Below are 72089 nucleotides of genomic sequence, written 5' to 3'. Positions count from 1 at the left end.
AGCTATTTATTTATGTGTGTAATCTTTATTACTTGTATGTTTGAATTAGGATAATGATATTTTTTTAACATTTTGGTATTTAATTATCTATGTTATGGAATTATATTAATTTGCGATATTATTTTTTAAATATTTTTAAGACAGGTATAAATTGTTTTTTTTATTACAAACTTGATCATGATGGTTGGACCACTGCCATGATCGGATTTTTCATCAGGCCGATTTTTAAAACTATCATGAACGCTATTAATTCAGTTAAACGTTATAAATTTTCTAATCCCCTTCATGAACATTATAAATATCAACAACAAGTTATTCATAAAATTAGTTTCTTACATTTTGTATACTATTTCTAGTGTCTTTTCCACCGTGTTAGGAGTGACTACTTCTAATAATGGTAAGAAAATAATGAATACTCTCAACAGTGATCGACATCAAGAAATAATGACTACTTCGAACAAAGTATTAGCTACTTCCAAAAATGCTATGAAAAAGTAAGTAAATTTTTCTATTGCTCACCAGAAAATATTATATAAGAATAACATTTCTTTTACCCTTTTAACAGGTATATTTTGCTCAACAACCTTTCTCCAACATTGGATGAAAAATTCATCAACCTCTTTATGTTAACTCTTGGATTTTATAGACTATTTTTTATTGTGTATTCTTTTTACATGCTTTTTTCTTTTTCTTTTTTTTTTAAATTGTGTTACATGTTTATTTTTTATGTATTTTTTTCTTCTATTTTCTATTTATTTTTTGTACCTGTTTTTTTTTTTTTTTTTTTGTGTGTGTGGCGTATCATTTCATTAATTTATGTAATCAACGTGCCTTACTTTAACCTATGGCTCATTAGCAGTAAGGTTCACTAGATTTATTTTTAATTATGGGAGTTCATAGTTGTGATTTCTCTTTGCCTGTGTTTTTGTTATCTCTTCCATCTTTCATCTATTCCCTCCCTTAATGTATACAAATTAGATATTCATTATTTTATTTTATATACCTTAGATATTCAACTTTATTTTATAAATATCAATAAATTAAGTGTCCTCTCTTTTATATAAAACAAAAAATAAATAGGTGTATTAAAAAATATGAAAATGTAGATTTTTAAATATTGGTTGTATAAACATGATCAACCAATTTAAAATGTTCTTGGTTTCTATAATTGAATGAACCAGAGGAGGTGTTAACTTAAAAATTTATTTCATAAAAATTAATGGCTCAATTAATTTAGCCTAAAATAAAATATAATGTTTTTTTATTTAATAACATAATCAAGTTGATGCTCCATTCTTTGTAATGGTTTTTAATTATTATTATGTTTAATGGTTATCATTTATTTATTTTATAACGTATTCAAATTAATACTCAATTATTTGTAACGGTTTTTAATTATTATTACATTAATGGTTATAAATTTTCTATTAAAAATTTAGCGGTTATAATTATCTATTAAATTATAAATGACATATACTTTAGAGAAAAAATTATAGCTTCTTTCTTTGTAATGTAAAACTTTTGTTAACTATCCTTTTTTTTAAAAAAAACGAATGGCTCCATTTGTGATTTTCTTTTACATATTCTTTCACTTAAGTTTACATTCAACTAGCTTGTGTATTGTTCTATTCTTTGCCTTTTCATTCTTATTATTTATTTTCTTGGTTTAGCATTTCCCCCTTATTTTGGTATTTTGGTTTGAGAGAATGAGAATGTCATTCAACATGTTTTATTTAACTTGCAACAAGGATACTTTTGTGGAAAAGAGATAAAAGGGTCTTATAGCTAGCAATACACCATCTAATGAATTTGGCCAAGAATGAGAATGAAGATTGAGAATCAAGCATCTATATTCTTTTATTATTTCTTTTGTTCTTTTTACATGGGTGTACTTACCAAAATTTGAAGCTAGGACACGTCATGGTGGACATGGCCGAAGTGGCCTCCTGGATTTTGCATGTCAACTTTGAGAGGGGCCTTTATCAATGGGACAGAAGGGGGGACCTGCAAAATAAAGGACTCTGACGCTAAAGTAAGTATATGAGTTAAGAGATAAAGTAAGTATATGCTTAAGTTTAAGCTCGAGTGAGAGAGAGAGAGAGAGGCACAAGCTTGTTGCTCGTGTGCTGAAGTGTGTGGGGATCATGTTGAGGGTTCGATGGAACATGATATTTATAGGAGTGGAGCGTAGCTGCGGGTTCTTATTTGTAAGGGTTGTTATAATCTTTGCAGATTTTCAGCTTATAGATAATTATCGGTAGCTTGTAGATAATGTTAGAGATAAAGTATAGCTTATAGATAAAAGCTAGAAGATAATTATACCTTGTAGATAATGTGTGGCTTTGTAGATAATTAATTATCTGCCAAATAGATAAAGATATTAAAATATATTTAAATATTAATAGGTTAGAGATAACCTGTCAGTCAGGGAGCCCGACTGTTAAGGGCCGAGTGTCCGCGCTCCTATTGCAGGGCTGACATGGAGGGTTGACACATGTCTCAGAGTGCCATGTAGGGTGCCACATGCATTTTATGGACCCTGACCCTGGACAGTACATAAGTCTCCCAAAGCTCTGAGCTGGCTTATGGATGAGAGAGATTGTCTAGTGTCGAAGAAGAGTATCTAATGTCTGGGGTAGTATTCTTAACAAGTAGAGGGCGATGAGTTTGTCGAGCCCCCAAGTATGGACGAATGTTGTCCAGTGTCGTGTGTGGTAACCTCAACAAGTGTGAAAGAATTCCATGTTGATGTGGCTTGTCAAGCCCCCGATCCTGGACAAGTGTTGTCCGAGCTACTTATGTTAAGTTGTCCAGAATGGACATGTCTTTGGCATGTCAGGTGAGGGAAGTCTATATAGATTTGACAACTCTGCCCCTTTTTTATCGTTGGAAGGTGCATTGAAGATAGATGTTACATTTTGTCTGTTGTTGTAGGTGTGTTCGGCGCATGCGCAGTACTCTTGCATATGTGTCACTCGTGGAGTGGGTATGTACTAGAGTCGTGGTTTATGCGTGAGTGAGGATGTGTCGTGGTACAAAATTTTAGGGCACCACTTCAGCTCCTGCTAGTTACCGAAGAGCCCACCTCCTTTTAAATGAAGTGTACATTTTGAGTTGTGATCACCATCACTTCAGCTCCTTGCCTTATGCTTGTGATCCCCTTTCTTCTTCCTTCACTTTCTTCAATTCTTCAAGGTATTATGTCTTCCACAATGTCTTCATTCTTGTCTGATTCTGCCATCGGCATAGGTGGCAGTGATTCTGGGGGCTCGATTGAGCAACCTATGATGGATCAGGATGTCATCTCTATTGGTGGTTCCTCACCCGAGAATACTTGTTGGGGTGCCTCTGACAACGAGTCCTCCTCTTCGGAGAGGGTGAGGGCTTCGTGTCATATTGGTGAGAGCACTTCTCGCCATCGCGGGAAGGAGCGGCCTTCCACTGCTTTCGGGGAGAGATGTGAGGGTGTCTCCCCATGTGCGACATAGCCATAGTGTTGGGTCACCGTCGTCCACACCTATCGTCGTTGGCTATGAGTGGGTAATGGACAACTTTTGAAATACAAGTCCTCTCTCACCTCGGCGGCGAGTGTCAATGCTTTTCAACGCCAGGTGAAACTGGTGAGCTCTCAGGAATCCTGCAAGTTAGGCATTCAGGCTTGTGGGAGTGATGACTTCCTTTTTTTTAGGGCGGCGTTAGGCAGTCTACACTTCTTTTTTTTATCTATATGTGTCTATTTGAGGTCTTGGGTCTTATTCTCCTCTTGACTGCTTTCCAATGTGCTCTACTTGAGCACTTGAATGTGGCTTCGTCTCAACTACACCCAAACAATTAGGCAATAATGAGAGCTTTTGAAATCTTGTGCATTTTCTTCAACATCTAACCTAATGCGTCGGTCTTCTTGTTTTTCTTTCAAATGAAGCTGATTGGCAAGATTGGTTGGGTCTCCTTGAATAGCATGTCCAAGAAGTTGTTTGAGTTTGACTCAAACATATTTCACCGTTTCTTTAAGATTTTGTCTACTGATGTTGTGGCTGATGATTTGCCACTAATGTTCAATAGGGATGGGGAGCCCTGCTTCCCATTCTGCTGGCAGTTTGACCCTACCAGGTTCAAGTCGTTTGACAAGGATCTGCTAACCCTTGTGGAGAGGGTTGACAAAGCTATTTTGGAGCAGCTGTCGGTCTCGCTAAACATTCAGGCCATTCTGTCTCTTCCTTCGATGACTGATCCCTTCACTACCTTGGATGGTAAAGTGCCTAACCTTTCCCTTTTTTGTGTTTGAGGTCAGTATCGACCAAAACTAACTTATTTTGCAGGTATTATAGGTGACTTTGCCTGCAGGCCACTCATGAAGCAGGTTAGACCTGCGGGTCAGACTATGCCGCCGTCTACTACTGTTGTTGCTGTTGGAGAAGGGGGTCAACCTGTTGGTGAGGTTGACCTTATTTCTATTGTTGTCGAAGTTGCCCTCAACGCTCCTTCCTCTGTTTTGACAAAGAGGAAGCAGGATGATGGTGTTGGGTCGTTTGGCCGTAAGATGTTGAAGGCCCATATGAGCCTACATGCCTTGAGGCAGGCTGTAGGGTTGACGCTTGGTGTCGGTCGCCCTTTGATCGTGCAGAATGTGCCTTCGACTCCACCGGTCGTCAAGGCTCTTACAGCTCATGCTACTAGTCCTGCTCCTTCACTCCTTCTGTTGTTGCTGTTCAGGAGGCCACTTCTGTTGCTGTTGAAGTTAGTGTGCCAGCTACTTTGGTTGGTTCTGTTGTGGCACCATTGTCCACCATTGCTGCACCTATTCTGAGTGCTGGTGTGGCAACCACTAATACTCCTGTGATGTTGTCTTCTTCCTCTTTTCCTGCAATGGTCTTTCTTTCTACTATTTTGGCGGTGGCATCGCCTTCTTTGTCTTCTCGCTCTCGCATCTCCTTGGATCATTTGTACACCTTTAGTGATTTTGATTCACTATGGGGTGCAACCTACAAGTTGAAGCAGAAGACCCCAATTGGCTTTGTGTCAGCCTTGGATAAGAAACTTATTAGGTTAGTTGGGGTATAAAACGCTATGGATTCTGCCAAAGTCTTTCTCTAGAGAAGTTTGGCGATTCTGGAGGAGAATGGACAACGACACCAAGAGGCTTTGCACAAGGTGGTGTCCTTAGAGGCGGAGGTCGCCAAATGGAGGGTTACTGCTTGCATTGTTTGGAGAGCGGAGCGCCCTAAGGTGGCTAACGCCACGATCGCCTTTGTTGAGGCCGTAAGGTTAAACCGCCAATTGTCTTCTAAAGTTGGTGGTGTGTTGGCCAAGTTGTTGTGCATTAGGTTAGATGGTTATGAAATGCTGCAAGGACTTACAGGTGAAGAAAAAGGACCTGGTTGGCAAGGTGGAGGGCACTGTGGCAGAGAAGGACGAGCTTGCAAAAGTGCTTGCTGATTTAGAGACCCAACTTAAGGAGTCGAAATCCAAACTGGAGGAGTCTGAGCTGCGGGTTGCCAAGGAGAGGGAGCCCAGCAAGGAGCTTGAGGAGGACCTACTCGTTTACAAGAAGGATGCCCTGGAACAACATGAGAAAGGATTCAACAAGGTCGTCAAGCAGGCTAGGTTCTTTGCCAAGGACCTTGACTTGGGTCTCTTTGACCCTTTCAAGGATGTGAAGGATGGTGTTTTACTTGACGAGGAGGAAAATGTTGTGGAGGAAGAGGTTGTTGATTAGGAGCAAGGTGCTACAGAGCAAGGCGATGATGCTTGTGTCTAGGTTGCCTTCTATTTATTTTCTTTCTTCATTGTTTGAATTTTGGTCGTATAGGCCTTGTAACTATGACAATTATTTTTATTCTTCTTCGATGCAATGCTTTCCTTTGATGATGAATTTCACACTGCTTATGTATGTCTTGTGTATGTTGCCTTTGTTTATGCAACACTTCGTACTTGTGGTAATATGAATAGCGGAAGCAAGACCTTGTTGATGTAGAGGTAAGACCGTGGTGGTCTTGTAAAAATGGATGACATAAAATCATCTCAGGTTTGATTTCAACCTGGTTAAAGCTCTTGTCACCTATCTGGTGGGGCTTCCTTCTTCTTTGCGGAGCTTCTCCCTTAATGGTTGTGAGGAGTATGTTTCACTTGCCCCTGGTTGCAGGTCTTGCCAACCAGTGCAGGGTTAGGTCACTTGACTCGCTGAGTTTCTCCTCTGATGGTTATGAGGAATAAGTACGAACTGCACCTGACTAAAGGTCTTGTCACTCAATCTAATGATGGGTCGTTTTGACTTGCGAAGCTTCTCATCTGATGGTTATGAGGAATAGGTATGACTTTCACCCAATTGAAGGTCTTGCCAAATAGTCTGGAGGAAGTTTGTGTCGTTGAACTTAGACCTTTGACGGTGGTTGTCCTAGTTGCTGCGAGTGAGCGGACCAAGGGGATGTCTTGGGCTTTGTAGGAGTACGTACCAGGGGTGGACCTTAGGTTTTGGAGGAGTGTGTACCAATGGCAGATCTTGGGTTTTTGATATACTTGTATTCCTGCACTGATAAAAATTAGGAATAAAAAAGATTGTCAAGGACAAACTTTGCATACCTTAAGTTCCTGTGGAGATAGAACTTAGTAATAGAAAGGGCTCACCAAGGATGAACCTTGGGTTTGTCGAGCCTTGGACCGGGGACATGTTTGCCCTAGGTTTTTTTCAAGCCTATAAAGCTGGGTCGAGGCTTACCAAGGACGGGCCTTGGATTTTGTGAATCTGTGAGGATTACCAAGCGCAGAACTTGGGTTTGTTGAGTCTTCAGTGCAAGTGCTATGCTCTTGCATACATGGCATTCGTCGTGGGTGACATGTGCTAGAGACATAATGACGTACTCTTGCATATGTGCATCTTACAAAGTGACACGTACTGGAGACATGGTGGTGTGAATCGATAGGACTCACCAAGGGCAAACCTTGGGTTTTGCAAGCCCTTTATAGGATCAACCAGGGAATTGTTTAACTTGGGTTTTGGGCGTCGTGTTCTTGCATACATGCCACTCGTCGTGGGTGACATGCGCTGAAGACATAGTGGTATGCTCTTGCATATGTGTCACTCACCGTGGGTGACATATACTAGAGTCATGGTGGTATGCTCTAGCATATATGTCACTCATCGTGGATGGCATATACTAGAGTCATGGTGGTGTGCTCTTGCATATATGTCACTCGTTGTGGGTGGCATATACTGAAGTCATCGTGGTGTGCTCGTGCGTACATGTCACTCGTTGTGGGTGGCATGTACTGGAGTCGTAGTAGTGTGCTCATGCATACATGTTACTCACCGTGGGTGGCATGTATTGGAGTCGTAATAGTGTGCTTGTGTGTACATGTCACTTGTCGTAGGTGGCATGTATTGGAGTCATAGTAGCGTGCTTTTGCATACATGTCACTCGTCGTGGGTGGCATGTATTGGATTCATAGTAGTGTTCTCGTGCGTACGTGTCACTCCCCATAGGTGGCATGTACTGGAGTCATAGTAGCTTGCTTGTGCGTACATGTCACTTGCCGTGGGTGGCATGTATTGGAGTCATAGTAGCGTGCTTTTGCATACATGTCACTCACCGTGGGTGGCATGTACTGGATTCATAGTAGTGTTCTCGTGCGTACGTGTCACTCCCCATATGTGGCATGTACTGGAGTCATAGTAGCATGCTCGTGCGTACATGTCACTCGCCGTGGGTAGGATGTATTGGAGTCATAGTAGTGTGCTTGTGCGTACATGTCACTCATTGTGGGTGGCATGTACTGGAGACTTAGTGCTAAGAGGAGGGCTCACCAAGGGCGGTCCTTGGGTTTTAAGAGCCTTGGAGCTACGACTATGGATGCTTTTGTCCTGATAAGAGAAATATGAAAAGGAAGGGATGCGGAATTTTTATTCAATGTATTTGATTGAGTACAAATTTCCTTCATTATCCCAGATGTGCCTCGTTAAAACATCTCAAGCCAAAACCCTAATTTTTTATTTTATTTTTGGGACATAAGACCTAAGTAGGAAAAAGAGTACAACATTGGGTTTGCATTTAGGTTAACTGAAGTAGAACTTTAGGTGGGTGGCGTTCCATATTCTTGGAACTGCTTTGCCATCCAGTTCCTGTAGTATGTATACTCTGTTGTCCAGACTGGCTGTGACCCTGAATGGGCCTTCCCAGTTGGGGCCAAGCTTTCCCACTCAAGGATCTTTTCTGGCTTCTCCTTGGACTCGTCATACGAGGTCACTAGGTTGAAAGGCTCATGGTTAAACCTTTGTATTGTATTTCCTTGCTGCTCAAAGTTTGGCAGCTTCTTCCATGATCCTCGCTATTTCTTGGACTTTGTCTGTGATTTCAAGTTCTACCCTCATATTTTCTTCATTTTGCTATTGTTGGAACAACGGTCTCCTTGTCGATGGCTCCTCGACTTCAACGGGGATCATGGCGTTTGTACCATGTGTGAGTCGATAAGGAGTTTCATTAGTTGTTGTCTGGGGTGAACAGTTGTACGTCCAGAGTATGTTGGGGAGCTTCTCTTTTCATAGACCCTTAGACTTGTCGAGTCTAGTACGTAGGGCCCTGAGGATGGCTCTATTAGCTATCTCTACTTGACCATTGGTCTAAGGATGTTCGATAGAGGTGACTAGGTGCTTGATGCCTAACCGTGTCAGGAAGTCTTCGTATGACAGTCATATAGATGTATTTAACTGTCTATTTGTGTGAATAATAACACTATCTTCTTATTCTTAGATTTGATCAGCTCAAAATTTAGTTGAGAAATAAAATGTCATTAACTATCTTAAAAATGCAAATAGAAATAATTTTTTATTATACATTTTGAAATTTGAAAGCAAATAAATATAAAAAAGATTAAATGATGCACTTAAATTTAGTCATTACAAAATTATCATTGTTTACTTAACATAATATTAAATATTCACAAAATTAAAAAGATTGTTCACAATACTATTTTTTATTTTATTTTGAATTATAATAAATAAATAATTTATAAATTAAAAAATTTCTTTATCTTTTTTATATTTTTATTTTAATTTTAAATGATATCATTTTTCTATTTGATAGCCTTTTTCCTAATTTTCTTAAAGGTATGAATACTAGAAAAGAAGAAAATTATTTTTCTAATTTTAAATAATATCATTTTTCTATTTATTTTTAAATGACATCCATATAGCCTAATTTATTTATTTTTTGCTAGAATTAGCCTAATCATTTACTCAACGTAAAAATTTAGAATATTGTCTAATCATATAATTTTCACTTTAAAGCAATACAATAATATAATTAAAATTTACCAAACATTTATGAAAATATTTGAATATGAATTAAATGATTAAATTATCTTAAATATTATTTAATCAAACTTTACTAAGTCTTTGTGAATATATGAATACAGAGTTTTGATGATGTCAATGTAGAATCAAACAACAAAGTTGTTTCAACAAACATTTAAAGGTTAAACATTGCTTTAAGTTTAATACAAGGTTGCTTCAATAAACATTCAAAGGTTAAGCATTGCTTCAAGAATAATTCAAGGTCAAAGCAAATAAGATCAAGAAAAAGATAAGGCCTCAAACAATCTCATTGGTTGTTCAAGCTTTTGCCTCAAAACACATTGTTTCCAACATCCAAGGCTTTGGTAATTGATTACCAGGCAGTGTAATCGATTACCAGAAGACAATTTTGAAGCAAAGGGTTTAAAAAGGATTTTAAATTTGAATCATGTAATCGATTACCAGCAACGACACTTCAGAAAACACTTTGAAAAGACATGATCCTTCAAAATATAACTGTGTAATCGATTACCAGAAATCTCTAATCTATTACCAGTGAAGAATTTCAGAAAAAGCTTTTTGAAAAGACTCATCTCTTCAAACTATTTTAAAAAGGCATGATGGGTCTATATGTATGTGTGTCCGACTTCAAAAAGCAAGAGAGATATTCTAAGAGAACTTAATTGTCAAATGCTCTCTCAACAACTGTTGGACAAACACTTGCAAATTTATTGAGAATTCATTCACGAACTTCAAATTGTATTATCATCTCTAAAAGAGAGAAATTTCTCGAGGAACTTCAATTTGTATCATTCACTCTAAAGGAGTGAAATCTTTCTGTTCATCTCAGAAAGTCAGTTGTAATTAAGAGACTGATTGTCTCTTAGATTGTGAGAATTGTAATCAAGAGATTGATTGTCTCTTTGAGAATCTTGAACACAAGGGTGATGAATTTCAAGGTGTGTTCAAAGTCTGTAAATGATTTACAGAGATAGTGGAAAATATCAAATGTTGCTTGAGGATTGGACGTAGGCACGGGAAGTTGCCGAACCAATATAAATCGAGTTTGCAATTTTTCCTTTCCTTATCTCATTTATTTTATTGCAATTAATTTTATCTTGCATATTTAAAAAAACATTATTAAATTGATTGTTTCTTCTTCTTATTCTTTTACATTTTGAGCCTATCATATATTAGTTAAAAAGGGATTAAAGTTTGTTAATGAAAAATTTTGTAAGACTTAATTCACCCCCTCTTAAGTTATTGAGGTTACTTGTCCAACAGTCTTAACTATACATTTAATACTACAATTCAAATTAATTGAAATTGACACAGATAAGAAGCAAGCATTTTGGAAAATTAAATCCTATTAAAAATATATTATTAATACAATTTATATATAATTAATATCTTCAAGTAAAATAAGTTTGAGAAGATCAACAAATTACTTAGATATCTCATATGTGTTTGAAAACAATGAAAATCAAACATCAACAAAAAAGATTACAAAAGTTGCAATTATTAAAAAGAAACATGTTGATTGAAATCTTTTGAATTTGGCAACAATGCTTATTTATTGTCTATGACTTTTTCATATTCGGCATCCTTTGTCTTTTGAAGATTCCAAAAAAAATATATTTGGATCTTGATTTAGTTATTTTGAGTGCGTGACTTATTTGAGCGAATAATATTTTTAGCTCTGCTTAACTTCATTATTTTTCTATAATTAAATTTTTTTTATACATAAAGATTTTAGCACCGATTTTTTTTAAGTTAATTAATATAAAGCACATACAACGTAACTATAAAATTATTCTGCACGTTATTTTTAAAGGGATAATAGCTTTAATATCGTATAAAATGATAATTCGGTTTCTGAATTTTTATAAGAATAATTTCGTTTTTTACATTATATATATATATATATATATATATATATATATATATATGTATATATGAACGGTCTTTTTTATATATTTTATTTTTTCGTATTTATTACATAAAAAATATTAATTAATGACAAAATTTATGTTATCCTGTAAAAATAGATTTTTCATTTTTTTATAAGAATAATTTATTTATTTATAATAACTTTAATTATGCAATTTTATGCTTCAAAATATAAAATATTCTAAAATTATTTATTTATTTAATAATGTTTTTAAAGCAAAAGTCATTTCTGAAAGCAATAGAGAAAAGATTTTCACCTCAAGATTAACCTGAATTCCATTTTATCCTATAATTTCATTTCAATGTTAAGTAATTAATTTTGAATAGTTGTTTCCTGTGCAATAACAATTAACAAAAGTCAACTAAAGTCTCTCAATCATTATTTGCTTTGCAATAACAATTAATGAAAGTCAACCAGAGTCTCTTAAACATGCTAAAATTTATCTTCAAAAACTAATTTTTTTCACATAAACAATTTATCTTATATGTAATGAAGATAAAAATAATTCAAATATTATATAGATAAATCTTTCAAAATCTAAATCAAGTATTATTATTACATATCATTTTTGACGATATATTTCTTATCTAATATAATATAATTTTTCAATATTTATTATCATTTTATTTTTTATTTTTTAATCTGTGTAATCTTAACCTTAAGTTAGGGTTTGAAACAGATTGAGAGATAGAATATAATATAAGATTGAAACTTAAACATCGTTGTTATCAGAAACATACCCTAAAATGTCGTAAAGCTTTTTTAAAAACGGGTTTATCAAAATCATCTTTAAAATTTTTCATTTATTTACAAAAATGTCATCATTTTACTTACAACATTGATTTTTATACGACTGTCAAATCATAGAAAAAAGCTTTTTTAGTGTTTGTTACGATTCAAATTTTAAAATATAATCCATCATATACAATATCTTATATTCACCATATATTACGTGTTGTTAATATTATTCATTACAAATTGCATATATAATTTTAATACAATACTGAATTATTTTTATTTTTATTTTATTTTTTTATAAAGTGTTTGGAATATATAAAGAATAAATGAATAATTGTATGTATTTTTTAACAATTTATATACACTCACAAAATTTTGTAACAATAATTATTTTGTTGACAGGAACAATTTATATACGCTCACAAAATTTTGTAACAATAATTACTTTGTTGACAGGAACACATGTTAACTTACTTGTATTAAATTAAATTATTTTTTAATATTTTACTTATTATATGTTAAAAAAATAATTAAATAAAAAAATCCAATAAATTTTTTTAGTTATACAATTATATTATTTAATAAAAAATGACCTTAAATTACACAAACAATCTGATTATCCCGTTTGATTTATACATTATTTTTTTTGCTAATTTTAGCCTCAATAATTGCTCGTATATTCAACAATGTCTGCATACGATTAAGAGAAAAATAATTACCCACAATATATGCATTTTAATTTTAACTGTTAGAAAGTTAATTGTACACTCCTTTCCATGCATTTTCTATTTAACCTCGACATTCTCTCTCTTATTTTACTTTTATTTTAAAAAAGATGTAGAACGGCGGAGAATGCATTCCCTCTTGTTTTCATAACATGAGTGAATAACTCCTCTCTCCTCCACATGAAAATCTCTAGCTAAGCAATTCTTAAAGATTTATCTCTTTAATTACATTTATTTAAATGAAAAATTGTTGGGCTGAAAATAAATTAATTTGGATATAAAAACTCTGTCTATTCCTCTTTTAAGTGTCTTTTAAGGATATTATACATTAACAAAAAATATAATAATTTTTAAAAATGTAATTGTTTTAGTTTCTAATAAAATACTAGTAATAAAAAAAATTTATATGTATATTTTGCTAACGTACATACATTTTTTAAGATAAGTATGTTAGCAAACTATGATTAAAGAGTATGTTAAAAATTAAGAATGTGTACATTAGTAAATACTGTCATTTAATTTGCTAACACACTCGTATTAAAAATAAGAATGTGTATATTAATAAATTAAAATTAACTAAAGATAAGGTGAAGAGTAAGGATGTATATTAAGAATGTTTTTCATGAAGATATAATAGCAAAATAGGAAAGAAAAAAAATTGCTGAATTAAAAGACAAAACTTTTTTTTTAGGGAAAATTAAAAGACAAAACTTTAATATAATATAATAATCCAATTGAAATTAAAAGTTCACTTTAATAATTGATGCACACTTACTGTCAATCTTTTATTATGTAGGTTACGAAGTAAAGCTTTGATTAAAAAGTAATATAAAAGTTCTTATAATATTGTACTTAAATTTTATCCATATAAAAATCTTACGATAAATGTTATTTTTCTCTTTTCTCTGTCCACGTGTCCATGTTTGAATTTTAGGTGTTTTATAACGAGACATACTTATACAATGGATTCCTTAACTATTTTAAGATTTAATTTGATTTCTCAATTATTAAAAAGTTTAATATTATCCTGTTTAAAATAAAATAATTGTATTTTTTTCACCATTAATTTAATTGACAAAAATTCGTACTTTTACATTAATAATTAATATAATTGATGTAAAATATTATAACTTTTTAAAATCATCAAACATTTAATTTAAAAAAAAAAACGAAATTGACAATTCTTAATAGGCTCCTTTTGCATTTACGTCCAGCTTCGCACTAAGCACGCCCCAAAATCTAGCTGCTTTTGCAAATACCTTAAATTTCTTAAACGGAAAATCATTGTTCTTGGATTAGTTTTATTCAAAATTCAACAATCTATAAAAGCCCTCAACCAACTTTGTAAATCATCAAACGTTTAAAAAAAAATCAAAATTGACAATTCTTAAAACCCTAGCACGTCGAATTAGGAAGAAATCAATTTCAGAAGGTGAGTGACCCACCGCATCGCCCTCCTTGCCTCTTGCTATTGTTGTCAAAGAGATTGTGACACAAAGCCAGGGATGGGTCTAAGGTTTCTGTCGCACTCTATGGCATGGTCTAGGCCAAGGTTGCAAATGAGCTTAATGGTGCCGACGAAGATGGTTCAGAGGCGGGTGTGAATGGAGAAGAGGGTGAGGAAGCCCAATGCTCTAGATCTATGAAGCATTGATAGGGACACGGACACGGATACGTGGACACTTATAATATCCAAAATGTAGGACATGGACACGGTTATATATATATATATATATATATATATATAAATAAAATAAAATTACATAAAATTAAATATGAGTGATATGCATAAAAGATCTAAATTGAAAATCAAGATTTATATATTCATCATTATCTAAAAAGAACTTTTCCTATGATAATGAGTCACAAAAAAATACTAAGAGACCTCATTATACAATTTGTACGCTTTGTTTCTTTACAATATATATATATATATATATATATATATATATATATATATATATATATATATATATATATATATATATATATATATATATATAAAGCAAGATAATGAATTAGTATCTTCAAGTCTTAAAGAATTCCACAAACTAGCAATCATCATTGAAAAAGACACCTTCTAACTATGGTTCATCTAAAGACAAACTAGCAATTTCAAGAATACCATAATCATCAAGTGATCCAAAATCATCTACGGCTATATCCCACATTTTAGTTTCCTCTTGATGATATTGTGGAGTATTCCTTGAGAGAAGTCGTAGGTTGCTATGAACAAATACTAAATCTTCAGCTCTATGTGGTGCCATCTTGTTTCTCTTTAAAGAATGGATAAATGAATATGTACTCCAATTCCTTTCACAACATGAAGATGAACAAGGTTGCGCAAGTAGCTTAAGGGCAACCTTTTGAAGTATTGGAGCATTAACGCCATGAACTAGCCACCAAGCTTTTGGATCCATTTGACCTCTATCATTTAAAGAATCAAGATCATCAAAACCTTCTCTTCCATCCGAGAAGTTGGCAAACTCAATATTCACTTTCCTCCTTACATCCACATCAAGAAAGAGCCTTTTGAAGTATTTTAATCTTTCACGAGTGAGTTCCAAGTCTTGATATGGAGGAACTCGATTAGAATCTTCACTTAGCCATTTATGACTATAATATCTATAATTAAAAAGAAATATATACATGATTAAAATTTATGTAATTCTAAAAAAAAGGTAAGTAAAAAAGTATAGAGTTAATTACCTTGGATTTAAGGAATGAGCTAAACAATGGAGAGGAGTGCTACTCTTAGTCCAACGGTCAATTAATATGAAGTGCACTACCTCATAAAAGGTTGATCCTTCACTCTCCTCCTTTCTCTCATATTGATATATGGCATTCTTCACCTTTTCAATCATTGAATCCCATATTTCATATACTAGATGGAGAGATGAAGCTTTTGTATCAGTTCTTCTAAGAACATCATAGATAGGGCTAGTGAAAGAAAAAATATAATCAACCTTATCCCACCATTTATCATCCAACAAAGTATCTTTCACAAATTTAGCCTTTGCAACATCATCTTCCTTATAAGAAGACCATTGGTCACTAATGACCATCTCTTGGAGTCCTTTCTTCAATTGCTTGAATCTCTTGAGCATTACAATAGTGGAGGCAAATCTTGTTGGAGCAATGGATAGTAATTTCAATGAATTGAAAATTGATAGTCTCATAGAATGACTCATGACAAAATTTTTCACAAACATTGCATCATCCGCAATTTGGGTGATCCAAGAACATTCTTCATAAACAACATTGTTTTTTTTCTGTATTCTTGGCTGCACATATGTTCTTCAAAGCAAGATTTAATGTGTGGACAACACATGGAGTCCAATAGATGGAAGGAAACTCAGCCTCAATTATTAAACCTGCTGCTTTACAAACGACTGCATTATCTGTCACTATTTGCACAACATTTGAGTGTCCAACCTCCATAATTACCTCCCTCATAAGTTTGGCAATGAAATCCTTGTCTTTGATCTCATTTGAACAATCGATGGCCTTTAAAAACATAGGTCCACTCTCTGTGACAGCCATGAAATTAATAAGAGATCTTCTTTGCGGGTCACTCCATCCATCACTAACAATGCTCACACCCTTCTGACTCCATGCATTTTTAATTGGTTGTAACAAGTTCTCCACATGTCTCCTCTCATTTTGAAGTAATGTTGTCCTTAATTTATTATAACCTGGAGGTTGATAACCACTGATCTGATTGTTGGCAGCATAGGCAAACGCCTTCCTATAGTGAGGATTTCTTGCTAAATGAAAAGGCAACCCCGAAGAGTAAAACATCCTAGCAATTTCATGATCAAGTGTCTCTCTAGCTTGCAAATTAAAGTCATTTTCTGCAGTTGATGTCTTTCTCTTTTTTGGATCAACACCAAGAGTGTTTGTATCCATTTGGTGTTGAGTAGAAACCGGAGGCAATGACACAAATTTTGTTTTTGACTTCTCCACCCTCAATGTTGCCTCATTATCTATCTTCTTCAAATCTATAAGTCTGTCAATTGTTACCTTTTGACAAACTCTAAGTCCCTTTCCAGTCATCTTCAACAAGCGTGTCCTCACTCTAGTGTAAGACCCATTAAAGGTAAAATAAAAAATATTGCATTTTATCTCATAATTTCCACCACCACCTACACTTTTTATCTTTGTAACATAGGTCCATAAAAGGTTTGGTATCATCATCTTGTTCTTTAGCTTGACTAGGACTAGAAGCACTCATCTCTACAACAATTTAAAAAAATCAAAAATCAATGTAAACAATTTCTAAGTAAAAAACAAACAACAAAAAGCAATTTCTGTATAATTTTTTTAAAACCAAAAAACAGATTTAAACTAATGTGACAATTTTATAATTAAAAAGTAAAAAAAAATAAAAACACAAGTAAACCCTTAAAATTTTAATTGATGAAAAAGTAAAATTTCAATCCTACAAAAATATGTTAACATCCACCCATTTATTTTATTTAGAAAATATGATAATGGCATCTTTAAATAATAAATAATAAATTATAATTTTCCAACGTATTACTTTTGATGTTACATACCTAAACAATCTCTTTCTCTATATATTCTTCTCTATTTTCTTAACTGTCGTATAGAACTTATCATTAAAAAGAAAAGTTCTTAAAAACCCTTTTTTTTTTTTTGCGTTGTAATGTGATTGAGCCTTGAGGCCACCTTAAAACATTCAAACTCTCTTGCTGGCACAACAAAACAAAAAAGTATCTAAATAAAATAATAAAAATAAAAATTAAGGTAGGGGAAACTGAATAGTATACTTCAATTGATGCCCCACACCTACCGGACTTGTATAATAATAATTTTTGTGTTGTACTTCTTTTTTTTTTTTTAATTTTCGTTGTTCTTTTTTTTTTTTAATTTCTGTTGCTCTTTTTGTGCCCCTTTTTTAATTAAGAAAGTAAAACAAATGCATTGTAACTATTAAATGGCATTGGGTAATGGGTACTTCAGAGTTTAGTCACGACACATGGAAAGAGAATGAGAGAGAATTGGTATTTTACTTAAAGGGAACAAATGTGGAACAGTGGAAGCACAAAAGCATTTCAATGAAATCAGAAACCATAAAATCAGGCAAGCATCAACAGGGAAACAACAGAGGCGAGAGAGAAGCCAAAAGCAACAAAACCAAAAGTAGCAAGCAGCAAAGGGGGAAACGGAGGCGAGAAAAATGCAAGCAACAACATGGAGTAGATGAGAAAACTCAGAAAAGAAAGAAGGGCCTACCTGCAAAGGGGGAAATGGAGGCGACGAGCAGCAATGGAGGTTCGCTTGCGGCAAGGAGAAGACGTGCAGAAACGATTTTTGTTTTAGGTAAACCTTTTTTAAATAAATAATAAAATAATTGGTTGGGCCGCGTTTGGACGCGCGTGTCCACTTGTTGGGCCGCGTCTAATCGCGCGTCTCCTGCATCCAGTCGTGTCCGGCGACGGCGGCGGAAACAGACATCACGTTGCACCGGAGTCGTACCCATTTGTGTGTCCGATGCGTCTCCGACACGGGACGCGCACTTCGACGGCGTGTCCGTGCTTCATAGCTCTAGATTGAGGCATTGTTCTTGGGGAAATGGTAGTGTGCACTGGGAAGGACGAGGGAAAAAAGGCCTTTGGATTTAGGTATTCACTAGCATTTTACATCGATTTTATATAACAATTGATGTAAGAAATACAATGTTTTACAGTAATTTTTCATATAAATTTACAAAAAATATGAAATTTATTACAATAAAGAATTACACTACTATAAAGTATTAGGGCTTATAATTTGATATTTATTTTAAAAACCGATTTTAAAATAAAAAACTAATTTCTTTTGTTTTGAGTTTTAATAAAAAAATTCAAAATCATGTTTTTAATGAATGGTCAATATAAAAGTTTTTACAATATCATTCATAAAAAAATCACTCTTATTATTGAGTGTAAGATAAATATTATAAAAGTTAATAAACTTTTGGTATATTATAATTTATGATTAGATAAAATCAATGCGTCTAATCACGCGTCTCCTGCATCCAACCGTGTCCGGTGACGGCGGCGGCAATAGACATCGCGTCGCACCAGAGTTGTACCCGTTTGTGTGTCCGGTGCGTCTCTGACACGGGACGCGACACTTCGACGGCGTGTCTGTGCTTCATAGCTCTAGATTGAGGCATTGTTCTTGGGGAAATGGCAATGTGCACTGGGAAGAACGAGGGAAAAGGGCCTTTGTATTTAGGTATTCACTAGCATTTTACATCGATTTTATATAATAACTGATGTAAGAAATACAATGTTTTACAGTAATTTTTCATATAAATTTACAAAAAATATGAAATTTATTACAATAAAGAATTACACTACTATAAAGTATTAGGGCTTATAATTTGATATTTATTTTAAAAACCGATTTTAAAATAAAAAACTAATTTCTTTTGTTTTGAGTTTTAATAAAAAAAATTCAAAATCATGTTTTTAATGAATGGTCAATATAAAAGTTTTTACAATATCATTCATAAAAAAATCACTCTTATTATTAAGTGTAAGATAAATATTATAAAAGTTAATAAACTTTTGGTATATTATAATTTATGATTAGATAAAATCAATGAAAAAAATTTCTGTGATAGTATTATTTATCATTTAAAAGGTAAAATATAAAATTACGTTTGGATGAATTTAAAATAAAATAAAAACAATTTCTTTTAGGGAGATGAAGTGGGGTAGTGGTGTGAGGAAGTTGAGAAAACAGTTTTTTAAATATTTTACAAAACAATACGTAAAAAAGAGAAAACTGAAATATACTCAAACAAGTCATTCATTGTTCATTATGTGTTATGAAATATTGTAGATGTGAATCAAATTAACTTCCTGAACGTACTGCATCTTAAAAAATTATAAATACCGTTCCTATGGGTTCCAATAAAACAAAAGCTATAAACATATCTTCCTCGTGCCGGAAAAAGCAAGTGGACCTTTGTGAAAAGACGGAAGAAAGAAACAAGTGGAGCTCAAAAATTTAAAAGGTGAAGTGGACCCAACTCACCGATCAAACAAATCTAAAATTATGCTTGTTTTTCTAATGAAGTCAATTTCAATCCACAACCATTATCCAATTAACGTGGATCCAGATTCAACACCAATCTTCCCATTAAATATGACCGATCGAGGGTTTTGTTTTCTTTCCAACAACAAAGTCGCATGTATGGCTAATATGTAATACTATCAATATTTGTGTTAATGAGCTCATTCTGATTATGAAATAATTCTTTTGTTAATCGAAATTGTATTTAATATCAACCACATAAATATCTTACGGGGTGAGAAAGATAGTTGTATGTGTAGGGCATGTTGAAGAATATATCATGTATGGGATGGGAAATTTTGCTAGCAAATGTCGCCTTCACACAGATGAATTTTCATCTCTTTTTTCTTTTTAATTTTTCTAGAGGATTTTGATTTAGATTCTTGCTTCCCTCTTTAGATGGGCATACACAAGCACGAGTCTGCCATCGAACACAAGTAACATAAAAGAAATGTTCATCAAGAATTTGCCTAGATAATTAAATTAAAGATCAGAAGAATCGTGTGAAAATTGAAAATATCGGCTTTCTTCTTACTACATTTTTCTTTTTTTCTGTCATTTCTCTCGAGAATTACAAGCCTAAACTTATTTCTCTAGAAAAACGAGACCCATTAATAACCCTCACGCGTCAGACACACACATGCAAATAAACGAAGCAAAGAAAGAAAGAATACCTCCCTCTCTTTTCTGTCCCTCTCTTATGTATGATTCTTGCAGCTTTTCTTGTTAGAATCAAACCCCATCTCAATCACCAACACTAACATTGATATCCCCTACACCTGACATGAAAATCTAGATGTACTTTTCTTTCTAAACAAACAAATTGAGTTTATCATATAGTTATCAATAACAATTAACCCTTTAATATTAAGTATTTCCATTAGGTATGTATTTGCTAATGATATCACCAACCTCTCCCAATAAAAGTTATTTTCATATGTCCTGTTAGGAAATTAAACTCTTTAAGAAACTAAACAATCTATCAACTCTGGTGACAATTGTTGGTAAATATGACATCTTTCAAAAAAATATATATATATACTAACACACTTGAATAGTTCTAAACTTCTACCTTTAGGAAGCTACAAGTGAAGTGTAAAACAAATTTTACCATAAAGTTGAAAGTCCCTCTTTTTCTCTTCTAGGTTTCTTGATAGTGTTGGATGGAATCAGGAAAGACCTATCACTTAATTTCTCCAGTTTGTTTTTTCTTGATTTTTGATAAGGTTTTGTTCAACAGCTATAGTTTTGGCTAGGTTCCAAAGTCAAGTTGTTTGTACTAAAATTATTGTTGATGACACATTTGGTTCAAGTCATTTTCTTGAAAAACAAATGGGGGAAGGGAAATAAAACAAGAAAGAAAGAACAGAACCCAATATTTATTAGAATATGTAGATGCGGATGTGGTGGAATATCATACAAGCATAAAAAACCTACCTTGAAGTCCTAAACATACAAAACGATTCCATGTGGGACTCTCTCATCATAACTAGTATTCAAAACTTTTTTCTTTACAGTTCATTTAATTCATCTAGCTAAAGGGAGGAAAAAACAGAAATTGACCAAACTCCCATGCTGTTTGAGAAAGAATAAATTCAATCCATCATCCATCGACATTTTATTCATGCATCTTCAATGGTGATCGAGCACTTTAGATTATTCAAAAAATCTCCCCCATATAAAGACTATTTTTTCTATAAACCGAAGACTTGTGCAACCAAAATTCTAGACCAAATAAATAAATATATGTAGACCTTTCATCATCCTTACGTGCATTAAGGTGGTTTTTCTTTCTCTTTTCAATTATAGCGACAAATAAAATCAAAACTTGATCTCCACCGTGACATGAGAGAGATAGGCTTTAAAGAAATTTCCTGACAATACGAAACTACTTTGTCAGGAATTAAAAGATTGAATTGAACAGGAGCCCAGACGTTTCAGAAGAAGGATAGATTTTTGGGGAGATTTGAACCAAATTAAATTGACCAAGAGGCATTCCTATTTCTTCTCTTTTATTTAAAATAAATTGTCAGAGAGAAAATTATGTACTAACTACACACAACACAACGTAAATCAATGTAAATCAAAGGTTGTTAGTATAAGTGATTTAATATTTGGATATCTTAATTAAAGGTTTAGGATTTCATGCATCTTTAGTTTGGGAATGAAGTCACGATTGAAAGTAATGTTTTTTTTTTTTTTTTGTCTAGATCACGATTTTGATGTTCATAATTCGATTTCAAGATTTTTGGTTTAGTTGAAATAAAATAATCCAATACTTGTAGATCTATGTGTTTGATGGTGACTAAGGTATACTATTAACCAATATGAGCCAACCAGATGGAAGGAAGATTAATTAGATGCCTAAATAAAATTTTATGCAATCTATGATTTAAAATAAAAAGTAAATAAAAAAAAACTACAGATGATGTGAGAAGACATATTGGATAGATGAAAAAACAAAAAAGAATGCAAATGCATGTGTTGCATTCATTTTATTTTGTTTTTGCGTATTTTGTTATAATAATTACAACATGAATTTAATTATTCTGCTGGTGTAGTGTGAGTGGGTGTGGGGGGTCAATTTTATTGTGAAATACATGGCTAGACTCAAGGAACATTTATAACAAGTCTCACCAAGGCACAACCTTTTCTTCCAACAATCGACCAGCCATCTCATAGCCACAGGTCACAGCATATGGGTGTCTGTCACTGATACATTTTCAATTTGTTTCCTTTCCTTTGCCTCCACGTTGCTTTGTTGCCTTCTTGACCCTCCCTCTGTCATTGCCATAATTCATGCCTTCACTTATTTTGGCACGTATCCCCATTTCAAATCCCCTCCCACTCAATACAATTTCTCCACCTACCTAGGCTGCTGACAATTCACCATTGCATTGCAAATTAATTAGTAAACAAATTAAGATGAGTGATTGAGATCCAACCCTTTTTAACCTTAATCATTCAATGGCTTCATAGTGTTTTCTCCATCTGTCTAGCTTTTCCCGTAGTGTATACGTGTACATCCAACTTTCATTCAGAAGCCTTTGAATGCACCTTTTAATTAATTTCTCTCTTCTTTTTTATCATATAAAATGTTTATCAATTTTATTAATAATCATTCTTCCTTCAAAAATCTGAATGATATTGCTGACAGCATAGACCTGCATATCAAATGTGAGATTGTTGTATCTTAACTAGAGGTTTCGAATTTAAGTGTTAGATTAAATACTGAAAAGAAGAGTTTTATCGTCTATAATAATCCTACTCCAATTCAAACATGATTATCTTTAGTAAAAAATACTTGCGTTCTATATAAAAGATATGAATGATTACATTTAATAGGAGATCTTGTCTCTCAATTATATTTTTCATCTACAATATTCAAACTTTAGACCTCACTTAATATCACCAAATTGATAAAAAAAAAAAACAAAAATTGTTCAAACCGAAAACCACAAAAACAAAAAATATAAAAAAATTGTATACTTTAAATGGTTTGGTTTGGTTTTTAGATTTTGTTGTAAAAAACCAAACCGAACCGAACAAACTGCATATCATAATTATATTGATTTTTATTGTAATAATTAATAAAAAAATATTAAATAATTTATTAATTTTTCTTTGTTTTATAATCAAAATGCATATTTTAGTTTCATATGTTAGAAAATGATGTCTAATATTATTAAAAAATAATGTTAAATATCAAGTGATGTAAAAATTACTATTATGTTACAAAAAGAGTAAGTAATATCATTTTATATTAATGCCAAATAGAAGTGAAAATAATAATTTTTAACTAAAATATGTTAAAAAAAATTAATAAAAAAAATAAAATTTATTTTTAAAACAATATAGCATAATAATTATGTAAGTTTAGTTGATTGATTTTAAATTATGATAATATATTAAAAAAATAAAAAATCATTAAATTGAATCGAACCTAACCGCAAAAGATTGATTTGGTTCAGTTTGAATTTGATGTTATATTTAAATTGAACAAAATTGAACAACATATTTATTCTATGTTTAGGTCAAATGATTTTTAATCTAAAAATTGAACCAAATCATACCGCAAACATCTTACGCACTACTACATAAATGGATTTTAACATTTGTTCCGGAAGAGTCAACATCAGTTGTAGAACCAATGTTGAAACGATTGTCATTGAAAGTAAGCATTTTTAACATCGATTTTAAAACCAATGTTGAAAATCATTATCTGCATTAGTTTTGACTAAAATCGATGTAGAAATTTTAGCCAAAATTGTGTATTCTGAAGCATTTTCTATATCGGTTTTGAAAAAATCGATGTTGTAAAAACACTTTCTATATCGGTTTTAGACCAACCAATGATATATTTTACAAAAATTTAATAATGATAATAATAATCATCATTAAATCTTCAAATTGCACAATTTAATACAAAAATAGATTAATCGATACAAATTAAAAAAATGGGAGATAGATGACCATAAAACTTTATCTTTTGCTAAGAAAAGAAAAGTATATTTTCTTGGCAATCATGTTTCTAGAGTTTACCAAATCCTAGCACCAAATGCAACGAAATGAGTCTAGGTAGAAACTTATTGTCGCAACTGAGATCACAGCAGGATGACATAAAATTTTTATTTAAAATAGAGCCGCCACTAATATTTTAAATTGAGGGAAAACATAAAATAATCTTTATATAAAAAAATTCTTTTTTTATACTCTATTAAAACTTAACACAAGAATTTAAGCTAGCAAATGACTAGTCGTCAAATCCTCACAATTCACAATGTTAAAGATAGAATCGTTATTCAATTAACGTCATAAATTGTTGTTTATTTTAATAAAATATTTTTTTTTTGAAATTTTACTGTAGCCCAAGATTTTATGATAGCAAATGGCTATTCTATAAACTCTTATGATTTGAAAATATTAACGGTATAATTGCTATCAATTAATATTATCAAACCATTGCATGAAGTAAAAAGAGATTATTTTTTATTTGATATTTGCTAATATTATAAACAATATGAATTAATCAAAAGGCAGAAAATTATAATCTCTTTTTATTTTGCAATGAACTAACGAAACATAATGGTTGCATCCTAGATCCTAACCTTATGTATAGTACTACACACACAAAAATCCAAATAAAATAATGTACAATTTTGATCTTTTTTTATTTCATAAATAAACAAGCTAGAAACCAAAGCAGAACTCCTAAGCATTGAGGTCCTAGATAAGCTCTCATGCACATATCCAAGCACAAAATGAAACAAATATTAAAAAAAGAATAAAAGAGAAAAAAACTTAAAACCAAAACTAGCCTTCCTAATATCCTATTTGCTACTCCTATGTACACAAACAAATAGTGCCACATTACACCCACATCACGTCACATATAAGAAAAAAATTAATTAAAAAAATGAATGTTGGACACAAAACTTCGATTGCAGAAATGCAGACTTGATAAAAATAAGGAAATCACAAAAAGAGAGTGAGAGTTATGTATCTTACATTCATCAGCAAATGTCATACACATTTCCATTTCTATGTATTACAAAAGAAAAAAGATAAAATAAATGAAATGATGCAAAACCTCTAAAGACAACTTTTCACTTGTCTAGAGCGTATGAAATTTTGCCAATGTGTAGCAGGTTTATGCAAAAGGAAATTTTTGCTCCGCTCGTCAAAGTCTCCTTTTTTCTATTGTGTAAGTGTGGTTTTTATATACCTCTTCTAGGTTTTTGTTGAAACCACTTAATCCCACTCATCCATCTATTTATCTCCACTATCCATTATCTGTTAGTTGCACAACTAACTTATCTCTCTTTTGACTCAGTCTTCTCTTATTTAACTGATCATTATCTTATAAAAAAAATCTTCTTTTTGTAACCAATTTAGAGGAAAGCTACTTTTAATTAAACATTTTCCAGTTAATCAAATTCAATTTTAACACTTTAATAGATCACACGAGTTATTACAGTGGCACCTACACAAAGCTTCATAATCATAATTCACCCAAAGAAAAACCCCGAAATAAAGTACTTTGAGCAATAACTCATGTTCTAGGAATAACTCATGCCATTATAAAAAAAGGAAAAAGAACCACATATAGTAACAAGATCATAAGCATTGAAACCACCATCAGATATCCACACCCACAAATCAACACCATCATGTTGATCTTTTCACTGACTGCATCAAAATGGAAACAAAATAAGAACGAAACCCTGATAAAATAGAATTGAAGAAACTCAGTGACTTAATAAGAATGAGACCCTAATAATAACATCAAATCTATTGGAATTTCAAGAAGGAATAGTGAAACTTCCATTTATCAAGTTCATTAGAAAATAGTTTTATATCAAGACATGCGGGGTCATGGACCAAAACTATTAAAAGCTGACCAAAGCTACCTAACTAACTTGACTTTTGTGCCAAAACTTTAGTTGGTAACACCACTACGACTACTTTCTTTCTTTTTCAGTTTTTTATTTATTTTTCTAAACTAGAATTATATGGATACATCAACATTCCTCCCTAATTCTAGTTTAAGCAATTCACTACGCCAAGTTTTTCTCTGAACTTGTAAAACTTCTCTCCACGAAGTGCTTTGGTTAGAATGTCAGCTTCTTGTTCTTCTGACTTGCAATAAGCCAAACTTATTCTTCCTTTCCTCACTTGATCCCTGAGATAGTGGTACTTTGTCCCAATATGCTTTGTTCTTCCATGTGCAATTGGGTTGTTGGCAAGACATATAGCAGACTTGTTGTCCATGTTAAATTGAACAACTGAATCAAGCCGAATCTTCAATTCTGCAAAGAGTGACTCCAACCAGCCTGATTGACAAGCTGTTGAGGCAGCAACCATGTACTCTGACTCACAAGTTGAGAGTCCAACATCTTTTTGCTTCTTAGAACTCTAGCAGATTGTTGATCCAAGTAATTTGAAGACATATCCAGTGGTGTTTTTGTTGTCCTCTACATCACCACTCCAGTCTGCATCAGAAAAACCAATTAACCTTATTCCTTGATTATGATTTGCTTTGGAGAATAACAAGCCATAGTCAAGAGTGCCCTTCACGTATCTCAAAATTCTCTTTGTTGCAGCCATATGAGAAGTCCTCAGATCATTCATATATCTGCTTACCAGACCCACAACATAAGCAATATCTAGCCTACTATGGCACAAATATCTCAAGCTTCCTACCATTTGCTTGAACAATGTGGCATCCACTGGCTTTTCATCAAGACCAGCACCTAGCTTTAATCCAAACTCAATTGGACTCTTAGCTAGGTTGCATTCTTCCATCTTATATCTTTTAAGAACTTCCAATGCATACTTCTTTTGATGCATCACCAGTCCTCAATTCTTATGAATGAACTCAATTCCTAAGAAATAAGACATGACTCCCAGATCTGTCATATCAAATTCTTGTTACAACTCCTTCTTCACAGTTTGAATCACAACTTCATTACTGTCTATGATTAAAAGGTCATCCACATATAGGCATAGTATGATTATGTCTCCATTCTCTTCCTTGACATACACTCCATACTCCACCTTACATTTCTCAAAACCAATTTTAAGTAGGAACCCATCAATTCTTTTGTTTCAAGCTCTTGGCGCCTGTTTAAGACCATACAAAGACTTATTCAGTTTGAACACCAAGTCTCCACCTTCCCTGTTCTCAAATCTAGGTGGTTGTGTTACATAGACTTATTCCTCAAGTAATCCATTGAGGAAGGCTGATTTTACATCCAACTGCCACATATTCCAACCTCTTGAATGAGCCAAGACCACTACAATCCTAACTATTTCAATTCTAGCAACTAGAGCAAACACTTCAGTATAATTAAGACCTTCCCTCTACATGAAACCTCTTACAACTAGTCTTGCTTTATGCTTTTCAATAGTTCCATCAAGTTTCATTTTAACCTTGAACACCCACTTCAAACTGATAGGCTTCTTTCCTTTTGGCAGCCTGGCCAATTTCCAAGTGTTGTTTCTTTCAATTGCAGCAAGTTCTTCCAGCATAGCCTTCTTCCATACTTCTTCCTTCAATGCTTCCACATATCCTATTGGTTCTACATCAGCTAGAAGAGCATAGTGAACTAGCTCTCCTTCACTTATGATTGCATCATTAGTCTACACCACGAAATCACTTAGCCTTGTAGAAGGCTTTGATACTCTTTGAGGTCTTTGAGCTACTGCAGGAGATGCCCCACCTATGCTATTGCCAGTTGCTTCTTCTCCACTGGTTTCACCAAGTTCATCAAGCACTAACATGCCTTTTGACTGAACCTTCTCAATTTTATTTCAGTCATACAAGCTTTCTTCATCAAAAATCACATTCCTGCTATAAGTGAATTTCTTCTCAATTGGTTCATACAGTTTATATGCTCCAGTGGGATGATAACCAACCATGATAATCTCAATGCTCTCGTCATCTTATTTCTTTCTTTTCTCATCTGGGACATGTTTCCAACAAAGTGAGCCAAAAATTCTAAAGTGACTTACCCTTAGCTTATTTCCTGTCCATGCTTCTTCTGGTGTGATCTCTTCTAGCTTCTTTGTAGGTGATCTATTGAGTATTTAGGCAGCTGTGGTGACTGCTTTTCCCCAAAGTTCCTTTGGTAGCCCCTTCAATTTTAGCATGCTCCTCACCATGTTCAGCAAAATTTTGTTCCTTCTCTCAGCCAAACCATTGTGCTGAGGAGTATAGGGTGTTGTAACTTCATGTATTATGCCTTTGCTTTCACAAAAGTCTTCGAATTCCTTAGAGGTGTATTCTCCTCCCCTATCTGTCCTCAAGATCTTCAAGGTTGCTCCACTTTGCTTTTTTGCATATGCCTTAAATTTCTAAAAAACAACAAACATCTCACTCTTTCTTTTGATTGGATAAACCCACAACATTCTTGTGAACTCATCTACAAAGATTACAAAATATAAATTTCCACCATATGTACAAGGATCAATTGGACCACACACATTAGAACAAACTACTTCCAGTGGTTCTTTAGCTCTAGGAGGCAAAGACACATTGAAGGAATTCCTAGGTTGTTTTCTTGCAACACAACCTTCACATACTTCTGCTGGTGCTTTGATTTGAGGCATACCACTGACCATGTGTTTAGCAACTAATCTACTCAAACCTTGGAAGTTTAGATGTCCATACCTGAAGTGCCTAAGCTAATTGACATCATTTCCTTCAACAGTTATGCAGTGAACATCTGTTACATTGAAATTTACCTTGAATGTTCTATTACTGGACATCTTGGCTTTCAAGATAAACCTTTGTTTTTTATCATATACTTTCAACATCAAGTCCTCCATTCTCGTCTTATATCCCTTCTCAAGTAGCTGTCCCAGACTCAGCAGATAACTATCCATTGTTGGACAGTACATCACATTCTCAATTACAACATTGCTCCCATCCTTTCTCTTGATCACCACATTTCCTACACCTTCACAGTTGATTGAAGAACTATCAGCAAACCTCACTTTTCTACCTTGTGAAGTATCAAGATTCACCAGTCAATGCTTGTTTCCAGTCATGTGGTTAGAGCAACCCGTGTCCAAATACCAAAATTCTGATCCTCTTTTGTCAGATTTCTCAATCACCATTAGCAAAACCTGCTCAGAGTCACTAGCAGCTCCTTCTGCCAAATTTGCCTCATCACCAGCCTTGTTCCTCCCTTCTTTATGTTTGTGAGTACATTCTGAGGCAAAGTGTCCATACTTATTACAATTGAAACACTTTACCTTTCTTTTTTCAAATTTCTTTCCCTCTTTCTTCCAACTCTTCACTCCATTCTTGTGTTGTCCTAAAGATTCTCCAGTTTCTGATTGAGTTTCTTCAAAATTCTTGCTATGATTTTTGTGACTTCCCTTTCCTTTATCAGTGCTCCACTTCCCTCTTCCTTTGCCTTTTGAGGAATGAGCTTGTAAAGTTTGGTTTGTGGATCTTTCTTTGTCTCTATCATTCAACCTTTGCTCATGTGCCTCCAATGAACCTTGTAGCTCCTCTATCTTCAAATCCTCAAGATTCTTGGATTCTTCTATGACACACACAATGTAATCTAATCGAGGTGAGAGTGACCTCAAGATTTTCTCCACAACCATCTGATCATCAAGCTTCTCTCCACAACCCTTCATCAAATTAGTAATGCTGAGAATTCTTGTGAAATAATCAGCTACCTTCTCAATTAGCTCCATTTGAATCATCTCATACTGTCTCCTTAGAGTCTATAATTCCACGTTCTTTTACTTTGCATCTCTTGAATATGCCTTTTCCAAGATGCATCGTGCCACCTTTGTTGTCTTTGCATGAGCAATCTTTTGGAAATTTGCCTTGTCCACTGATGCAATCCTACCCAGCAAGGGCATTTGGGTAGAAGACTCCAAGTAGATCGGGCTAGAGATCCAAGGGAAGGCCCTAGGATTCTCATGAGCCTTAGGGTAGATTTCGAGTCCATGTGTTAAGTATGAGCCCGCTTATCTTTGTAAATATTAGAATAGTTTTTTCCTTCGTTTGGGCCTTGTATTTTGGTCATTCTAGTAGTATAGGGTTTTAGCCTTGTATTTCAGGGCATTTTGAGTAGTCTTTGTAGTAAGGACTTTTTTTGTATTTTCATGTTTTTTGGCATAGGGGTGAGCTTAGCTATTATAGGGGGTGTGTAGCTAAGCTCTAGCTTCTCATCTCAAGGAGGTGAGCTTAGCTATTAGAGAGGTGTGTGTAGCTAAGCTCTAGTTTCTTTAGGAATCTTCTTAAGCAAGCTTCTCAAGGAGGTGAGCTTAGTTATGAGAGGGTGTGTCGTGTGTGTAGCTAAGCTCTAACTTCTCAAGGAAGTTTTCTCAAAGATGTTTTTCAAGGAAGTTTTCTCAAGAAAGCTTCTCAAGGAAGCTACCTAGTCTATAAATAGAAGCATGTGTAACACTTGTTGTAACTTTGATGAATGAGAGTCTTGTGAGACACAACTCAAAGTTCAAATTCTCTCCCTTTTTCTTCCTTCAATTTCGTGCTCCCCCCCCCCCCCCCTCTCTTTCTCTCCCTCTTTCTTTTCCTCCATTGAAGCATCCTCTCCAAGCTTCTTATCCAAGGCTCATCTTGGTGGTGAAGCTCCTTCTTCCATGGCTTATTCCCTAGTGGATGATGCCTCCTCTCACCTCTTCTCCTTTGTCTTCCGTTGTATCTCCATGGTGTAAAATCACCATTGAAGGACCTCATTGAAGCTCAAAGATCCAGCCTCCATAGAAGCCTCACAAGCAAGCTTCCATCATCCACACTTTGATGAATAAAAAATAGAGCCTTGCAATCACGTTTCTTGGCATCTTTGCATGTGGCTTTCTGTGTATCACTTGATTGCTTTTCAAGTTCTGTAATTCCACATTCCACAACCTTAAGAACATCTTGAAATCCAAATACAACTTGCATCTGAATCCGCAATTCTCCCCAATTCGTTCCATCAAGAATTGGAAGATTGCCCATGAGATTTCCATTTGAGCCTGTCATGATCACGATCTTATTATGTTGATGAAGCTATTGCGAAACTGATGATTCTACCTCCACGAACTCACGAATCTTTTGCAGCAGAAAATAATTATTCGAACCTATGCTCTACGATACCAGATATTGGAATTTCAAGAATGGAGATGAGAGTATTTCAAGAAGGAATAGTGAAACTTCCATCTATCAAGTTCATTAGAAAATAGTTTTATATCAAGACATGCAAGGTCACGGACCAAAACTATTAAAAGCTGACCAAAGCTACCTAACTAACTTAACTTTTGTGCCAAAACTTTAGTTGGTAACACCACTACAACTACTTTCTTTTTTTCTGTTTTTTATTTATTTTCTAAACTAGAATTATATGGATACATCAATAAGCTCTAGCATTCACAAGTATCATTTACCTTGCAAACACAATGTCAGTAAAAACCAAGTGAAAAAGACATGACAGTGAGAAGCGTGACAAGGGTGATGGTGAGGCATGCAAAGGTGACGGCGAGGCAAAATGGTGAGACTTGAGATGGCACGATGATTGGTTACATATGATGGTTCGGGACAGTGGAGAGAAGAAGACGTGTGGTGAGGCTGTAATGGTGACAAGAAGAAGAGGCATGGTTTGGGAACAAAGAGACTATGATGAGAAGAAGAGGTGCTTAAGGTGTCAGAGTAAGAGGTTTAGAAATATTTAAAACGAGTCAGCATTGGTTTTTATTTAAAAACCAATGTTATCTATGCATTTGACAACATCGGTTTTTAAAAACCGATGTTAACTAATTACTAACAATATTGATATTTTTAAAACAATGTTAAGTTTATGCTAATAACATCGATTTTTCGAAAAACAATGTTAAGAAATTCTATTTACGTACGAAAATGTCACCGTGAATAATTTAACATTGATTCTTCTTGTAACCGATGTTAAATTGATGATGTTAATTGTATATTTTGTAATAGTGACGTCTAAACTCAGTTCTGCTTAAATTTAAATAATGTTGGTTTTAATTTCTCTCTAAATTTAAATCTAAATTATTTTACAGTATATATATTCACTCTAATTAAATAGTTAACTTTGCCTTTCAACTTTTTCTATCCTGCTGTAACAAAATTATTACTACATACTTTATAAGACATATCTATCAAAAGGTTTTAAAATGCAAGTCACACACATGTGACAGAGTTACAGCTCTCTCGTTTTTTTTAGCTATTGTCACATATCATAAGAGATCATTTATGTTTGAGGTACTAAAATGTAGAGAACCACCTTATCTATTTTATTTTTACCCTTCTAATGGTCTCCGGGGAAACAAAATAGAAAGAGAGAAGAAAAAAAAATTGTTTATCTGGGACCCATGCATCATACACGGGCTAAAGTACTAAACTAAAAGGACCATATTAGGTACACTGGTATCTGACCCACTGATAACACCTAATTAATTGGATCCAATTTCCTTTCCATCACACAAATATCTGGGGCCCCAAGCTTTGCCCAATTTTCATGCATATGTATGATGATGATATCCTTTTCAGTCATTATACAATGGGTGACAAGGGATATCAAACACATCATGTAAGTAACATGTGACTTGGGACATGTGAATGGCAAAAACAAACAGTGCCAATTTTAGTGCACATATGAGATCCGTGGATCTAATCTTTGTCACCCGTAGTTTGGTTTTGGCACAACTTATTACAAGCCTCTTCTTTATCTACTACTTATCACCATTTTTAGTTCTAAATTAAATATTTCTTCTCTTTATTAAACACTTCCTTAGCCCTTTGTGATGCAAAAGAACCCTTTAGTCTTATTGTTAATAGTCGATATCTTGATCATTGTTTAACCCAAAAGAAATCATTGTTCAACCAACCCAAATTGAAGGGTGGTGGTGGTTTTCTTTAGTCATAAAGACTATTTTGTCTATTTAATCTATTTATTTTTCTGAAAACAATTGTGATAGTGCAGTGTTCCATATTCCTTCTACAAATGCTGAGACTTTATTTATAGTCGTAAACATTTTTTTCAAATTTACATAAAAAATTACTTATGTACGCATGATAATTCTTGACAATAAATAATGGAAATTAATTTTGAATAGATATTAAACATTAACTGTTCTCTTCATGAATTTAAAAATAAATAAATGAATCAGAATAGCCGCCTAGCCATCTCAGCAACCACAATTACAGTTTTATTTTCTTAATTTCAATAGTTGCATTCTTGTAAATGCACTGATCATTGCAGATACAACCATTCAACCTTCCTGCATATATATGCCCAAGTTATATGATTGAAGTTCTATGAAAAAGATAATTTTATATTATATCATCATTATCACGTTTGAATTGCATGTGGAATGTGGTTTGATGGTGAGCGAGTAAGATCCATCATAGTTCTAGCTTCTACATTGACATAATTTATTAGCCCATGATTATATGTTATTGTCTGTGACTAATTGGCTCACTTGGCCTAACACATTCTAATATTGTTTGAATTGGAATATTTGTATAACGTGTGACACACTTGTGGCAAATAATTTGTGCTTGAATACTATTATAGAATATATATACCATAAGATATCACAAGAGAAAATGATCCGTAAGCAAAGCTCAATCCTTCTGTTTTGGAGGAAAAACATTTGTTTCCTGAAAAAAAAAAAAAAAGAGTATATACTGCGCAAATCAAGGAAGAAGAATAAAAATGAACATGTTGAAATTGAAGAAGCATTTTCTTATAATCGACAATAATATGAATATCACTAAGCACGCTATATTTATATCCCCCAGCTTGAATGGTACATATAGGTTAGGCATTATTGGACTTTACGTATCTATAAAAAGTCCACTAACCAAATATGAAATACTTCTAAAAACGACGTTGGAGGGGTGTGGGACAACTATGCACGCACCAAGACCTCTCAATCAAAGCTTGAAATCTAGATAACAATCCTTGATGTGGTTGATGAAATCAAATTGAATCTCAAGCTTTATTGTCTGTTTTGATTGTGATCTAGGATCACCATTGCCATCCGAATTAGTTTTACTCACAAAGTGCATGCACATCGAAGTTCAAAGATAGCGTTTAGTGGGTTTTAAGAAAAATGGCTAATTATTATAATTAACAAGTTTTTCTTTGAAAACAAAATGGGAATCTGAAGCAAACTACATAAGAGATAATTAATAATAATACAGTGTATATGCTATTTGATTTGGATTTTTAAGATGAAAATTAGATACGAGATAAAGTTAATTACAAAGTAAAATATGAAATAAACTAGAAGCGACTGCTCGTCTCTAAAACATTATTATTTAGCCCCTTTAAAGTACTAAGCAGTGCGTTACACGAGGGAAAAAAGTCAAAAGTATAAATATGAGGATCAAATTACAAATGACTGAATTGTTCTAAACCTTCAACCTCAATCGGAAGAATCTTGAAACCTAATCTCATCGCCTAGCCAGCATACAATTTGAGAATTTCGACTATGATTGAGTGCTTTATATATTGGGTTAGCTTAAAATCATTATTCAAGTGACATAAATATATATAATTTAAAAAAAAAAAAACTGTACTACTTGCTCAAATCGTGCAAATTTCTTTAGGTTGGGGGTTGCAAAATCGTTATCTTAATTCTAAAATGTCTTGTCTTGTATGCCTCCTAATAGGGCTGCTTTTATATGGATGGCTTCGTGTTTAGATCAAGTTAATTTAAAGTTAAAACCCAAATCGATCTCTATCTATCTTTGCTAAGAAAAAATTACTGTTTCTTTGATTGAAATATATATAAATCCGTTGGAGCAAAATGGTGAAACGCAAAAGAAAAGCAAAATTCGGAAATGGATTCAAATCATGCCATTATTACCTTCGCTATTATAGTGATTTGTGTCATTGATCTAAAGGGGTTTTGATTGAGCGATTGTCATCAATATAGACTATAGGTGAAAACAAATACAGTTTGTGAAAAAAGGTTAAGTCGTGTTTGGAATTTCCTGTTTTGATTTGGGAATGGGGTTTCCAAAATTTTCCGCCAGCCTCCTTTGACTTGATCCCACAAAACCCAATTGCGCCGTGTCAATGAAGCATTAGTAGACTGATTATTATTAATATTATGCATTTGTTAATTAATTAAGCATGGTAATGATGATATAATTGATGTTTCGAATACATGTTTGGTTGTTTCAGTTACAACTGTTCAAGAATTTGAGGGTGTGGTAGGGACCATGTAGTTTCATGAGATTAGATGTGCTTAATTTCTTCAGTATTATTAGCTTTTTAAACTCATTTGGATTGTCGCCACTGCCTTGCCTTTCTCTAATTTTGTCATTTTCACTTGCAAAGGATGATGAGCTTAGGTAATAATGATAAATACCCTCCTCCCAAAGAAACATAAACAAGTGAAAGAAGTCTGACCTAGCGAATTTATTTTATTTATTTTTTATAAAAAGAAAAATAAACCATCATTATTAGGTTCCTTCTTCAAAATGTTGAATGTTTAGTTTTAACTCTTAAATACTATTGAGTATTGACCACTTTAATTAGTGAGAGCCTAAAGGAACTTTAATGCCGGTTCAGAAGTGCACAATTCTTCTAAAAAATAAATACCAAGATTATGACAAGACCAATTGAATTAGCTCATTCGTGGTTATCACTCTGAACAACTTTAGAATGACCTTAGTCCAAATAACCATTTTTTTCATTATCCAATTCCATTTGATTATTACTTCCTAACCTCCATGGACTATTTATGTGTTTGTTAGTTTCTAATATATTGGAGAGGAAGATGTATATAATCTATTATGCAGTCTAAATGATTGTTGAACAATTTGGACAAGTTGTTCAAACACACAAAATATCTCAGTAATTCGATAAAAAAAAATCATATACAAGTGAAAAGAACGGCCATAAATATAGGCTAGCTAGAGAGCACAAGGTTCACAAAACAATGTGACGGGACGGAATTTGGGATACAAACAAATTTAGTGCATTTAATAGAAATGAAACACATGCAATAACCATTGATTGATTTTCTTTTAGTAATCTCTTTTAATTTCTCTACAAGGGGTTATTTAGTTTAAGAAAATCGTTTTCTATTTTTTAATTACAAAATTTCACTATATTTTTTTTTATCTTATCTTGAATTTTTTATATAAATAACTGTGAAAAAAAACAACAAAAAAAAGTTGTTTTAATTAAATTCTTTTAAAAACTTTTAAAAACAAAAAATAAAATCTCGAAATTTTATTTCTAGAATGTATTATAAATTGAATTTCAAAATTATAACTCCAGAAATATACGGTAAATACACTTCTTAAATTTTATTTTTAGAATGTGTAAACAAATAGATTTCCTGAATTGTAATTCTGAAACCATACAAATAAACTTTCAGAATTCTATTTTTAGAATATGCAATAAATAGACTTCTAAAATTATAATTCTGAAAATATATAAATACAATTCTGAAATTATAATTTTAGAACATAATTGGACTTTTGGATTTAATTCCAGAATATGTAGAGTTTTGAAATCTTAATTCTGGAAATCAAATTTTTACAGAATTCCGAAATTTAAATATCAAAAGACAAACCCGTTGGGGAAAAAAAAACTCTCAATTAACTCTCATTTTAACAGTTTAAGTCATTTCCGTTTATTGATTTAAGGAGCTATTAAAAATTCAAGATTTTTTTTTTCTTTTTACATGAAATTTGATGACTAACTAAGCAACATAAAGAAAATTAAATGATAAACCTAATCCCTTTCGAAAAGTAATGTTGAATTTATTACTCCAAGAGCTAATGATTTTCAACTCAAATAATGGATGCAATAACTTTTGAGGGGAAGAAAAGTTACCAATTCCATTAAAAAAAAAAAGGTTACCGAATCTAGTTGCTTGTCATCAACATATATTGCCAACGTAAATGAAATTAGGTGCACTATATATATATATATATATATATATATATACCCTCATCAAACATAGTTCATCCTCATGCTGTATATTTTCTTACATAAAGAGAAAAGCAATGTGCATAACTACAATCTACAAATCATTATTCATGATGTTAGATTTAGCTGTTATTCAAGAATATTGGATGGAAAAAACAAGAAGAAAAATGGAAGAAACCAGAAAGAAATAGTAACTAAAATATGTATAAACTTAAGGAAACTCATTTACGTTTTGTTATTTAAGTTTGTTATTTAAGTTCAGGTTCAGGCTAATCCAACGATAAATGAGAACTAAAATAAATTTTAAGAAAAAATTATAACTCTAACTAAAATTTATATTTGGACCTTTTTTATTAACATATATGACATGTTTACTAACATATGAGACTTTTTTGTCAACATGAGACTTTTTTTTATTTTATAAAAACTAAAAATAAATAATTTTCTTATTGATGAACCTAAAACATGAGCTTCAATTAGCTTCAATTATTTTATCTGAGTCGACCTTAGTTTAATTTATAAGATGGATTTGAATTATCAAGATTAAATAATTAATTTAGATAATAAGGTGCATAATTAATAGTAAAATAAGTATTTATTATCTCTTAATTATCTTTCATCACAATTTAAAATATTAAAACTGCAAATATTATCAACTTTATACTTTTGAAAAATGTACTGGTGGTCCAGTTTGATTTACCCAGCAAATCACCTTTTTTTACACAAAAAAAGGATTAAATAGATTAAAAATAACGTGTATTTCCCATTAATTTATGTCCTTGAATACTTGACTTTAGCTAAAACAAAATAAAAAATTGTGAAAACCTCCATTTTAAATATTAAAAAATAATCATTATTATGTAACATAATTTTTATTTTATTATAAAAAAAAACTTTATTGGAAAAATCTAAATTTCACTTGGATAATTTTTATCACTTGAAGGAATTCATGTTCAATTGTTGATTGATAAATATTACTGATTCACACAAAAAAGAAAACATAATCTTTGGTAAGAAGTTATTTTAATTCAAATTTGTGAAAGAAAAAAAAACTTTTTGTACATCAGTTTATTAGTCCTAAACATAAAACTATCATGACATTATCTAAACATGATGTTTAACATGTCAGTTAGTTTTACATCCTAATTCCACATAATAGTTATTCCTCCTTTGGCCGACTATCTATCTTGTGCCATGAAATGAGATTTTTGGTCTACACATTTCACAGCAGTGTCCCAAACCATGTGGCCCTTGACACATCACAGGCCAAGATGACTAAATATTTTTTGTGTTTCTAATAATTTCATGTCTTTTTTTTCATACGAGGAAAGTTTTGTGGAACTGTTTTGACCATTAGGGATGCCATCAATCCCTAAAAGTACTGTTCAAAATTATAGAGAAAAAACCATGATTCGTGACCTAGATCGAGAGCCATGATTCTTGGCTGTACATACACATGGGTTACTTTTTGAAAAGAATAATGATAATAATATAATCAAAACAATACCCCCCTAAATAAATAAAAATGATGCTCTCTATTGATTTCCAGCTCTTAATTAGCAAAGTTAATTATCAAAAGGATCATATAAATATCTAAATATCTGTTTTTAAAATTTGATTCCCTGGGAAATCACCATTTCCACGTGAACTTCTTAACTTCCCTCTCTATCCTTGTCACCCAACACAATCATAGATAGTTATGTGGCCTTAAACAAACAACAAATTTGGTTGAATCTAGAATACTTCCAGATGGAAAGCATGTAAAATACCAAGTCCTATAATCTATATAGAGTAGAAAATGAATTGAAGTGAGATAGATTTTTAATATATTTTGCTATGATGTTATCTACAACTTATATATAAACATTTAATTTGGACGGTTGATAGAATAATTTGCACCACAAATTACCCATGTTCAAAGTTAAGTAAAAGTGAGATGACGTTGATTATGTGATAAGCACTTGCCACTTTGGATAGGCTCTTTTTCAATGCCTGCTTCCTTTTTTTTTTTTATTTCTGGTGGGCTAATAATGTACTCTATAATGAATCAAAATCTTATAATAGAGAATCATTACGGTGATCAAGGGATTGTGAACATTGGGCACGATAATGGGTTTGATAGATTAGCAGAGAGAACTCTAAAAAGTTGATGTTAAGATGAGTATAGTATAGCCATTGAAACTTGAGAGAACTATTGACAGCATGTGTCAAGGGAAAGAAGGGAAAAAAAAAACGTCCTTCATCAAAGTTTCATTTCCACCAAGAAAGTAGTTGTGGATCGAGAGGAATGTAAGAGAATAAAGCAAGAAAAAAAATAAAGCTCTTCTATTCTTCATTAAGAAACCCATATAGCCTAAAAGGCTATATACTATACCAATATTATTAAAAGTCGGGAGGAGAAAAATGGTGAAAGATGGAATTTTTTTGTGTCCCCAATTGCCTTTAATTCAAAGATAAATAAATTAAAATATGCATAATCACATCAAGTGTTTGATTTGATTGCCCCATTGAAACTAGAATTCACTGCACGTGTACCACCCCACTCATACAGGCAATTAGGTATACGTTGTTTCAATGTTTTACCACTAAATCTAATAAATCATATCCATGATAAAATCAAGGGCTTCCCTCTTCTTTTGTCGGTTGCCCAAAACATTAATTATTGAAGGGGCAATAGGAGCACATATTCTAAGTGGTTTCTTCACTTCTAAGGTGGTGAATAGAGGAAAAACATTTATAGGGGCAGGAATATGTACGTCATGCTTTTGATCACCTTGTAAGCTTTAAGCTATTGACCCACTATCTTGGCTAAATGAGGCTGAGATAGCACCCCTAACCAATGTATATGCAGCTTTATCTTATTATTCCCTTCAAAAGTCAAAATCAGGGAAGTCTCAGATTTCAGAGAACCCCTTTGAGGTATGTATTGACTGGTAGAAACTACTAGACCTCAATATTTCAATCCCTCAAACTCAAACAACCAGCAACACAATCACCCTATTTCTGCTTTCTGCTTAAGCTCTCTGCAATCTAAACTTGGGATTCTAATGTGCCCCATCATCTCAATTTCCAATAACATGTCAAATATCTGAGATAATTTGTCGACAAAAACTTGCAATAAAGAGGGTTGAGATAGTGCATCGTCCTTTCAGCCTATAACATCCTATCCTGTAACATCCTATTGCAACATTGGAGGCAAGGAACGTACGTTAGTCGAATTAGTGTGCAAGGGTATCGCACTGTTAACAACAGTAACAATAATAAAATACCCAAATATGAACAGGGTTTTGCCGATAAAATGAGGCAGCTGCATCTTGACAATGTACTTTGACAGTGTCAGAAAGTAGGGCAGAAATAAACAAGGACAGTGGAATAGCAATAGTTAAAAGTTAAAACTACTCATCTATTCAATTACTTTAGTCATTAAGTACATATTTGATTTGTAGTTCAAACTGCTATGAGGCAAGTTCTAATGTAAATTCAATGAATAAAAGCAAAATAAACACAAAAGCAAGGATCCTGATGCATTGGCAAAATGACTTTTGCTTCAAACATAATTTTACAATGGAAAATCAAACACCCATTAACATTGTAGACAATGTCTTCAGAATTGAATGAGAAATTATTGTTGAGCACGAAATTGAAGCGCCAAAGCTTTCAAGTCATCATTTGATTAATGGACTAAAGTTGAACCGTAATTGAATTGCATAATGCTCAAACTGAATATAATCTGTTCACACTTCAACCGGTTCAAGTATCCAGATTAATTTCTAAAACATTTTTGGCTTGCATTTGACTACCTAATTCTAATTAGAGAGCATTTTCCTAGAACAGCACAACATTTATATTTCTGTTTCTTTCAAGGTAAATCACAACGTTTAAGAAATCTAGCCTCATAACTGCTCTATATCCTGGGTAGAAAAGTGTTTGTCTATGGTGTGGAGAACTTCTAGATCAATCTCAGTGATGGTAACAAATTTCGGTAAAGAATAATCCAATCCTTCTGTTTGTACCACATCACTTTCAGCAGTTTCATTCGCATGCATTTCATTGTCTTGAAGGTCTTTCGCGCTAGAGCCTTCGTCTAAATTGAAGAGTTGGGTCTTCATCTCTAAGCACGGCTTCAAATCCTCCTCAGTTCGGGCTTTATTAATTTTATCCATAAGATCACTTATAGCTGATAACCTTTCAATCCCCTTTCCCCTTTTTGAAGCTTCATTAGATTCACCATCAATTGATTCATTTATGTCACCATCTACAGCACTTTTCTCGAGCTTCTTTAATCCCTCGTTTACAATTTGTTGTATTCTCATTCTCAAACCATCACTTCTCATTGAATTTGATCTTAGCTGCAATTTTATCCCAGGGATCATTGCCTCATTGCTCTCCATTGGAGTAGCATTAGACTCTAATGCAGAGGGCACATTGGCATCCAACGACTTCACAGCTAATACTTCTTCTAGTAAATCTACATTCTGCATGTATCGGTCAAAAGCTTCATTTTCCACTTCAACATTCCGCTCCTTGTATTCCTTTATCTTGGCAAATCTCCATTCGTTGATAGATGCAGCATCCTGTAAACATCACAATGCTATTACTTTCACACAACATACAGGTCACCGGAACAAGTTATACACTTAACCAAGCATTGCTTATGCACTGTGTACCTTTCTAGTTAGTGGCTTCTTTGAACGAAGGGAAAGGTGTAAATTATTGAACTGAGCAAAACTATTGGAAAGTTGTCGAAGTGATGCAACTCTACCTGCACTTCTGAAATAAAAGACAAAAAATCCTCAGCTCAGGGAAAAACAGAGAATTTGAAAGAAGCTTTTAAGTGTTGATTGTACAGTTGAATTAACAAGTCACCGGACAAACATTTAAGAAAAGTTCAAGAAAAGTATTGCATCAAGAAGATGGTATAGCCGTATAATACAAAACACACACACAAGATTGAGCCATTACTGAATAGCACTATTCATGTGAGGTAAAATATGAGAAAACTGTTGGCAGCGAATTCGGCATAAAAGAAAATTCTTACCTCTATTTTTTAAATAAATTCAACATATTTCAAGTAAAGCCCAACATGTTTAAAATATAAAAAAAAAAAAAAAAACTTCGTACCCCATTGTCCAGAGGCTCTTCGCTATGCGAAGGTATGGGGGAGGGATGTTGTACGCAGCCTTACCCTTGCATATGCAAAGAGGCTGTTTCCGGATTCGAACCCATGACCAACAAGTCACCAAGGCACAACTTTACCGCTGCACCAGGGCTCGCCCTCAACATGTTTAAAATATAAACTAAAAAATTGATTTGATGCACATGTAGGGTGCTGATGCTCATAACTTACGTTGATTGAGGTGGATGTGGATCTAAGGATTGCTGGTCAAGGGGAGACGCACCAGAAGAGGATGCCTTGTCAGGAAAAGTTGAATTAGCTTTTAACACTGCATTCAACATAAGACATGGAAGCAAAGGGAGCGGAGAATAAACATCTGTTAGGATCTTATATTATGGGAAATATTAAAAAGAAACAATGTATACAGATAATTTCAATCTCACCAATAGATTGAGAGAACACTCACATCTTTTTTAATGCATTCTCTTATTTCACTTTGTAGAAGAAACTTATACTTTTAATGCTACTAGTTAAACAAATGCTGACATGCCCCCTGCCAAGTCTTAAGTTAAGGGTAGGGGTCCACTAAAGCTGTGTTGCATGAACACATGTAAACACTGGCATTGGTACAAGAACAGAGGTACAATAAAATTTCTAAACCTAAGGTAAGAGATACACAAAAAAAGGGGATTAACTTGCACTGATACAAGTTACACTAAAATTATGATAAGAACTCTCAATCCAACAATAAATTACGTAATTCACACACAAACAGAGAGAGAAAGATCACAATATCAGCTAACTTTTATGGTGTAGTTCTCCCAAGGTTTTTAGCAGATAGCAGCATGTAACAGGAAGCCTTGAAAATGCTACAAGGGAATAACAGACACAGCGATATATATATTTTTCACAATATCAGCTAACTTTTGTGGTGTAGTTCTACCAAGGTCTTTATCAGATAGCAGCATGTAACATGAAACCTTGAAAATACTAACGGGGGATAGCAGATAGCAGGATAGCTACTAAAGTGAAATTATAGGTATGAGAGGAAAAAAGAAAGAAAAAAAATAATAGATATACAAATGCTTGAAAATTTCAAAATACCAGAAATTAAAGATGTTACCATTTCACAATTAGTAAAAAAAAAAAAACAGAAAGAGAAATTTGGGAAGATTAAACTTTGAATTGAAGAACAGAAACAGAAATTTACGAACACAAGAGTGAAGAGACAGGGCGTGAAGTGTGAATAGACTTCAGAGACAGCAGGAAGAGATGCATTGGGTGGAAAGAACCTGGGTCACATGAAATACTGGCGATGTTGACCAGAAAATGTCTCAAAATGCAGAAGAGATGATGAATATACAAGAAGCAAGAATAATATGAGGTTGGCCTGAGTTCTTAAAAACCCTATTTGATCTTAGAGGAGATTACTGACCCAAAAACATAAGAAAATGGGATGTAAAGGTAAAAAAAACAGGGGCATTTTGAGGCTTCTCATGAAGACTGAGAGCAGCTGCTGCAATCATGAAATGGCCATTTATCAATATCAGCCGCAATTTGCCACAATGGAGAAACACACTGCTACTGCTCCTGTCATGCCCAAGAGTCACGATGCCTTAATAGTGCAGCCAGCTACTAACAGCTATTGATAACTATGCCTGAATGATAAGTGAGTATTAAGATTGAGTGTGTAGCCATTACCCAAAAACTACCAGTACTGAATACACACCTAATACAGGTATGGGTACAGCAACTATTTAAGAGTACCAAAGTATCATAGCTCTAAGGTAAGCCTGTCCATAGCTAATGAACCCAAAACAGGGCTATTTAAGAGTGTGTAGCCATTGCCCAAAAAAGGCCTATCCATAGCTACTGAACCCAAAACAGGGCTGAAAAAACTTCGACTCGAGGTTGCCTCGCTGTAAATCTACACGGAAATTCAACGCCTCTTTGGTAAACAACTATGCTGCTATCCAAGATTGATTATTATCTTTAGAGGACCTTCTTTCCAATTATAAGCTAAGTGCACTATATAAGAGTACACAACTTCAGCTGCAATATCAAGGTTTTGAGGCTTGCCACAACCACATCGCGACCACAATTGCAATTGCATTTGCCCACAATTTCCGGCAATGTCAAGGATCGCAACAAACCACAACCACGACTGTAATTAACCTTGGACATAGCACAAAAAATAAAAGTTTTTTTTTTTTTTGCGTACTTCTACTAATAGTGAAAAAGTACTCAAAACTTAACTCAGTTTTATCAATAACACTGAAGTCATAGCTTAACGGCATGACCACTGTTAATCTAAGGCATAACTATAACGAGTTAACAGCAACAAAAGGCACAACGAAACAAAGAGTAAAGCAAACTAGGAGTAGGATAAAAGCTTATAAACAGAGAGAAAGTTCAGAGACAGGTAAAAACAAAACCCTAATTTTGCTGAACTAATTAAATGACATGTTAACAACAAATTCCTTCCTCTTAACTACAATTCAAGAAGGTGAGATCATGGCAAACAATAAGTCAGACAGTTAAAGCATGATAAATCAATCATAAACGGCACAAAGCAACACAGAAATATCATTATTTTAGGGTAGCGAAGAAGAACAAGAATGTTTCTTTGTGATGTGAGAAAGAAAAAAGAAGGATAAGGAACGAACCGTGGATATGACAGGGGTTTTGATTTCTAGAACAGCAACTCTTGCAACATTCATAGGGGCACCTTGAACGAGCGACATTGCCACACTGTTTGCACTTGGGCTTGTTGTGGCCGCGCTGGGACTTGGGCGGAGTAGGAGCTGCACCTACGCCAACGCCTAGGGTTCCTGGTTTCGCCGTCGCGTTGTTAATGTTGCTGTTGTTGGGTGTCGCCATAGAATACCCAGCACCACCTTTCTTTGTTTCTTCTTCTTCGCGCGAAATTGAAAATGAAAATTGAAACCCCCAACCAAACAAGGACCAACAACAAAGGGTTATTGAGGGAAAGAAAGCAAAGAATGAAAAATTATGAATTTGATCCTTAAATTATTCAATTTAGTTTTTAAATTTTTAAAAAATTTAATTAGATTCTTTAATTTTTAAAATTACATCAATTTAGTTTTTTCCCCAAAATTGGGTTGGCACGGTTAAAATTGTAAACTCCAATTATTATTATTTTTTTTTTAATAGTGAATTAGTAACTATTTTTTAACCATCACTATATTTATTTTTATTTTAAACATTAGCATAGTCCAACACCATCCTACACATCCAAATCTTGTGTGTCACCAATTCCATCAAACCTCAATTGTACCTTGCCGCCACCTCCATCTTATCAAAGCTCACGTCACCTATGTTGATCATCATTGTCATCGTCGTGTGACATTTTCTCTGTCCAGACTTGTGTGACCCCGTCACCCCACACCCCAGGTCACAACCCTTACATTACGCACCACCTCTACTTCCAATACCAACATCGCGTGTCACTCTCTCTCACTGGCCTGCACGCACATGCGACCACAACACAACTATATCTATGAGTTGTCACACCGCCTCCTGTCAGATTTAATGTCTCAAGCGAGAGACATGCGCCTTATTAAGGATTAATAAATAAATATATAATTGTTATGGACTAAGTTGTAAATGGAGTGTGAACTTAAATGGAGCAATTTCTAGAAACAATTACTATTTGATAGGAGTAATGGTTATATAGGGGTTAATACTCACTTACATGAAATAGGTTCTCCTTCTTGACCTTAGAGTATTCTCTCAACCTTAGTCACCATAACAAAAGAGAGAGAATAGAAAGAACAATAAAAGGAAGTGAAATCTTATTTTTTTCTTCTTTCAAGGAATCAAAGTGCACCACAGAGAAGTCTCATTAGGAAAAAGGTACACATTTTTTATCTATTATTTGTGAGAATCAATATTTCAATATCCTATTTTTTTTTCTATTATCGTGATCCAATTTTTTATATAGATATAGAATTTGAAAGTGAAAACCCTTTGCTTTTTTTTTATATATAACTACTTGAGTCGGATGAAAGAAAATCTTCAAGTTCGATTTTGAAAGGGGGAGATCTTATTGGATTGGATCCTATCTCAATTTTTCGTTTGCTAGACCCGTAGTTAAAAAACCCACTTTCTTATGATTACAAGGTTCATTTGAATATGAAATTCAATCTTGAAAACACAACATACCAAGTGTTGAGAAATTATATGATTCTCCATTAATAATGTTTCTTTCCAAATTTTATGAATCATAATTATGAAATTTAGGAATTTTTCTTCCGCTAGATGTATTTCTATTATGTATCAAAATTATGTAACTAGATTTGATCGATGATTATGTAACCAAGAATGATTTAATTTGCTTGATTCTTTTTCAATTGCATTTTGGAGAAATGCTTATTGGCTTTCAAAATGAAAATCCACGTACGATGACTCACCAAGCATGTTATGGAAAAGGTTTTGTACATTAATTGCTTATGAATTCCGAATGTAAAGACTTTCAAGCCAAAGTCTTATTTTTTTCAATTTGCTTGAATTGAAATTGCTTAACAAATGATGGCAAGGTTTACATTCTTTTATGTAAACTCTTTCAAGCCAAAGTCTTATTTTTTTCAATTTGCTTGAATTGAAATTGCTTAACAAATGATGGCAAGGTTTACATTCTTGTATGTAAACTCTTTGAATGGTTCCAATACCTAAACACTAATTATGTGACTAGAGGGCATGTGATTTAAGTGTTTCCGATTTCCTTTTATTACATGATACTTGAATGTGATTAAAGGAAAATGTGTGATTGAATATTTATGGCCTAAAACCTAATGCTACAAATGTTAGTAGCATTAAGTATACGCAGGTCATATGTTTATTTGGAATTAAGTGTAAGGTAGATTTGTTAGTCATTAAAGTGGTCAAATTTTTAAGGTTATTTAATTCCAAGTTAATAATATTTTTCTTCAATCACCCATAGAATAATGGATGTTGAAATATATAATTATTGGTTTATGGGTATATTGAAATTCATTGTTATAAGACGTTTATGGATCATTCAAAGGTTTATTAGTTGTTCTTATAATTAATGAATATAATTGTAGGTAATATATGTGTATCATTAGTTTTATTTATATGCCCAAAGGTAATAGGTGATTCTAATTTGTGCATATTTAACTGTCAATAATGTTATAATTTTATCAGCGTCATTATACTGTGTGTTGGTGTATCACCCAAAGGAGAGCATTGTTATACATTTATTGTTGTTTGAATATATTATATGTATAGCATGTATTTTATAACTCAAAACATTTGTGTAAAATTTTATTATGCAGTATTAGTTCCCAATTCATTGAATTCTCATGTTTTGTCTGTGCCAATTTTTAAAGGACTTAACTTCTCTTACTGAAATGAGCAAGTCCAATTTCATCTTGGTGCTTTGGATCTCGATCTTGCTATATTGGAAGAGAAGCCTGCTACTATTACTAAGAAAAAGCCATTATAGAGCTTGGGAAAGATCAAACAGTCTCGATCTTTCTTATGATTACAATGTTCATGAGAATGACTATCGCAAACAACATTAAGACAACTATCCCCAAGATCGAAACTGTTAAAGAATTTATGGGGTTAATGAAAGAGCGCTCCCAAATAGCTAATAAGTCTCTTGTTGGGACATTAATGAGTACGTTGACCACCACGAAGTTTGATGGCTCACGTACTATGCACGAGCATGTCAATGAGATAACAAACATTACAACAAGGCTTAAGACCTTGGGAATGACGGTGAATGAGAACTTCCTGATACAATTTATTCTTAACTTATTACCATATTAGTATGGTCTATTTCAAATGAGCCATAATACCATGAAAGACAAATGGAATGTGCATGAGTTGCATAGTATGTTGGTTCAAAAGGAAACGAGGCTTAAGAATCAAGTTACCCAATCCATTATGTAAGCCAATAGGGAAATCAAAGAGCTGGAAAAAAAATTATGAAGAAGCGTGATAAGGGAAAAGGGTCATTAAAAAACATAAGGCTTTAATGAGGCACCAGTACAAATCCAGAAGAAAGCATCAAAAAGCAATAATTGTCATTTCTGTGGGAAAGTTGAACATTTCCAAAAGGATTGCTTAAAACGTAAGGCTTTGTTTGAAAAGAAAGGTGAGCTTAATGCTTATGTTTGTTTTGAATAAAATTTAATTGAAGTTCTCATAATACATGATGGATTGATTTTGGATGTACGACTTATGTTTCTAATACAATGCAGGGATTTCTTACAATCTAAATCATAAGCCCAAATGAGAAGTTCATCTTCATGGAGAATAGAGTGAAAGCTCTAGTGGAAGCAGTCAAGACTTATTGTTTAATCCTTGACACCAAATATCATTTAGACTTATTGAAAACTCTTTATGTAGCTAGTGTTTCTAGAAATTTGGTTTCATTATCTAAACTCGATCTTACTGAATACTCTTTTACTTTTGGTAATGGATGTTTCAATTTATTTATACATAATCATCTCATTGATATTGTTAATCTTTGTGATGGTTTATATTAGTTGAATTTAAATGGTTTGTATGTTGAAACGCTTTTGACTCTGCATCATAATCTTAGCACTAAAAGTAGTTTAGTGAATGATCGCTCCGCTTTCTTGTGGCATAGATGTTTAGGTCACATTTATAGAGAAAGAATGGAAAGATTAATAAAGAATGAAATTCTTTCAAATCTAGATTTTACCGATTTGAATATTTGTGTGGATTGTATTAAAGAAAAACAAACAAAACACACAAAGAAGGGTGCTACAAGAAACACTCAGCTTATTGAAATTGTGCGTACTGACATTTGTAGACCTTTTGATGTTAATTCTTTCTTAAAGGAAAGGTACTTTATCACATTCATTGATGACTATTCACTTTATGGTTATGTTACTTATTGCATGAGAAATCTCAAGCAATGGATGCCTTAAAAATTTATTTGAATGAAGTAAAAAGACAATTAGACAGAAAGGTGAAACTTGTCAAGTCTAATAGAGGTGGTGAGTACTACGAAAGGTATGATTAAACTGGGCAACACCCACGTTCATTTGCTAAACTCCTTCAGAAACGTGGTATTTATGCGCAATATATAATGTCAGGTACATCGCAACAAAATGGTGTATCAGAAAGGCGTAACATAACATTAATGGATATGGTTAGGAGTATGTTATGTGACTCTAATTTACCCATATTTTTGTGGATGTATGCATTGAAACTTTTCATGTATTTGTTGAATAGATTTCATAATAAGGTAGTTCCAAACACATCTTTTGAACCGTGGACTAATAGGATACCTAGCATAAGGCACCTGCATGTTTGGGGTTGCCAGACAAAAATAAGGATTTATAATCCACAAGATAAAAAAACTGGATGCAAGAATAATCAGTGGATATTTCATTAGATATCCATAAAAATCAAATGGGCATATGTTTTACTGTTCTAATCATAATATGAGAATTGTTGAAACTGGAAATGCAAGGTTCATTGAAAATGCTAAAATCAGTGGGAGTACAATTCCACAAAAATGTGAAAATTAAAGAAGTTAGAGTGCAAGTTCCTTTAACTTGTGCCTCTAGAAATAAAGTGAATGTTCCTCTAGATGTTGTTCGAAACAACAATGAAGAAGAGCAACACAATAATGATGAGCTCATGATTCAAAATGAACCTATTGTAGAAGAATCAAAAGAAGTACCATTAAGGGGGTCTCAACGAGAAAGAAGGCCAACTATTTCAAATGACTATGTGGTCCATCTACATGAATTAGAAATTAAATTAAGCATTATTAATGATGATCTAGTTTTGTTTTCACAAGCTATAAGTTGTGATAATTCTAATAAGTGGTTGGAAGCCATGAAAGAAGAGTTAAGATCCATGGAACAGAATGGTGTTTTGGACCTTGTAGAATTGTTAGAAGATTGTAAGAGAGTTGGTTGTAAGTTGTTCTTTAAGACTAAACATGACCCTCATGGAAACCTTAAACATTACAAGGTCAAACTTGTTGCTAAGGGTTTTACTCAAAGAAATGGTGTTGATTAAGAGACATTTTCACCAGTTTCACGAAATGACTCCTTCAGGATTATCATGACACTGATAGCTCATTATGACTTAGAACTACATCAAATATATGTGAAAATTATCTTTCTTAATGGAGATTTAGAGGATAATGTTTACATGGACCAACCAATAGGATTCTCAGTTGAAGGGAAGGAACACATGGTGTGCAAATTAAAGAAATCAATATACGAACTTAAGCAAGCTTTCCACTAATGGTATTTAAAGTTTAATGATACCATTGCTTCCTTTGGATTTAAGGAAAACATTGTTGATCGATGTATATATTTGAAGGTCAGTGGGAGTAAGGTTATATTTCTAATTCTATATGTTGATGATTTCTTGCTTGCAACTAATGATCTTGGTCTTCTTCATGAGACAAAGAAGTTTCTCTCTAATAATTTTGAAATGAAGAATATAGGGAGGCAAGCTATGTGATAGAAATAAAAATATTCCAAAAAAGGTCACATGGAATGTTAGGTTTATCCCAAAAAGCATATATCAATAAAGTGCATATGTTGTTTGGAGTATTATGTATGCCCTAAGAATGATTTGGAATGAAAACATATATCAATGTCCTAAGAATGATTTGGAATGAAAACAAATGGAAGCAATTCCGTATGCATATGTTGTTTGGAGTATTATGTATGCCCAGATTTGTACTTGATTAGACATAAGCTTTGTAGCTAAAATACAGGGAACAAAGGATCACATGCTTACATATTGGAGGTATGATCACCTTGAGGTGATTGGACATTTAAGACTTGGACTTTTGTTGGATGTGTGGATATAAGAAAATCCACCCTTGGTTATGTATTTCTTTTAGTTAGAGGAACATTATCGTGAAAAAGTGCAAAGCAATATGTTATTGCTACATCCATTATAGAAGTTGAATTTGTAGCATGTTTTGAGGCTACAATTCAAGCTAATTGACTCCAAAACTTTATTTCAGGGCTTGGAATCATCAATAGTAATGTCAAGGCATTGAAAATGTATTGTGATAACTTTGTAACAATATTTTTCTCTAAGGCATTCAATAAAAAATATTAACACAAATCTTATGATAACTAACCCTTTGGCAAAAGGATTACCGTTCTAGACATTTATTGAACATGTTAAAAATATGAGCATTATTGTTATTAATGATTGTTGAGTGTAATGCATACTTCTATTTTGGATTGTTGACATTTTGAGCTCATTTATGATATGTTTCTCATTACCTGTTCTCTACATTTGCATACATATTTGTATTAGAGTAACGTAAATAGGTATCGTCTTAAATAAAAATATTATGTTGGACCATTATGTGCTTCTAATTATGCTCATATTAAAAAGAAGTCTAATTTGTGGTGCACGTAAGAGATTATGTTGACTAAGTGATGTAAGACTATCATGACTCAAATTAGTACGTATTCTTAATTATGAAATTATGATGTGTCTAATGTATAAAATAATTTAGTTATTTTAATGTGCATTACGTAAGTTTAATTAATCTATTTATTTGTCCATGATGTTAGGTAATGTCAAATGAACCAAGTGGGATAATGTAAGATTTAATATCTCATGTAAGATGCATTTGACTTATTAAGGATTAATAAATAAATAATTTATTGTTATGGACTAAGTTGTAAATGGGCTGTGAACTTAAGTGGAGCAATTTCTTGAGACAACTAGGAGGAGTGGTTACAAAGGGGTTAACACTCACTAACATAAAATAGGGTTCCCTTTCTCACATTAGAGTATTCTCTCAACTTTAGTCACTATCACAAAAGATAAAAAGAATAGAAACAGCAATCAAAGAAAGTGAAATCTTGTTTCTCTCTTCTTTTAAAGAATCAAAGTGCACCAAATAAAAGTGTCACTATGAAGAAAGATATACATTGTTTATCTATTATTTGAGAGAATCATATATTTAGTCTATATGATGTTTTTTTTATATATAAAAATTGATATATCCTTTTCTATTTAATCTCTTCTGTGCGCTTTTTCATATTTTTACCGTTAAGTGTTGCCAATAGAGAAGCTATTGTTGCATGTTATTTGCATAGTCTTCTTTCCAATTTTGACTCCACTGTTGCATGAGATTCTCTGCATTGAACACAAGAAACTCATTTAGAAAGGAGTGATCTATAATTTTTTAGATCTAACTTAACCAAGAATTATTCGGTATACCCTTTCTATGGGTGGCAAGTGATGATTAATGTTTTATTGTAAAGTTATTCACATACAAATTTTCATGTGGTGGATACCAAATAAACGATATATTTGAGTGTTTTTGATACAGGATTTAGCTAAGCCGAGCCTGTCAAGAGTAGCGTTAGCTTTCCTTATGGCCACTGAATTCCCGTATTGTGCAAGCTTAGACAGTGTGTCATTGGTCATTTCATCCTCTCTAATTTTCTTATTTTTTTCCCCTCTATTATTGATACAAATAGTACAACGAATTGCAAAAATTGTAGATCACTCCTTTGCTTTGATGTGCTCTCCCTCGAGATATTAAGCAAAAAAAAGACAACACCATGGTTCACCAATGCTTCAACAACCCTAAATTGTGTAAAGAGAAGTGCCAGCAGTGGCAACAATTTATCAATTTATAGCTCCAAAATTTCCAATTGTGTTTGTCTGAATTAAGAGCTGACATTGAGAAAATAGCCTCAGTTGCATTGATATTTGCCTATATTTATTTCTATCCACCTCTTTTTAACAAATGTTTCCATCAGTATTATAACGCCGCTTATCCATTGATTCATCGAAGTTCAAGTATATCCAATGCATTAATAATTTGGAAACTATATTAGTGATTTATACAGAATACCACGTTTTAAAAATAATATTAAATTTACCAAGTTTCAGGTCAAAATTCTTTTTATTATGGATCTGAATGTTTTACGCTTCATCCCTGCCTGAATCTGAATGATGGATCTTACCAATTTGATGTAGGTTCCCAAGGAAAACTGGCACAGCAATAAACGACCTGCTGATGAGCAAGAATACTCTAATGAGGTTGAAGTTCGTGCTAGTGTGGAGCCCTCAGAAGATGAACTTGCTGATCTGTCAAGAGCTTGTGACAAACTCTGGGATCTAGATTTAAATCTTTTGGTACCTTGCAAAGACTATGAAATTGACTGTGGTGAAGGGAAAAAGGAATACCAAAAGGAAGATATGGCACAGGGGAGCTTGTTTACTTGGGTTAGTGATGATGTATTCAAAAAGCCTACATTTGCTCGTTTTCTTTCACTTTTGGATAACTACAATCCACATCAAGGATGTAAGGAAGTAGTCACATCTGAAGAGAGACAAGAGCAAGCTTCTTTCATTGAAGAAATCAGTAGAACAGCACCAATTAAATATCTTCACAAGTATCTTGCATCCAAGGGAATTGTATCAGAGACTTGCCAAGAATTCAAAAGAATGATTACCAGTCTGTGGTTTGACCTTTATGGCCGTGGTGGCACTTCTGGTTCCTCTTCTGCTTTTGAACATGTTTTTGTTGGAGAAACCAAACAATGTGGTGAAGTTTCTGGCTTTCATAACATGCTGCAGCTATGACCTCGTATTTTTCTTTCTGCCTGTTTCTAATTATCCATTCACAATTCATGCCAAATTTAAGGTGTATTAACTTGTTATATTCGAAGTCGTATTTGATGCTCTTTTCAACCATCATTATTCCGTTACTACCAGTCTCATTGGCTAACCAATTACTTTATTGTATTTTTGCGGATTAGTTTGCCTCTGTGCTGTCTAGTTTTATTGTAAACATGGCTCCTTGAAGAATAAGTTCAAAGTTGAAATTGCTAAGAATACTTTGCAATAGTCTTTTGTATTCAATAGTTTTCCCAATGTCATGATACTATATCTACAAGTACTTATTCAGACTTGCTAATTTTTTTGTTATTTTATTTTTTGTGATCTTCTTTCTAAAAATATTTTATCTTGTTATTTGTGAAGTCATTGACATGTTAAATAGATGAAACTTGCTATTAGAAAAAATTCAAGTCTCACATCGGTTAAAGATAAAGTCAAATTAAAATATATAAGTGAGGGACAATTTTTACTCCCTAAATCAGCTTTTAAGGTTAAATTAGACCTTAAAGTCACATTATAAAGAATTTAAGATGAATGTTAAACTCACATTTTGAAAAATCTAAGAGGAACAACTTTCACTCCTTAAACCAACTTTTAAGGTTGAATTAGACCTTAAAGTCACATTATAAAGAATTTAAGATGGATGTTAAACTCATATTTTAAAGAATTTAAGATGGACGTGAAGAGGTGTATTGAAAAAAATTCAAGTTTCACGTAAAGCCAAGTGAGGGACAATCCTCATCTCAACCTAAACTTTTGGGGTTGAGTTAGGCCTAAACTTACATTCTAAAATTAGCTCAGATATATTTTATTTCTTTAATTTGTAATTTAAACTTATCTTGTCATTAGGTGACTTTATCTATCTCACCTCTTGATGTATTTTGGCAATTTTATCTTGAAGAAGCAAAGGGGAGAGTTGATTATCAAGGCTATATTTTTCCCCGTCAATGGGGACAAATTGTGAGTAACAATTTGTTAAATTAAACTTATTCCGTTGGCAATAATTCCAAGCACAGACATACAAGTTTGGTGCACCAAACACAATTAAGTATGTGTTGTTATTAAAATCTCAGATTTTGCTGGCTTGCGTAAGCTTAAAGAGTGATACATGCATGATAAATTGAGATATCTAGGAACTTTTATTGGATACATGCATGATACATTGCTATGTAACCTGTAGGAACTGCATAAATTTCTGCCATAAGCTCCACCCTTCCATTATTTTTATTTGCAATTTACGTCAAAGGGCAAGAGCTTTAATTTTATTGCCATGTTGAAGGACTTGCATAACTAGAGGAGCTTATATCTCCGATGCTTTCAATTCATTAGCCCACCTATGTACAGCAACCATCACTGGTAAGTTATTATTGGATTGGACTAGTAAATTGTGTAAAATCAAGGGTGAATAAATGAAGGGCAAAGAGGGGTTTCAATTGGGGTTGAAACAGGTGTAGATGTATAGCTAGCGGAGAACCACAACCCGTAACTAGTTGTGCGCTGCAGCATGTGCCACGAGTGTGGAAATAGCTAAAATAAGTATTGTGCATTTGTGCATAAGATGGGACTTTTTCTTATCATGACAATGAAATTAGATTCTCTTTAAGAAAAGAGCTGATTAGCATTTTGACCAAAAACATAGGTTCCACGTACCCATAGCCATAAACATCTTAAATTTGAACTGCACTTTCATAACTTCACCAATCAGAATGGTTCCTCACCCTTGTCCAGAATTAACTTCACCAAAAAAATAAGAAGAAATGAAATGACTTGCTCAGAAAGTGAGAGATTCCCTCAATTTTGGATTACTTTAGATAGAAATCTCATGAAATCGGTGAATTTCACCACGAGGGGTTTTAGAAAGCTGTCTTTTTTCTTACTCCCATCAAGAAGCTAATGCTAAAAAATACAAGTTTCAAATTAAACGTCGATGGCTTCTGTCATGTTTTGTTGATTTCCAAATCTTAAATGAGGCTAACTTGTTTACATGTCCCTTTTCCCGTGGTCATCGATTAATCAACTTTTTTCCTTCTAATACCTTTTTAGTTGAGAGATGAAATGAGACAAACGTTAAAGATAAGGTTATATTTTCCTCCACAAATTTTGTCCTACGAATTACATGCACACAACTTATCTCCATGACCCTTGGTAGGATAGAGTACAAAATATCAAAAATCAAGCATTTTGGAAGATTCTGAATCATCATTTTTTTTCTGAAACATGATCAACTTGCCCGATTTCTCAATCAAACTTGAATACTTCCACGTTCCATCTGATGCCGATGCATTTTATAGCCGACAATATACACTTAACCATGTTCTTCCTAACATGTCTGTCTGTCCCCTAATTAATAATATCTTTAGTTTAGGAAGTTATAGTAATATCCCGTTCTGTGCTATACTTATGGGACCGTGACTATAGGAGGAGGATCATACTATGCAAATTTATCAGCAGCTCAAGCTTTGTTTTGTTTTTGGTCTCTAAGTGGGGATAATAGGAGAGAGTTTAGCTGGGATTTGAACCCCACTACTCTTTCTCTATGTTCCAACTCTTGTCTACTTGAAAAAACATTAGGAAAAAAAAAAAACCAGTGCAAGCATTTGAATATTAATTGCCAATACCCTTATTAGTCAGGCTACGCCACCAAATGCCTAAGTAAAGAGCTATACGCTATATCTGACTGGCTAAATGATATATTTGTTTCTTTATTTTTTTTCATTTTAATTATTTATCTTTTTTTTAGTTTAGTCTTTTATTTTTTTAAAAAAAAATTATTTGGTCTTTCATCTTATTTTTTTGTTCAATTTGATTCTTTATTTTATTTTGTTTAATTTGATCCTTCAATTAATTTAAAGTTGACGTCATTAATCATTTAAAAATATTTTTTTTGTTCAATTTTCTCTGTTTTTCCTTCACTTCATTTTTAACAAAAAAAAGTTTATTCTTTAATGATTTAAGACATTAATCTTAAATGAATTGAAGGATTAAACTGAATAAAAATAAATAAATAATTAAAATAAAATTTTTAAAAGATAAAGGATTAAATTGAAAAAAAATAAGATCAAGGATCAAATTAAACTTTTTAAAAAATAAAAAAGAATAAAAAAAAGATAAAAAACCAAATAAGTCATTTGACCTATGATTTAATAATGAATTAGTGATACATGACCATAACCTAAAATTGAATTCACTAAGGTCAAATTTACATGCATTTATGTTGTCACTTTATTTATAGAAGATCAAACAATTCAAATTTTAAATGCGTGTTTTAATTCTAATTTATTGAAATAAAATATGAACTATTTGATATTAAATTGTTGAATGCATAGAAATTTGATTAACAATCCAGGTTCATTAATAACTCTCATTTCCCTTTATCTCTTCTCCTTTGGCATCATATCACTCGTCAAATTAATCACTAGGGTCGGCCTAGATGTGGGGATTTAGGTAGTATGCATGCAGATTTAGGTTTGTTGTTGTTATTATAAAAAAAAAAATATCACCTACCAAATTTATTATTTCTCTCTTTTTTTATTACTTTCTCTCTCAAGGTGTAGACATCCATTGAGGTGTCCACATTAACACCTAAGATCTAATCTATGAGATGTATAAGTTCTAATTTTATTATGTTAACTTAATTTATTCTTTTTATTATTTAAAAGAAGTTGAAAATTGAAATAGAAATAAACCTATGTCATAGGTGTGCATGACGTACTCTTAAATTCAAACTCTTTTTAAATTGGAAATAAAATGGTATGACTCTTCACTCTAAAGATTTACTTTGAGGATATGTAGTGTCTATTTAACAGCATGGTATTGAGAAATTGGATCCTCTAGAGTTTGGAATTCAACTCCACCTCCATGCAGTTGTAATCCAACGGTCCATAAATTTTGAAAAAAAAATTATGCTTTATTTTAATAAATAACGAAACATTTTTCATGATTAAGATTTGTGCAGTTAAAATTTTAACTGCGGGGAAATCTTGATCCTAAAATCCAATGTAGGCCTAATGAAAGTCTCATTTCAAAAGGATATAAACCTATCTATCTATATAAAAGGGACATGAACATTAAATTAATTTGATTGATTAGGTTATAACAATCAAGTTCTACTCTTTTTTTTTTATCCAATATATTTTTTGGCCCAAAATCAGATACTAATCTCTTCAACTACAGATGTTTTTTATACATGAACTTAGGGATCGATCATCAGGGCACATGTTTAAGGAGAATGGGTATTTGTCAATCAATCTACACCATGTTGGCTATCAAGTTTTGTTTTAGTAAAAGATGTTGTTCCACACACCTGAACCTAAAGATTAAACTCGTGATAACATGCTTAAGAAGCATAGTTATCTACTAATCATATTACAATAAGTTGATTATCAAGTTCTGCTTAACTAAATCAGTCTTGCAGACTTGAGAATGGTTTGTTTCCCTTAAATCATCATATCCACATATCAAAGTCAAAGAATCTCGAATAATAAATTCATCGAAATTCCTCTAAAAAAAAAATCATCCAAATTTTTCCTCTACAATTACGGAAACTTTTGCGTTATTTTCTGTTGTTACTATCCTTTTTAATCAATCAGATAATGGATAAGCACGACAAAGGCTTTACCAGCCAGATTAATAGCATGTTTGGATTTGCGGTTGTCACAACTTCTACATTATTTGGTGTGTTTGGATTTGTGTTGTCACAACTTCTACATTATTTGGTGTGAAGACGTGGATACAACAACAACAAAGTCTTATCCCACTGGGACGGGAACATGTGAATGCTAGATGCAAATCCAAACAAGCTATCAACAGTTAGTAATTCATAAAAGTTCAGCATATTAGCAAATGGAGAATCTCATCAGCATTTTAATTCTTCCTGCAAAGCGTCATATATTTTGGACGTTATCAAACCAAATAATTGCAAGTTTGTGGTAGGTATTAGGAAAATTGTTGCCAGATGACAAAAAAATACTTCTCGTCCACATTCCACGGCTATACATTATTGGTCAACATTAAAATTCTATTAATTCCCATCAATAAAATGCATATGTTAAATCTGAAATGGTATGAAAAATTGTGTAGTTATCAAAAACACGCGGAAAGAACGGTTCAAGACTAATGAAACCAAAGACTTGCTCTGAACCACAGGTTTTCCTAACTAAATGAACATTCAACATTTCTTATCCTGAGCCAGGTGAACCAGAACCAAGAAATTATTGAAATTATGAGACATTTTCATCCATGAAAACCCAGTTTGTGGGAAAAGGCAGAAGCCAGTGACAAGCTACTTCATTTGGTGGGGTTTGTCTTATGGCGGGAATACAAAGCCACTCATCAATTATCTCGCCAACCAATATGTTTATATCACAGAAAAAGAAAAGAAAACAAATAATTAAACTTTACATTTTGGCACATTCAATTTTGGCTTCACTGTTGAAAGCTGTTTGCAACTGCTATCCAAGAATTCATTTCAATAATTTAGATCAAAGATGTAAATTTTTGTTACTTTTTTTTAACAATTCAAGCTGATTCTATTTTAGCATTCATTTCATTTCAGATTAAAGCACTAGGAAACAAACATTCATTAAGGCAGTGCAACAAGTTTAGCAAAACGTCTAAGCAATATATACATATACATATATATATATATAACGTCTAAGCAATATTGATCTATGCACGAAGTCACATATTGTGACAAGTGTCCTCCAATGAGGTTCGAATAGACGACCTAAACCTTATGCATATTACCCCGACCCCATTTCTAAGCTTACCCTAGTGGGTTGAACAATTTCAATTGAATTAAATCACAATTAATTCAAAATGTCAAGAGGATTGCATAGCCTCAAGATATGTTATTTATTGTTTAGGGGACGGCTCGAAATTTTCACTTGAACATACTGAGGCTCATACCTTAAAAACTGAAGGCTAAAGGCTAATAAATAAGCGTTAAAAACTGAGGCTCATACGTTTTGAGTTAGATAAGTATGGAATAGGTGGAAACACGTAAGCAAGGTTCAAACAGAACAGACTAGTTTTGATTTTTTGCACTTTTTCCAATTTTTCCACTTTTCAATAAGAGCCCACCAATGTTGTCTAGTTCAACTCCTCAACCCAGCAAGTTCTTTCTTATAAATACAAGCATACCATCTTGAACAATTCCTACATATCCTTCCTTCATCTTCAAAATATGGCTCTAACACTTCGTTCTTCAACTTCTTTTATTAATCAGAAGGAAACCAAAGTCCTTAAAACTTCTGATGATATCCCTGCGACAGTTAGTTTTTCAAAATTCAAGCCATTGGTCCGTCTCCGGGCGAAAAATTCAATGCAAGAAGCGCATCACACTCGCGAGAACAGCTTCAATGAAGCAAGTAGAAGCGAGAAATGGGAGAAGGTGCTTGCTCCATCGGTTGCACATAACCACAATGATTCGAAGAGAGTACCTGTGTATGTGATGCTGCCACTGGACACGGTAACAATGGAAGGAAGATTGAACAAGCCTAGAGCAATGAATGCGAGTTTGATGGCCCTGAAGAGTGCAGGAGTTGAAGGTGTAATGGTGGATGCTTGGTGGGGTTTGGTGGAGAAAGATGGGCCTTTGAAGTACAACTGGGAGCCATATGCTGAGCTTGTACAGATGGTGCAAATGCATGGTTTGAAGCTTCAAGTTGTTATGTCTTTCCATCAGTGTGGGGGCAATGTTGGAGACAATTGCAGGTATGACAGTACTCGTTTTTATCATCTTTTCTTTTTAATTTTCCCCTTGTTAGAAATTGATGTTTTGAAACCAAGCAAGGCACGTAATCCTTTTTGAATTGTTCCATTTTATGGAGACATAGTCAGCGACATGAAAGTAAAAAATTTAAATAATTGATTGGAAATCATAATTTTTTGTGAATTCCACTTTTAAATCATGAGATAGAGTTGTTAGAGGGAGTACTGCTAGCATTTTTCTTTAAACAGAAGGAGGAAAGGGAAGTGTTACTGTTATATTCTCTAATAGTATTATGGTGGATGGTATGAGACTACTTGTTTTATGTTACTTGTGAAAATTATTTTTTTGTTTTTAAATTTGCATCTTGCTGGAAATTGATGTTTTGAAACCAAGCAAGCACGTAATCGTTTTTGAACTCTCACATGTGATGGAGAAATATTCAGCGAAAGGAAAATAAAACATTTAAAAAAGAAAAGAAAATGTTATTGTTATAATTAGTTTGTTTGGATTCACATCTAAATAACTCAAACATGAATCACAGAAGCAACTTTTAGTTGCTTTTGGTGTGCATCCTGACGTGAAAATTTGATTAAATGCCGATCACGATGCCAATCCAAACACACAGATAATCTAATATGGTAGATGATATGAGCTAAGAGATTTTGTTAGGAGGACCAAGGTCAAGTTATCAGCATTTTGTTACAATTGTCTTAGTATTGTACTCTCTTTTTTTCAGCATTCCTCTACCACCATGGGTGTTGGAAGAAATCAGCAAGAACCCTGAGCTGGTTTACACAGACAGATCAGGGAGGAGGAATCCTGAGTACATCTCCTTGGGCTGTGATTCAGTTCCTGTTCTAAGAGGAAGGACTCCTCTCCAAGTGTACTCTGACTACATGAGAAGCTTTCGTGACAGATTCAGAGATTACTTGGGCAGTGTTATCGTGGTAAGCAATTCAGCAACTAATAATGCTACAAACTGCTATACATAGACACTGCTGATATAGGATACAGAAACTGCAATATAATAAAATTGTTTATATTCTGAGATATTTGTGTCTGTCACGAAAATCCACTACTGATAATATGGTCCATTCCCTAAAATGCGTGTTCCATGCGCTACACTTGGAGTCAGGAATCAAACAAACGTACAAGAAATTCCCTTGTAATTTTGAGCTTGCAGTGAACGTTATCTTATTAGGTTCTGGATAAACTTCTTCATACATATTTATAAAAGAAAAAATAAGAAAAAATAAACTTCTCTTTTGAGTTAAAATTAATTTATGTGTAAGTTAAATGATTTATACATAGTTGGGATGCTTAGCTTTACTGTAATGCTCTCAGGCATCCTTTTTCTAAAAAAAACCTTATGTTTTTTAATAAGTTATATGGTTTTCATTTATCCAAAAAGCTGATTTTAAGTTGCATATAAGCTAATTTTAACTTCATGGGAGCATCTAAAAAAAAACTTTATGGGAGAAACTTATGAGTTTACTCTCTATCTTTTTTTTTTTTATCTTATAAATACTTAGCGAAACTTATCCTACTAGAGTCTAAGCATAGGAAAAAAAGAACAAACTTAAAAACATTCGGGGCCTATCAGATGCTTGATAAGTTGTCATTTCAACATTTTCTCCATCCCTCTGCCTTGAATGAAATTTGAACTTTTAAGATCAATACTTTTGCAGGAAATACAAGTGGGGATGGGTCCTTGTGGAGAGCTGAGATATCCTTCTTATCCGGAAACCAATGGAACTTGGAGGTTTCCCGGAATTGGAGAATTCCAATGTTATGACAAGGTATTTAAAAAAAACATTAATTTAAACTTTCTTTTGTACTTTAATCCTAAAGAATGAATGTATTGGTAATGTTTCATAACCATTGGTCCCTATTGACTTATAACAAGGATATCACACAGAAGATAAAATAAAAAACTTCAAAATATCTATGGACTAAAATGACTTGTTTGTCATGCAGTATATGAAAGCATCCTTGGCAGCAGCAGCCGAAGACATTGGAAAGAAAGAATGGGGAGGAGGAGGACCCCATGACTCAGGCCAGTACAATCAATTTCCTGAGGATACTGGATTTTTCAAAAGGGAAGGAACATGGAACACTGAATATGGACAGTTCTTTCTGGAATGGTACTCTGGTAAATTGCTGGAACACGGTGAGAGGATCCTCGTATCTGCTAAAGGAATATTCCAAACAACTGGGGTGAAACTATCAGGGAAAGTTGCTGGAATCCACTGGCATTACAGAGCAAGGTCACACGCAGCTGAACTAACTGCTGGCTACTATAACACACGACATAACGATGGATATCTGCCTATAGCAAGGATGCTGGCAAAACATGGAGTTGTCTTCAATTTCACCTGCATGGAAATGAAGGACAGAGAGCAGCCTGACTTTGCATATTGCTCACCTGAAGGGTTAGTTCACCAGGTGAAGATGGCAACAACAACAGCTAGAGCAGAACTTGCTGGGGAAAATGCATTGGAGAGATATGATGCAGATGCATATGCTCAAGTTTTATCAACAAGTAAGTCGGAATCCGGCAGCGGATTGGCTGCATTCACATATCTAAGAATGAACAAGAGGTTGTTTGAAGGTGATAACTGGCGGCACCTAGTGGATTTTGTAAGAAACATGTCTGAGGGTGGTCGGAGAGAGAGACTTCCAGCAGCTGATTCCCATGGGAGTGATCTTTATGTTGGGCACATCAAAGCAACACGGGAAAAGCACACACAAGAGGCTGCTCTTGTGTAATTGTATATTTTTGCTAGCTTAGGCATCTTGGTATATAGTTAAAAGCATCATAAGATATTTTTCATAGAAAAAGGGAAGTTACAAAAGAAAAAAAAAAGGAGAAATGAGATAGTATCATGACATAGAACATTAGCACATGTCATGCCAACACCTAAGATGATGGAGAAGATTTTATTTCATGTAATGTGTATATAACTACAACTACAATGGAGAAAAACAGTTTATCTCCTGACATTATAAACCACTTGAATGTAACTAGAGATGATTGAATGGAAATCCTCAAGTGTGTTCTCCACACTTAGGCTCTATTATATTATTAAACATAGCTTACTCAGCTAGATACAGAGCAGGTACAACAGGTATACAAAAGACAAAAATAAAATGTACGCTACTACTTTAGGTACATCATGACCTATTTTCTAACATTCCCCCTCAAGTTGGAGCATATAAATCATATGCACCAACTTGGAACACAAAAAATGAATCTTAGGCCCCCTTAATGACTTGGTTAAAATATTTGTGAGTTGATCATTAGAGCCAATTTTTTCTATACTAATTTCCTCAGCCATTAGCTTCTCTCGAACAAAGTGGCAGTCAACTTCTATATGATTGGTTCTTTCATGGAATACTGGATTAGAGGCAATATGAAGCATTGCTTGATTATCACAATAGAGCAGCATCTGTTGAACTTCACAAAACTTAAGTTCCTGAAGAAGTTGCTTGATCCACATAAGTTCACAAGTAGTTGAGGCGATTGCTCTATATTCAGGTTCTGCACTGGCTTGAGCAACATCATTTTGTTTCTTGCTCTTCCAAGAAATCAGATTTCCTCCTATGAACACACAAATCTTGTAGAAAAGCGCCTATCTATTGAAGAACCTGCCTGGTCAACATCACAATACCTAATAACATGGGTGTTTCCCATATCTTCGTACAACAACCCTTGTCCTTGAGCCTTTTTAATGTACCTAAGAATTCAAGTGACAACATTTCAATGATCAATGTAAGTATTATGCATAAACTGACTCACTATTCCAACTGCAAAAGAGATGTCAGGTCTGATGATTGTGAGATAAATTTTTTTTCCAACTAGTCTCTTGTACCTCAGGATCTGAGAGGGGTTCACCCTGTTTCGCCATCAACTTTTGATTTGGATCCATGGGACTGTCAACGGGCCTACATCCACTAATGTCAATCTCATTCAGAATATCCAAAGCGTACTTCCTTTGAGAAATAACAATGTCTTCGTTTGATTGAGCTACCCTTATACCAAGGAAGTATTTTAGACATCCAAGGTCTTTGGTCTTAAAATGGCTGAATAGATGTTTTTTCGACTAAGAAATTATAGTTGCATCATTTCCTGTGATAATGATGTCATCAACATAGACAATCAAATAAATACACTTTCATGGTGAGGTGTGACCATAAAAGATTGAATGATCTGCTTCACAAAGTTTTAATCCAAATGCTTGTACAGTTTGACTAAATTTTCCAAACCAAGAATGTAGTGATTGTTTGAGGCCATAAAAAGATATGTGCAGTTTACAAACTAATCCACATTCCCCTTGAGCAACAAATCCAGGAAGTTGCTCCATGTATATCTCTTCATCTAGGTCACCATGTAGAAAAGCATTTTTGATGTCCAACTGATAGAGAGGCCAATGCTGAATGCCAGCCACAGCAAGCAATAAACGAACAGTGGTGAGTTTGGCGACAAGAGAAAAGCTATCAACATAATTAAGACTATATATCTGAATGTAACCTTTTACCACCAGTCGAGCCCTAAGGTGATCGACTTCACCATTAGGTCCAACCTCAATAGCACACGCCCATCTACAATCGACTATCTACTTCCTAGGAGGTAGGGGAACTAACTCCCATGTGTCATTGCTTTCAAGAACCTATATCTCAGCAACCATGGCTTGTCCCCACCTATGGTGATGATAACTGCAAAATTTAAGTTAATTTGATAGTCAATTTTGGCTAATAATGATTGCAATTTCTTCACTTTACTACTGTTTTTAATGAAATAATGAAGAAATTAATATCTTTGCAATTTTTTATTAGCAGAAGTCAAAAGAAGAAGATTTTAAGTGCTTTAAAGGAAAATTGATGCAAAAACTGGAAGAAAAAGCCTTGAAGAAAAATTGGAAGAATTAGACAACTCGTTTAGTGCGCGATACCGGCTCAGCGCGCGTGCTCGCTTAGCGACCAGCTCACGCTTATCGCGAAGAAAGCCCACGAGAAAGCCCAAGGTCACGCTTAGCGTGAACATCGCGCTAAGCGCGTGATTAAACTGTCATTCTCGCTAAGCCCAGGAGTGCACGCTCAGTGCAAAGTCGACGTGAAAAGTAGGCTACCTTAAGCCTATAAAAGGAGTAAGAAGCAGAAGGGAAAGATACATCGAGTCTCAGAGCTCTCTAGTGAAGAAATCCAAAGCCTGAGCCTATTTTATAGGGGAAATCCTCCTCCTTTAGTCATTCCTCCCTTTCTTTCTTCTAGTCATCTAACACATTCTTCTATCCACATTAGCCCCTGAAGTGTAAAGTCTCCCATGATTATGAAAGGCTAAACCCCCATTGTAGGGAGCCTGATAGACCAACTCTTGTAATGTAACTTTGTCTATTATCTATTTAATTCAATTTTATTTCTATTATTATTCTCTGTGATTTTCTGTTTATTATGATCTGACCATCCATATAATGTTTCGGGAGTAATGCATTAAAAAATGATTATTTTCTAAAGAACTAAGGAATGATATCTAAATAAAATCATTGCTAGAAATATATTGATATTTGTTTTTCCTAATTCATGCATCTCTGCTCTTAATGCAATTTATTATTTTTATCTTTGCAAATAAATTTGGAAGAAAAGAATAAATAGGTTAGGTTCTTCATGCGAGAAACCAAAGATATAGTGTCTTAGTAGATGCGGGTGGAAACAGGGATTTTATTGGATAGAGAAAATCATTAGCATTGCATTACAAGTAGTTTTGGCATGCTAGGTCACAATATTATCACATTCTGAATTCATCTTTCTACATTTAAATCATTGTTTATTTTTCTTGTTATTTCTTTCTTTTCCTTTTACCCCAATTTTCACACTTACAATTCCCTATCTCTTGTACTTCTTCTAATTGCTTAATAATTGGGTTTGCATCACTTAAGTACAACCAAGTCCCTGTGGATTTGACACTCGGACTTCCGAGTCTTTTACTACTTAAAACAAATTGGTACACTTGTCAACGAGTTAACAGGTGATCAAGTGCTTCATGAATAATTTTAGGAATGGTGAGAGGTGATATGGATGAAATAAAGGAAAAATAGGGAGATAACCAGTGATAACTCAAATAGGATGAGAATTTGTAGTAGATCTAATACCTTTCCTAAGGGCAATTGGCCACCTAGAGTCATCATCAACTAGAACCATGGTATAAGTCGTTGGTTGAAGGTGACAAACATGAAGCAAAGGATTCTCCTTGTGACATAGGACTAGACAGTTCTCTTTGTGACTCATGTTGGTCAACGTTGTAGGGAGATCAAGTAGGCTTGATTCGATAGGTGGCTTGACTTGTGTCCATGTTAGGGATTTCATGGATTGGTGACACTAATGGAGTAAGAGATGGAATACGCAAGACTTGATGGACATAATTGAAATCTTGCATTGAAGAAGATTGTAACAGTTGTGCCTTTTTAAGTTCCGTATAAATTAATTAATAAATAAATAAATAAAATCAATTAGGTTATAATTTCCCTACTATATAAACCTACTTTTAACTCAGAGCAGCTTTTACAAAACACACCTTATGTTCCTTTCTTCTTCTTTTTCAGACGCACAAAAATCCTAACAGAGCAATTGGAGGAGGAGCTCTCGAGAGCACCAGAAACACCACAATTGCTAATAGAGAACGTTTGAGCGACTACATCGAGGTAAGGGATGAGTTATTCACGTTTGGGAATTAGAATGAACATGTATAGGGATCCCTAGAGGATAAATTTTTGGGTATTTTAGGTTGTTTTTATAAAATTGTAATTCATGAACCCTTTCAAATTGAATATTTCATGCACTAAATTGAGTGTAATATCTATTATTATGAAATTCTATGATCCTGTTTAGTGTATATTGATATGATATTGTTTAGTGTATATCAGATTTTTTTAAAAATTGTCAATTTTTATTACTTGATTTCTTTTTGTATATTAATGCGTATGATTTTCGTTGTTTTGCGCTTATGATTTACCACTTTTTTTTGGAATATGTCAGTGAATTGTTATCATTGGAATGAAAATTTTGATCCAAATAATTGTATTCCCTTGTAATCAAATTTTATGTACCACGCGTACCGGCTTTGTTGAAAATATTATATATATATATATATATATATATATATATATATATATATATATATATATATATATATATATATATAAAGTAGATATTAAGCTTTTTGGTAAAAGTGCCCTATACGTGATTCCTCGTGGCACTATTTTGTTTTGCTATTTGAGATTTCTTATAGTTTAACATATATATTGGAGCATTAAGAAACATTTGGTAGTATAAAAAAAAAAGGTTTGGTACGGTGTTTATTTTGTCTTAGTGTATTTCAAGTATGCATCTTTACTGTGGTGTAATAATAATAATAATAATAATAATAATAATAATAATAATAATAATAATAATAATAATAACAGGAATAAACAAAATAAGGTTATAGAAATTATTGTTTCATAGTGATTATTTTTGTTACTTTATAAATTAATTGTTGTATAAGTTTTTTTATTTATTTTGTTGAATTAATATATTTCGGTTTAATTTTTATTTTTTTTGTTGTGTCAAGTAAATGTTACTATTGAATGATATGTGTAGGATGCATGGGATGCGATAAATTATTTTATAATGAAATTGTGATTGGGATTGTGTGTAAGTGATAATCATTTGGTAAGTAAAGGATTGTGAATTACATGATTGTTGAAATGTTGTATGTTTTGAGTTGTGAGTCATGAATTATGTAATCACACAATTGTAAGACCTTTTAAAGGCGACGAGTTAATGCGCGATAAGTTATGATGGGATCCACTGTGAGAACCCGACGAGTTTAATGAGTTAAAAGCACAATGAGTTAAAATATATTTTTGTGTGTGTGTGTGTGTGTGTGTGTGTGTGTGTGTGTGTGTGTGTGTGTGTGTGTGTGTGTGTGTGTGTGTGTGTGTGTGTGTGTGTGTGTGTGTGTGTGTGTGTGTGTGTGTGTGTGTGTGTGTGTGTGTGTGTTGTGTGTGTGGTGTCAAATGTTGTGTGTGTGTGTGTGTGTGTGTTGCATAATTCATAGGTAGAGTTTGTGTGGTCAAATGTTTTTTTTGGGTTGGACCTGAATCAGGAGAGAGAGGCCTTGGGGGTCATCCGGTTTGAGTGCTCTTTTAAGCCTGTGTCCATCCCATTGGAGTATTCTCACAAAACAGTGTGACCCTAACTGGTCTCCCTATGATTTCACTTAGTGAGAGTGACCTAACTTACCCATTGTGAGGCATGTCCTGTCATGTACTCCTAGGCGCCCGACGAGGTTTTTCACTGAAAAATGGTACCACATTGCATGTAGGCTTGAGTCTAGTGTATTTGTCGCATAACGCTTGTGTTTGACTTTCATTGAGTTAACAATTGTGGTTTGATGTTATTGTCTGGAGTGTATGAACTCAAATGGGTGTGAATAATGTATGATTTTGTGAAGTGATGTTATTTATATAAATTCAGCTTTAAGTATTATATGTTTCACATGCTCTAATATTTTATTATATACGCATGTGATAACTCACTCCCGGTGTATGTTTGTGTTTGGGTTCATTGTCATTTTGTTTCAGATAAGCCATTATATGATAAGTCCATGATAGAGACTGAGAGACTTGGTCTATGATAGAGACATGCTCTCATAAGTGTGACATTGGGCCATAAGATTTTACTTTGCATGTTATAATTTCCCTAAACAATATAATTGTGTTATGTTTTCTGTTTTAGTTTTTTTTATTTATTCAGTATGGACGGTCTTGTTTTGAGTCGGGATAACTTTGTTTTTATTCGAACAATTTCTGCTATGTTTTCATTAAGTAAATGTGAACCCTTTATCTTTTAAAATTAATTTAAAGTCAATGTGTTTTAAAAAAAATCCGCATGATTTTATTTCCTTTTATTCGTTATTTGTGAGGATAGAGGGTGTCACAAAGAGAAAAAGGGAGTTTCTTCAAAGAAGGTAACATCAGTCGACATATAGTATCGTCTAGTGTGTGGTGAATAGCAACGGTATCCTTTTTGTAGACAAGAGTAGCCAAGAAAGACAAACTTAATGGCTTTTGTTGATAACTTGTCCAGCCTGGTGAAACATCATGAACAAAACAAGTACAACCAAAAATACGATGGGAGACATGAAATAAGGGTTCTTTTGAAAAAAGGATTGAATAAAGAACTCTATTCTCAAGAGATGAAGATGACATTCTATTAATTAAAAGCACGCAATAAGGATGACATCACCTCAATGATGAATTGGAACATTTACACCAAGTAATAAGGTACACGCAGTTTCAACTAAATGTCTATTTTTTCTTTTTGCTATACCATTTTGTTGTGGTATGTGTGGGCATGTGGATTGATGTAAGATGCCTTGATTGGTTAAAAATGAAGAGAGATTAGAGGAGAAATACTCTTTGGCATTATCACTCTTAAGAATCTTAATCACTTTTCCAAATTCGGTCTTGATTTCATTAAAAAAAGACATAAACATAGGCAAAAGATCAAACTGATCTTTCATTAAATAAACTCAAGTACATTTGGAGTATTAATTAATAAAGGTAACAAAATATCTTAAACCAAAAGATGTGACACGGCTTGGACCCTAAATATCAGAGTGAATGGTGGAAAAAGCATAGTTACATCTTGTTTCAGTTCTTTTAGGTAAAGAAGACCTAACATGTTTTCCTAACTGACATGACTCACACTCTAAGACTTGAAGTTTGTTGAGACTAGAATTTTCTTCAACTTCGACAAGTGCGGATGACCTAAGCGATCATGCAAAAGCTTAGGAGACAGAGATGCAAAACAAGACATCGATGAACTCATTTCCAAATAATAGAGACCCCTGGATTCATGTCCTATGTCAATCGACCGACCTATACCACGTTCCTATTTAATAAAGGAATTAGTTCAATATCGAATGTTACAGAACAATTTAATACTTTTGTTAGTTGACTAAGAGAAACTAAATTGAAAAGACAGTTAGGGGAAAAAAGGACTAGATCCAGGTTTAAGGACGGAGAAATAGAGACTTTGACGACTCCTTTAGAAGTGACTTTAGTGTCATTTGCTAGTGTGATTAGATGAAGAACTTTAGGAGGAGACAGAGAGGTGAATAGAGAACTATTACCAAAAATATGATTGGAAGCACCTAAATCAATTACCCATGGTTCTTGACTATCCACAGAATGAGAGATGGAAGTTGTTGAAGTACTTGGGCTTAAGGATGATTGAGCTTGACTGTTGGACTTCAGTCGGAGGTACTCTTGATACTCCTTTTCAGGAAACTTTGGCTCATGTGTTTCCGATGTAGAGACATTTGTTATTTTCTCATGCCAACCAACTATATCATAGCAGAAGTCTCGAGTGTGACCCCTCATCTTACAATGTGTGCAATAAAGTTGACCATTTCTACCACCACTACGTCCTCCACATCCACGATTTCCACGACCTCCTCTTCTTCTTCTTCCTTGACTGGACACCATTGCTGAAGATTCAGTAAGCTTAAGTGAATTTTCATTCTTTCTTGGATTAAGAACACGAAGGAGGCGTGTAAGAAGACTCTCCATTAAGGGAACTTCTTGATGAGTCAGAACTTGATCATGAATATGATCAAAATCTGGGTTCATGGCCCGTAAGGCCAGCACCATATACAGTTTGTCATGCTTTCTTCTTATTTCTTCCCCTGACTTAGCATCTAGGAACATTCTTAATTCTTCAGCTGCAGACTAAAATTGTGCTACAAATAAGGTCATATCATGATTTGTTTGTTTAAGAGAGGTCAATTTGTCAACTGCATCATACAATCTCTGAATATCATTGGCATAAATCTTTTGGGCCTTCTTCCAAAAGGAGTAACATGTTTTGAAAGACCTTAAGGTCACTAAGATGTTTGGCTCCACTGACTACCACAACAAGGCACAAAGTTGGAAATCAAGTTGTTTCCATTGTTCTTTTATTTTCTGCAAGTATTTCAGTAACTTGCTTCTCTGAGTGCTCATGATGTCCTTGGCCAAGGAACCAAAGTTTCACAGAAGAGGACCGGGACAAGTAGTTTTTGCTGCCATTCAACTTTTTTGTGGTTATGACTGGTGTCCCCGAAAACAAAACATTGGGACCCACAGTAGAATTGATAGTGGGACCGACGAAGGAGGAAGATCCAGAAGGATTTGTGGAGACCATCTCACCACAAGAGATAGAGACAGAAGATTCGCACAAATGAAGCCTTCAAATTTCCCAACTTAAAGAAACACCAACATTGAAAAGAGATAATGAAGATTTGAGAGCAGATCTAGGCCTAAATAAGTCTGGTGAACCTTTCTTGATTGTTGA

The 72089-nt window shown here is 33.5% G+C and overlaps 4 protein-coding genes across 7 annotated transcripts; 2 read left to right on the top strand and 2 right to left on the bottom strand.

The window, feature by feature from the left end:
* Positions 1-14784: 14784 nt before the first annotated feature.
* Positions 14785-15765, bottom strand: LOC113001648 (uncharacterized). Its single transcript, XM_026128543.1, has 2 exons — positions 15410-15765; positions 14785-15325 (listed from the first exon to the last, which is right to left on the bottom strand). Exons 1-2 carry the CDS (start codon positions 15763-15765, stop codon positions 14785-14787), a joined length of 897 nt encoding a protein of 298 aa, XP_025984328.1.
* Positions 15766-40873: 25108 nt separating this feature from the next.
* On the bottom strand, positions 40874-45355 carry LOC100797655 (uncharacterized). Of its 2 annotated transcripts, none has more exons than XM_003525546.4 (4): positions 45016-45355; positions 42581-42677; positions 41901-42003; positions 40874-41807 (listed from the first exon to the last, which is right to left on the bottom strand). In XM_003525546.4, the coding sequence occupies exons 1-4, from the start codon at positions 45227-45229 to the stop codon at positions 41127-41129; spliced, it is 1095 nt and encodes a 364-aa protein (XP_003525594.1). In that variant the 5' UTR covers positions 45230-45355; the 3' UTR covers positions 40874-41126. The 2 variants fall into 2 exon arrangements, with proteins under 2 accessions (XP_003525594.1, XP_006579663.1); XM_006579600.3 differs by having other exon boundaries at positions 41901-42000; positions 45016-45354.
* A 7240-nt stretch (positions 45356-52595) lies between these two features.
* LOC100797110 (poly(U)-specific endoribonuclease-B) lies at positions 52596-54227 on the top strand. 3 transcript variants are annotated; one of them, XM_006579599.4, is made up of 2 exons: positions 52596-52793; positions 53357-54227. In XM_006579599.4, exons 1-2 carry the CDS (start codon positions 52746-52748, stop codon positions 53963-53965), a joined length of 657 nt encoding a protein of 218 aa, XP_006579662.1. In that variant the 5' UTR covers positions 52596-52745; the 3' UTR covers positions 53966-54227. The 3 variants fall into 3 exon arrangements, 1 of the variants encoding a protein (XP_006579662.1); XR_001388286.2 differs by lacking the exon at positions 52596-52793 and adding an exon at positions 52830-53176 and having other exon boundaries at positions 53357-53496; XR_001388285.2 differs by lacking the exon at positions 52596-52793 and adding an exon at positions 52830-53269 and having other exon boundaries at positions 53357-53490.
* A 5554-nt stretch (positions 54228-59781) lies between these two features.
* LOC100818063 (beta-amylase 3, chloroplastic) lies at positions 59782-63568 on the top strand. Its single transcript, XM_003524248.5, has 4 exons — positions 59782-60715; positions 61450-61660; positions 62402-62512; positions 62691-63568. The coding sequence occupies exons 1-4, from the start codon at positions 60186-60188 to the stop codon at positions 63480-63482; spliced, it is 1644 nt and encodes a 547-aa protein (XP_003524296.1). The 5' UTR covers positions 59782-60185; the 3' UTR covers positions 63483-63568.
* The last annotated feature ends 8521 nt before the right edge of the window (positions 63569-72089 follow it).

Source organism: Glycine max, chromosome 5 (genome assembly GCF_000004515.6).
Source record: "Glycine max cultivar Williams 82 chromosome 5, Glycine_max_v4.0, whole genome shotgun sequence".
Taxonomy (NCBI): domain Eukaryota; kingdom Viridiplantae; phylum Streptophyta; class Magnoliopsida; order Fabales; family Fabaceae; genus Glycine; species Glycine max.
Note: the sequence above shows the minus strand (reverse complement) of the source record. Positions and strands in the feature narration are given on the sequence as shown.

What these genes read in the sequence shown, in the direction of transcription:
- LOC100797110 (XM_006579599.4), top strand. Translation starts at nt 52,746, where the DNA reads ATGGCCACTGAATTCCCGTATTGTGCAAGCTTAGACAGTGTGTCATTG. An exon ending in GCTTAGACAGTGTGTCATTG is followed by an intron (nt 52,794 to 53,356) that starts GTCATTTCATCC and finishes AATTTGATGTAG; the next exon opens with GTTCCCAAGGAAAACTGGCA.
- LOC100797655 (XM_003525546.4), bottom strand. Translation starts at nt 45,229, where the DNA reads ATGGCGACACCCAACAACAGCAACATTAACAACGCGACGGCGAAACCA. An exon ending in CCACATCCACCTCAATCAAC is followed by an intron (nt 42,004 to 42,580) that starts GTAAGTTATGAG and finishes CTTTTATTTCAG; the next exon opens with AAGTGCAGGTAGAGTTGCAT. An exon ending in AGAAGCCACTAACTAGAAAG is followed by an intron (nt 41,808 to 41,900) that starts GTACACAGTGCA and finishes TGATGTTTACAG; the next exon opens with GATGCTGCATCTATCAACGA.
- LOC113001648 (XM_026128543.1), bottom strand. Translation starts at nt 15,765, where the DNA reads ATGGTCATTAGTGACCAATGGTCTTCTTATAAGGAAGATGATGTTGCA. An exon ending in GCTCATTCCTTAAATCCAAG is followed by an intron (nt 15,326 to 15,409) that starts GTAATTAACTCT and finishes TTTTAATTATAG; the next exon opens with ATATTATAGTCATAAATGGC.
- LOC100818063 (XM_003524248.5), top strand. Translation starts at nt 60,186, where the DNA reads ATGGCTCTAACACTTCGTTCTTCAACTTCTTTTATTAATCAGAAGGAA. An exon ending in ACTTGGGCAGTGTTATCGTG is followed by an intron (nt 61,661 to 62,401) that starts GTAAGCAATTCA and finishes ATACTTTTGCAG; the next exon opens with GAAATACAAGTGGGGATGGG. An exon ending in AATTCCAATGTTATGACAAG is followed by an intron (nt 62,513 to 62,690) that starts GTATTTAAAAAA and finishes TTTGTCATGCAG; the next exon opens with TATATGAAAGCATCCTTGGC.